This window comes from Protopterus annectens, chromosome 3.part1 (genome assembly GCF_019279795.1).
Source record: "Protopterus annectens isolate FY-2018-M chromosome 3.part1, PAN1.0, whole genome shotgun sequence".
Lineage (NCBI taxonomy): Eukaryota > Metazoa > Chordata > Ceratodontiformes > Protopteridae > Protopterus > Protopterus annectens.
This window is the reverse complement of record NC_056732.1, coordinates 485,148,442-485,220,530: the sequence shown is the minus strand read 5'-3', so window position 1 is coordinate 485,220,530 and position 72,089 is coordinate 485,148,442.

Here is a 72,089-nt window from a genome sequence, read left to right as displayed (position 1 = left end):
TGATTTTGGTGGTATTAATTCTCCTTCTTTCATTGTAGATGATAGAAGGTAAAATGTAGTATTGATGTAGGTTTCAACACAGGAGGACACTCAGACATGCATGAAAGCAGACACAGTAAGTATCCCTACTACTGTATGCACATCCACAAAGGCAAGCTCCATAGGCTTGGGTTTTAGGAGGACAATGCAACAAGTGACTCCAGTAAGGAAAAATCTGACGAAGTTGGCCAGGATTCAGCACAGTCCATTTGTAAAAGGGGGATATTTAGGGCAGTCAGACAGCTGGAGCCAATAATATTTAGCAGGGCAGGACCTGAAGATGGGATGCATATACAAGCCCTGGAGGAAATACTAATGCTGATGCAGGCCAAAGAGTGCCTGGAGAGACAGTCTTGTTTCCAGCAGCAATGTTGCTAATACCATAAATGTAATATTATAGTCAATAGCCATAGTAATTGATAAGCTGAAGAGACAGCAGTACAATGTAATGTTGGCCGTGGTCGGTTGATGCCGAACATGACAGGTGTTAGAGGCAGAATAGCATGCCTTCTTGCTACACAATAACAAGTCTTTCATGTACAACAGAGGCAGCAGCCTAGTCCTACATGTGCTGACAATGACATGATGAGGTTGTTAGCCCAGTCAGATATTGTAGGGTGGATATGGAAAATACTGTCCTGGGGACACCTATCAACATGTGTTTGTGGTACCTACATGTGAAGAATCCACAGTTAGTATTCCAGTTATTCTGTTGCCACTCTATGGCACACCATGTCATAGCTGACCATCTGCTTCTGTAGGATGTCAGTAATTGAAATACCATAGCCCGCACCATATAGACACATAGAAAACACTGATGTTTCTTCCCAACAACAGGGTAACAATGATGCTTCATCTGCTTGTGGTATGGGTTTAATGCCTTGAGATCAAAGTCACCCTCACAAGATGTGCACTATGTGTATCCTGTGATCAAGTACTGATATCTACTACTTTACTTATAGACACCTGTCTCATATGTTTCCCGACGACTGTACTGACAATGGCAGCTGTGATTACTGAAAACATAGTGTTGTAAAGTAACTACTGTTTGATGCCAAGTGCTATCAGGTCATGCATGATTAAGCATGCCCTGGGGGTTTGTACTCAAATTAACTATACCTGTGAAAACATCATGGTTTCATCTATGCATTTTTTTATAAAACTCGCATTTCATGGCATATAAAATTGGAATGAAAGAACACACCAAAGCCCAGGTGTGGGAGACAAATACTGATCTTTTATTTAAATTTAGTTGTGAGTCATCATACACATCCGCGGTGGTGCAGCTGTAGCGTTGTTGCCTCACAGCAAGAGGTTCTCCCGTTTGATTCTCGGCTGGAGTGTGGGGATTGCCTTCTGTGTGGAGCCTGCATGTCCTCCCCATGGTTGGGTGGGTGTTCAAAAGACATGTGTAAATGGGCGTGCCTTTTTTGAATGTTGAGCTGGCACCTTGGCGTTTGTGAAAATCTACTGCTAATCATTAGCAGACCGGAGTTCCGCTGTGGCGACCACTAACCGGGAAAAGCCGAAAGACAACAAGTTGTGAGTCATCATAATTAAAGCCCAATGAATGGACAAAATTTTGAAATGCATTTGCTCATGCCATGGACTTCATTATAATGACACATAACTTTAAATAAATGATCAGTAATCAGCTCCTACAACTACAAGTCTGGTATGTTCTTCCATCGCAGTTTTATGTCAATTCATTTTGCACACACACATAGTGACTTATTTTGGACAATTTTGTTTATGATATCTCATGAAACATAGTTTTAAACCAACTTTGCTGAATCATCTGAATTCAGGAGAAATACATTTGCCTGTGTCATGCTTCACTGCATACCTCATAATCTCTTAGCTCAAGAATTCTGGACAGTGCCAAAAATAATAGAGGGACAAAGCCAAAAATCAGGGCTAGATTTTAAATATTGCTCTTATAAACTGGTTTTGCATTATCATGCATTTTCTGAAGAGCATGAAGTCTAAAACTCAAATGTCTGTCATTGTTTAATTATTTCAGTCTTCAAAAATTTGCTAGAGAAAAAAAAAGAAAACTTTATGATAAACAGACCAATATATGAGTAAAAATCTGGACATTTTGTGAAATTCTGGACAGTTGTGAGGTTTGCTTCCTAGTCTTAACTCTATGTCTCTGATGTCCAGTTGCAGGTATGATGGTGCCTATGATTGGTTTGGATCAGGTGCCTGGTAAGGTAGTCTTATATCCTTGACTCATAGCTCACTGTGTTTTGATGTAGTCATATTGCGTAGGACTGCCCACACGGTTACCATTTGTTGAGGCTTTCTCCTCTATGGCATGTCACCAAACACATGAATAAGATTCTGAGCACAATAAGCAAATGTTCAGTAACATTATGTGTCATGCTATGTGTTTCATTTTAGCATCTTCTGCAGCTCTTGAAGGATAGTTATCATTAATCGTGTCACCTATATGGGGAAAAATAGTGATGAGTCAGTTTCATCAAATATTTTGCCTGTGCTTACATTTGCAGTAGCATACGTTCATATTTGCCAACTAAGTGTTCTTCAGATATATCCAGCACAGTAAACCTGCACCTGAGGACAAAGGTTTTCCAAATATCTGCATCAAGCACACTCTTCATTACATTACATTTGAATTCAGGATAAGACCACGTGCTGAGCAGTTACAGTTGAGTGACAGATGCCCTTTCTGGTTACAATGGACTTCTCCATCAGGATCAGAAGGGGTCTTACTGCTGGTATGGGTGAAATCAATAACACGAATAAAACAGGGAAAATGTGTTATATTATAATTATGTCCCATGGGTGTATGATGCCTAGCTGTGCTGTACCATTAATATTGTCTCATGAATCTGTTCCACTCAGCTGTGCTATACCATAATATTGTCCCTTGGATGTGTACCACCCAGCTGTGCTGTATCATAATATTATCCCCTGGATGTGTGCCATCCAGGTGAGCTATACCATAATATTTCCCATGGATCTGTTCTTACCTCCAAGGCACGAACAGATATAGCCAGAACCCACCTCCTGTCCACACTACTTTACGCATCCCCAGTACTAACAACCCTAAAGAAAACCGACCTGAACAAATTTTCTACCTGATACAACAAAATCATAAGGTTCGCAACTAATGCCAAATCCCACTCCCACCACTGCCAGTCCCTACAAATATTACACTGGCACAAACTCCCCAATCTACTACATTATCACCAACTCACCCTTGCCAACCAAATAATATACTATCCTGAGAAAATCCCTGCACTGACCAGTCTGCTAAACTTCTACACCTCAAACAGATCCTACAATCCAGTAATAAAGCTCTGATAAATACAATGTCTTGCAAAAATAGCTCAGGCAATTCTCTCTTCCCCAATGAAGTCACAGAAATATGGAATACCCTGCCTCCTGACTTCAAAATGCAAAACCATACTTCTGCATTCAAAACCTCCTTAAAGCATACCTCACCAGTAACATTTGTGATTATGGGATGTCCCAGTGCTTTGCAAATCTTTGTTTCTAGAAATGACAGGGTTTACCACACATACTGAGTAGAACCATGTGGGAACACAAAAATCACACATTGCCGGCACCATCCATGTGATATCTATTCATTATTACATGAACCGACAGCTGATGTAGTTGAAGCTGTGGACAATGCTAACTAACATGCCTCCTTATTACAGGGGGTGTCCTACCATGAACACTTTGACTTACAGTGTAATTTGGCTTTGAATGACACAGGTGTAGTCAATAAATCAGCTTTATTTACTGAGAAACAAACACTTTTGCAAGTGAAGAATCTATACCCTAGTGCATTGTTCACAAATTTCTACTTCTGTCTTAAATAGATGTTGACAGCCTCATACGTTTAATGGAATCATACAGAACAAACACACAGTGATGATTTGCTTTCACTCTCCTTCATTTTTGCATTTCAGTAGAATGGGTTTCTTAAAATCCCCAGGGCCCAAAAAACTTCTGAGTAGTGTCCTATGCCAAGTGCAAATTGTTATTAATCTATGCAACATTGTAACCTTTTCTGTTGGTTTGCAGCCACCATTAATATTAAAATAAAGACATTATTTTAGTTCATCTGCTTTTATAGCTTAAATAATGTTTACAACATAAGGTAATTAGAGATTAAGAATGAACGCCTACATAGAAACTTCATTAGATAGTATTGATATTCCTTATAGGTTCCAGCCTTGAAATGAGAAAAAACGTTTTCTTTTTACTTGACACATATCTTTGTAAAGATTGTGACAATGGATTTAATGATTAGAAAGAAATCCAAAGGAGGTATTTAGAAATATCTGTAACGCCACCCATCCATCCATCTGTAACCTCTTCTTCCCATTTTGCACAAGTGGATGGGGAGTCACGTCGAAAGTGGCCATCATCTATAGCCAGTGCTTATACTTCCATGTGTCTAGCCCTGCTGCTGCTGTTCTTCTGTACCACACACATGCACTCACACCTACAGGCAATTTAGAGTGTCTGATCCAGCTACTGCATGTCTTTGGAATGTGGAAGGAAACTGGTGCACCCAGAGAAAACCCACACAAACAAAGGGAGGACATGCAGACTCCACAAAAGGTAGTCCAGCCAGGAACTGAACAAGAGAACCCCTAGCTATTGAGGTGACAATGCTACCTGCTGTGCCACATTTGTAATGACTTGGTACTGCATTAAATAATGCAGCTAGAATAGCACGACACAGCCCAAAGCTAATTAGCTATTTGTGATATCCAATACAATGTTGGCATGCTAGACAGTGGATGCATAGCGCAAAGTTGATTAGCTATTTATGATATCCAACATAGTATTGTAAAGCATTGCAACCACATTAATGTAATCCATTGTGCTTCAAAGTGGCTATACTATGGGTAGTCACATGACTGACGTAAGAGACATTGGGTGGTGGCATGTCAAATGTTGGTCAAGAGCACTGTGAGCAGGCCACAGAGGGCCACCACAGCAAAGTATCAACACAGTTCATCATATAAATCTGGGAAGGGGAAATTAAAAATCCACAAATACAGCAAGAATAAGCACTTGCATATGCACATGGGATAAAGGGCATTTGCATTCCATTTTTGTACAAAGAAGGGCAGGTGGTGGTAGTAGCAGGGAGCACATGTGGGAAGCAGGAAGTGTGTGAGAAAAGTAGAAGGTACAGCCAAACAAAGTGAAAATGTAAACATATACATACAGAGGAGGTTTGGACAGAAAATAGGAGCAACAGTGGAGAGACACAGACAGACAAAGAGTGAACTAGTGGTGATATGGAGGATTTGGGTATGGAGAGTGGCATGCAAGGAAGGGAAACTCTATGATGGGGACAGGGAGGGGTTATGGAGGGTGTGCTTGAGGAGAACTCACCCAGATGCCAGTCACTTCTGTAGTAGACATCATACGCAGGCTCCTTCTCTGATGGTTTGATGGATGGGGACAGGCTGGCCATACAACTTTTATCAGCCACAGAAGGATATGCTGCAGGGTAACAATGCAGGCATCCATCAGCCAAACCACCTCAGTCACAACCAGTCAATACACCTAACACCCTTCAGGCCATTCTTAACAAAGGAGCTTCAATGGAGACCATCAGTGAGCCCTCCAGGTCATCTTTCACAGGGTGACTTTCATCCTCTGCAGAGAGAAGTCTTAAGTCAGTTGTGATCCAACAGCAGTTACATTGGCTGGTGCAGACCCAGGCATCCTCCACACCCATCATGTACCACAGCCAACCCTTTAGATAGAGAGAACAAAAATAGAAACGGAAAAAAATGCACCACATTAACGCACACATTTATGGTATATTTTAAATGAAAGATGTCCCTCTACTACATTTGCTCCCACTACTTGGATAGCCTGTCACTTCTCCTCATTTAATACTGTGCTCTCTTTTGCTCTAAGATATAAAACAGGCAGTAACCAGCACAATGTCCCCTCCCAGCAGAAAGAAAGACATCAAAAGACAATATTCAGACAATTTGATGCAAATCCATATACACGGTGCTTATTATAGAAGGCTAGATTTCTTTCCCTGACCTCTGCCTCCTTATGCTTGAGTAGGACAGAATGCCACCTTTACAGTCACTCAGCCTAGGCCAGTAATGCTTACCAGAGTGGGTGATGCTAGTGGCATCACTCAGTGCCCAGGCAAGCTGGTGCCTGGCATCAGTCTAACACATAGGGCCATCTTATTATCACAGCAGGTACTCTACTCTTTGTAGCAGGAAGAGAATGATCTTGGTCTCTTGGCTGTACTAGATTTGAGCCTCTGCTGATACCACCACCACCTGTAGAGGCTGTATCTACCATGCATGTCAAAACAAGGAGAAGGCAGGCTCATACTCACAGACACAGGTTACTGACACCCTGTAACATGCATCTTTGGACAGCAAGGGTGCACACCAGAAAAAGGATCACTAACACTGAGTTGCAAACCTGTGACCTATCATCCATGCATGTGTATTGTGCACATGACCTCTGAGCCCAGGAATGGGCAGGGACAGCCATGGTAGTGCTGACTGTGGCTGAAACCACCCAGGCTTACAGCAGAATTCAGAGACAATCTCACTTAATCATCTCATTAGCATAATCACCACACTATAATGACAATTTTAGCATGATAAAAAGTGCTGTCACTATATTGCAGGAGGCTACTTTACAATAAGCAACTTAGGAACACCAAGAAAAATACAGTGTATAAAAGTGTAGCCTGTCAAAGAGGTATATTTACAGCATACAAGACGACTGACAATGGATGTCAGGATTGCATATATTGCAGGAGGCTACTTTACAATAAGCAACTTAGGAACACCAAGAAAAATACAGTGTATAAAAGTGTAGCCTGCCAAACAGGTATATTGACAGCATACAAAACAACTGACAATGGATGTCAGGATTGAATAGTACACACAAGGGTGCTTGGCACCCATATGAACAGATTCTGAGCAGTAAAGCATGTGTGTTGGATAACATAATGCAGTGGCATGAGAGGTGACTGTCTTGCTGTGGAGGGGGGCTCAGACTGACAGGGAACAGAGCACAGGGGCTTGGCAGGGTACCATCATGCAGTGGAGGCACTCAACATGACAGGGAACAGAGCACAAGGGCACAACAGATTACTACCCAGCTGTGTAGAGAGTAACTCTGTGCAAAGTACAGACAGATCCTATGATGTGCTACAACAAAAACAAGTTCTTCTGTCCATATGGCATACTTGCTCTCAGTACAGTGGTGTAAGAGGGTAGGTAGTGGGAGCATGCCCACTGGTGGTGTCAGTACAGTACAAGGTATGAATGATGACAGCACATTAGGAGACAGGTAGGTGACCACCAAATGGAAGAAGAGTGACAGTGCTGAGACATTGGTTTCTGCCAAGGATAATCATATATACACACATACTGATCCACACGTGTAAGCCACAGGTGTCCATATCTTCCAACAAGGCTGTGAGAAAAGCAACAGCTGAAAAAAGATCACCACTTCATAGTCATTAGTGCTACTACTAAAACGGTAAAGCTGACAATTTTCCAGGACCAAATATGGTTGGGAATGGTGTAAAGCATCAGTGCTGTGAGCATCCATAATAGGACAGAAGCATGCCTCTCCACTGTTCATATTTTTGGCTTATATTTTTGGTCTGTTCCTCATAAAATTTGTGTTTTTTTCTGGCAAATCACTGGGATTATCTGAGGATTGAAGTCACTAAATAATAGCATACATTTGAGTTTCACTTCACATTTTCTAGAAGATGTATGTTAAAACAAACTCTGTTGCTCTAGCAACTTTCTAAGTTTAAAAGTGCAATAATTAAATATATCCCTATTTTTAGCCTTTGACACCCCCCATTTTGTCATTCTTTGTCCAGATTTCTTGCACTAAGAGATTGAGAGGTATGGACAGTAGTGCAGGTGCAGGTGCAAAACAGAGTGACCAGTATGATACTACATGTCAAGACCAAGGCACAGCATATTGTAGAAAGAGGTCCACCACACAAGGTGAGCTATTAATAAAGAGGTGTCTCACAGTGATGGAGGAGTCACTAAGAACCCTACATGGGGGTAGGTGAATGAACGTCCATATCTGGTTGTGGCTTGGATTTGGTAGCTAGGTTGGTGACTGATGACCACCCACGTGTCTGTATGGGATGTACTGGACTAGTATTAGCATGTTTTATTACTGTTGTGTAGTGATCCACTCATGTGAATAGGTCACTCAGAAGACCACATATGCATTTTCCAGGGCTGCAACCATATCCTGTGACACAAGTTGCTTTGTGCCCAGATGTTATGCAAAGCATCATCACAGAGCAGCTTGTCTGCCTCATGTTGGTGGGGGTTTGGCATATGTTCCAGCATTGCCACAGTTATGTTATATTTCTGCTTTCACAGATTCTACTTGTAGATGGTCCAGCGCAACAGTCGGGACATGCCTGATGTTAGAAGGTCACCTGTGGCTGATGATATTGCTAGCCACAGTTTGATGACTTGGTGTACAGTGACAATTTCAGCAATGCTAACAGTGTGGGGGACACATTTTCCGCATATTGAGATGATGGTGAATGGGCAAGATGAACCTCAAGCATCAACTTTGTTTAGCACTGGATGTCCTTTCAAGGTTAGTCCCAACCAAGCTACTCAGGAGTCACCACTACATATGACATCAGTGAGACACATTTTCTCTAATGTGTATCCCATGCTATAGAGAAGAGGCACATAGGTGACCATCACTGGCATCAATCAGCTGATGTGGTGGTCAGTGAGTCAGGTGCAGACTGCCACTATATACACCATATATCAGAGATGTTAAGAATGCCCCATGACCTGTATAAGGAAGTGCAACTGCTGCAAGGACTTGAGGATATTCTGCAACAAATGAAGAATTGCATGACATATAGGGACCTGAAGCAGACATGCCTGCTAAGGTCTCTGGTTTCCCGGGTGAAATCCACTGATATTTACTTAAGAACACTGTAAAATGCCTAGCAAGCCATTCAAGGGGGTGGAAACATGGGTTTGGTCGCAAGCCAGGTGTACTCAGACAGCATCACTGTCACCTCTGGCCATGGATACACCCACAATTAGGCTACAGCCTTCCCATAGTCATTGCCAACTGTCTTCCAGTTCAATTGCAGTGACACCCCCAGTGAGCTGGTCATTCTGGTGCCCATACTTACACAACACACCTACCCTCTTCCTTGTTGGCTTACTAAGTGCAATGCCATGCTGTGGCTGTTCACAGGATCAAAGACACTGACCATCTATTGCCTCCTAACATGGGGGGTGGGGTTGTCATACATCAAGATTCTGACTCATGCTTCCAAAATGTTAGACCATACATTGGACAGGATAACTCCAGTCCTGATAGTGTAGAGCCACATGGTACACCTGCTCAGTTTTCACAACATTGAAGCTCCACCTCAGCAATGGAGGATGTGATCCCTGACTCCCCCAAACCACCTAGCTGCATAAATCACATCTGCCCTTCTTAATCCTTACACCTGTAGTAGCACTACTGTCCCTTGTACCCCACACCCACCTGTACAAATGATGATGACCATGTCCTGTCAATCACTCTGGCTGTATTTGAAAAGTAATATTTGTTGGACAGCATGATCATTTAATGCACTGCAATCCATGACCTGGATGCATTAATGCATGTTTCAGTTTTGTTCTGTTTTGTCTATGTCATGCACTATGGTTGTGCACTAGAAACCACAATTTTTGCCAGTACCACTACATGCTGCATATAGGTTCATAGGTTCATAGGTTCATACTAGGCTATCTGCCCGAGGGCATTTACAAGCCTAGTAGTTATGGTTGTGCAACTTTACACCCCCTAGTATAAGTATTATTTATATTTACCTCTGTTGATGCTTGAGCAGCACTGATAATCTTGGGGTAGTATATCCCGCGATCTCCCATCATGCTCTTCAGATTTCTCTTGAACAAGCTCTTGAGGTGCTCTGCCCTTTTTATACCGGGGCATTTCTTCAGGGTACATAGGAGTTTTGGTCGAATCCTTCTAATGGCCATCATTGTCCTTAAAAGGTTTGTCGAAATCTTTTGCTCTCACGCCCTTGTGGCTCTGGCGGATCTAAGATTTTTGAGGAGTATATATATTGAATCTCTAGGGTTGACATATGCCTGTGTTAGGCAAGCGCGTGATGGCGAAGCAGGTGTGCTGACCGAAGCTGGTTGAGAGTTCTTAGGTAGTCGGGCAGAGACAGATGTTTGAGACAGACCCTTTTTGTTCTCCTGGTTGTGGCCTTGTGGCCTCCTGCAGCTGCAGGGTCGATTACATTCGAATGGGGCATTGTGTATTAAAGTTGGTCTGGAGAGTGATGAGATATGAGACTATGACCTCAGAGATATAGATGAGAATCCCTTCTGAAAAATGTAATATGTAAAGGTCCAAATTACTAAGGTCTTCTTACATGGGTGTTAGAATGACAGACTACTATCAACCTGACCAACCCCCGGTCTTGATAACTTCTTCTATGCTGGATTGCCAAATTACCTGCTTGGATATAGTATCCTTGTTTTTTCGAAGGGTATGACTATGCATTTTTTTGGCATTTTAAGGGGCTGGCATTTGCTGTCTACCCAGTTAATCCGTTTCTGTTCCTTCCTTCTGAAGGATATGTGTGATGTGTTTTCTACTATCTATGGCGGGTTTGCGTTCATCTGCAAACTTTGTGTCAGTCCCACCCTCTATCTGTCTCTCTCATGGGGTACCAGCGCAGCCAGTTCCTCTAATGATTCCTCATCAGGATCCTCCTCTGCTGCTGCTAGAGGACTGTTGTGTAATATTATGATCTTACCACACTGTATCAGCTTTTTTACCATTATATTGTGTAACATGATGCAGGCCATAAATGTCTTACTGCAAGTCTCTGGCACATGCTGCAATATCACCAGATGCACATAAGGCACAGAATTGAACCTTCACAAATACAAACCCACATCTGATTATGTTCCATGTCAGTGGCAGTTCAGTGTTGTAAGCCACTTCCCCCTCTGGCTTTGGGCTACAGAAGAGGGGCATCAGCCAGAGTTCCAAAACATGCCCTGCATCACCTACAGCACACAGTTGTGGACACTATTATGAGTGACCTTGGAAACAGAATATTTTGGACTCTGTGGATGGCAATATATGTTTCACCATCAAGATGACCTGCAGAAATTCACTGCACATGAAACACTGGTATCATAGGATCATAGGATCAAAGGAAGTTACTAAGCTATTGGCCCTGAGGCCCTTTTAAACCTAGCCAAGAGTTTCACCCATGTTTAGGCAAATTAGCTTCAGATGATGCCCCTGTCCAGCAGGGACATGGGGTGGAATATCAGGGATTTATTTTCTATTTCCCATTCAGTTATCCAGGTTGCGCTTAAAAAGGGGTAAATAGGTAGTATATGTGCCAGATGTGGGAGTCACAGGAACCACCTGCATGGTGTACAGACACATTGTACATAATACATTGTGAATTGCACACCACCTGATAGCTGATGGAGTTTAAGCCCTTACAGCTGATATACTGGACATTATGTGGAGTAAGCAGGGCCTTGATGATAATGTGGGTGCAGTCAATGGTCCACATGATCTCAGGGAAATGGGCTATACTGTGAAATGTCCACATAGTGATAGTGTTGGGTCTTTCCTCATATTTGGAATTCAAATATGCTCTTTCACAAGCTGCAGCATCACATCAAGGAACAAGTATTGAATTCATACTGAAATGTCAGCAAGGATGTCTAATGTTGTGCAAACTTCAGTGTCTACTGGGATAGGCATTCCCCCTCATCTACCTTGATTCTATGTGTGTGCATCATATGTTTACTAACTCCCCTATGTTATTTCTGTCCATACAGCAGCAGTTGATAATATCTTAGTTATGGAGGCAGTGGTATGTTGGCCACTGACAGAGCTGTCTGCCACATGAAGGTCAATAATGTAGTACCACAGCTAGTTCATCTGCAGCCCTGGACAGGTCATCCAACTGGCACCCCAACCTAAAAAAAGTCTTCTGAGAGAGCTGAAGATCAAGAAAAAAAGTCATCTGTAGCTATTGTATTTATTGCACTTCTACAAGTACCTAGCTGCAGGTAGACACTAAGATTCACCACAAATATGAATGCAGTATTAGCATTCTTTGATGAAGCCCTGATATGCTTACAGCTTTATACATGTGTTCATAGGTTCATAGCTAGGTATTAGGCTATCGGCCCAAGGGCCTACGTAAGCCTAGCCAACAAGGTTCCCTGGCTTACGCCACCCAAGAAATGAATATCAGATCTGCATTTCTGCCCCATCACTCTGAACAGCTTGCTCCCAGGGCAGTGGCCCCTTATGCCCCATGCTAGTTAGGGTTCTGCAATAATGCACAGCATCATGAATACTGGCTCTAAAGCAAACATTAACTTATGCAGCCCTGCTAATGCTGGTGGTGCTAGTCCTAGCATCAAATGTAAGTGACGCTCTCTCAAACAGAAAATCCTGCCATACAGAATGGATGATTGTAGCTCATCTCATTAACTTTATACATTTTTGAATCACTCTCCACCATGCTTGACATTTGTCATTTGTGTGTGTGTGATAGCTCGTTAGCACACTAGCACTCATTTACATGCTAGTATTCGATCAGTTGCATACAATGCATATGCTGTTATGTTTCTGATAGTGCAGTTGTGTTACTTCTGTCTCTGAATAATCCTTTCTTCTGCATATCACTGTTCACCATGCTATTTTGTATAATGCCGCACACTGTTTCCTTCTGAATATCCTCTATATATTCTAAATGCTCTTATATATTACTATAGTCATCCAAACAGAAAAAATACAGCATTAATATTCTCTAAAGGTATAACTGCAGTGGCTATGTGAAACTCATGAAAAGTACCTTTCTCTTCATAGTGAGTAGCTGTACTGGTCTGCTTCTTTCTGCCTTTGGTCAAACTCATGGCTAAAGAGTTTATTTAGGTCATTCTGTCTGCCTGGATAGTAAATAAGTAAATAAGCATTAATGATTACAGAGTCTGCTACTGTGAACATTTTCCCTTCCCTACATGCACAACTAATTGGAAATATTTTGGGCGTCTTTGGAATGTGGTTCTTCATGGCCTTCTGAACATTCTTAGATTTTGTTCTGGTTTAAGTGTTGAAGGCTGCTTCCCTAATCTCTTATGGTAAAACTTCATTTATTTATTTTTAAGCTCTTGTGGCTGCTCTTTTTATTATGTATTCATTACTGTTATTTATTATTTATTATCCAAGAGGAGGGTTATCATTTGCCACTAGAGGTTAACAAGCTCTGGCTCCTGTTTTTGCTTAGTGAATCACTTAGGGCTACTATCAGTGAAATTTTAATATGTATAATTTCCTATTTGGATTAAGTAAGTTCAACAGATAATGGAAAGTTTCCAAACTTTCCAGGGTGGTATCAGTATTACCATGCTAGAATGAAAGCTATTTGAAACTGTAGAATTCTGCCAGCCTTCCTTGGAAATTGTGTGTATGTGTGCATGTAGGAAAATAATAGCTTATGTGAAAGGCAGTTACCATAGGGAAAAGGCACTGAAAGACATTGCGGGTCACAGAGAGAGAGAGAGAGAGATTCAGAGAGAGAGAGAGTGGGAGTGTTGAGAAAGGGACATGGGGTGGTAGATCAAAGCTTCAGCACTGAAGGTGGCCCTTGCGGTTTAAACTGGATGTGGATGTTCGATGTCAATACCAAGGAGTGCAGTGAAAATTTACATTATGTACTTGGGGTGAGGTTGCATTTTGTGAACTGATTAATGAGTTAGACTTGTGCACAGTTTCTGTCTTTTATTTTGACCACCTGCTGTGTACCAGTGATGTGACACAAGAGACAGTCACTCTGGTATCAGCTAAGAACTTTTATTCACATTGGTGGCAGAGATGTCATCAATCCATGAATGTTAGCTAGCATTGGTGAGATTCAAACCCCATCCATGACACTAGTTGTCACAATCATTGCCCTCCTTCTTTTGTGAGAAAATAAATATTAATGTAGGTCTGATAATACAATGCAATACAGATGTTATTCTGACAGTTGTTAAGTTTGTCCACCAGAATTCATGTCCTAAGTTTATATTTGTTGTTATCAAAAAAGCAAGGAGTTGGGCAGCCTAATAGTCACACACACACACACACACACACACACACACACACACACACACACACACACACACACACACACACACACACACACACACACACACACACACACACACACACACTTTTGATTGAAGTATGTCAGCACAAAAGGGGTAACAGAAAAATGGCCGACACAAATTCAACACAGTAAGATGTCCTGTTCGATTTTCAGCTAGAGCATCTTCTGTGTGGAGACATGCATGAATGGGTGTACCTTCGTTGAAGGTTGTGCGTCAGGGCTGGCAACTCAGCACATAAAAAATCTACTGCCAATCATTAGCAGACCGGAGTTCCGCTGTGGCGACCCCTAACCGGGAAAAGCCAAAAGACACAACAACAACTTGTAAGCACTTAAACTGTCTGGCCCTTCTACTAATGATACATCAGCTTCTAGTGAATTATCTGTAGTAATTAATCTGCTCACACAGTTAGTTTCCAACAAGGATGGAAAATTTGTTACTAAGTTAAAGTCCAAGACCACAGTAGTATTGAGTCAGCTTGAGATAAACACCGTGAATAATGATGGTTCTTGATGAAAAAAGTCATAAAGGGAAGAGACCTGACCCAAAGACTAGTGGTGGTCAACCTTTTTTTTTCTTTTTCTGTCTGGATGAATAAAAAAATGACTGTTAATGTCAACACAGAGACTACTTGTCACTATGGGTGTTGAAAGACAAAATCAGTAAACTTTAAAAATCTTTTCCCAAGTTTCATAATTAACAAATGGATAACACTTTTTTTCAAGATAGTGTAGCAGGCCATAGGCTGCCTAAGATGCTGCCATTATAGAAATTTCAAAACAACTTTTATGGTTCTTTATTGCACACAGAACTTTTACACTGATATGACAAAACTGGTCCAGAGTTAATGACCTTCTTAATAAATGAAAATGATAGGCAATTGGCCAAACTAGAAACTGAAATTAATAAAATACATGAAGAGATTATTAATGATCTCCTGTTTTCTACATTTGAAAACAATTACACAGTCATATTCAACAATATCGATCATACATTTTCCTACAATAAGATGAAAAATGACAAAAAGATTCTGACAGATCAAGGAATATAAAAACAAAGTGGCCTACCCTGATCCAAAGGGTAAGAACGTGGTATGAATGTATCTACCAACAAGGATAGAAGTACTTGTTCTAATGATGAACACAAAATCAAAACAGGATTCTGAAAACAACAGGTTTTTAGAACCAGTTCCACATCGGAGATTGGAGAGTCTTGCAGCCAGATATCAGAAAATATGCAATTACCAGAAGGTGCAGAGTTGTCGAAGCAACAATGGGGCAGATTATCAGAGAAATCTATATCCTTCATATTCAATCCATTTCAGAAAACAGATCAACAAAGCAAAGGTGCAACTTCTGCTTTAGACTTTGGGTACAATTAATTTAGGATATACAATTATAGTCATTTATTCATTGATCTTGACCTGGCATCCTTGTTTTAAAAGGGCTTTACTTTTGTCCTGGTAAAGAGCATAATTTTGGCTGAAATCATAACAGAATTAAAGTTGTATAACAGGAAACTAAATTTGGCATTGCTCCTTCTGAACAACAACCATGTGAACATGGCAGTCATGAGCTTTCAAGCCAGCATAGCAAGAGATTTTTAACTTATCAGAAAATGACATTCACAGGCTTCAGGCATTAGCCTCTGATAAATCAGTTAGGGCAATGAAGTCTGATAAGGTGGGTGTTGTTGTTGTTATGGATTCCCATGATTACTGTAGGAAGATGTTTGATTTCCTTTATGATAGTACATTCTGCAGGCATGTACGTACTAACAAAATTAATTTGGCATACAGAAAAAAATAGACTTTAGGTTAGAAGAAGTTTGCAGCTGACTGCAAACTAGGAGCCGTAATTGAAACTCCTAACAATGTGGACATCCTACAAAAAGGCCTCACTGAGACAGATGCCTGCTGTCAAAGCCATGGTCTCAAGTAAAATGCCAAAAAGTGCATTGCCATCCCCTTTGGTAAAAACTCTGTACCCATGAACTACTACATAGGCTGTAGTCTACTTAACACCAAAAGTGTGATAAGAGACCTTAGGACACAGGTGGACAGTAGTCTCTCCTTTGATAATCACATGGCCACAGTGGTCAGGAAATCCTTCTACATGGCACAACTCATCACAAAAGGTTTCTCATCCAGAAAAAAAGAGGTCATTGTTCCCCTCTACTCATCACTCATTAGACCCATTATAGAGTACAAAGCCCCTTTGGGTATGTACTTCACAAGAAAATCAACAACAACTGGAAAGGCCACAAAAATACCTCACAAAGAAGATTGCTGGCCTCAAACAGATGCCTTACACAGACCGACTAAAAAAACCTCCACCTTTACTCCATTGCATATCGCTTACTCAGAGGCGATCTCTGCCTAACATACAAAGCTATGTCAAACCCAGAGCTGTTGGACATGCTCCACTTAAACAAATCCCAGTCCCTCTGAGCTACATGCTCTAGGGACCTAAACCTTGTCACCACAATAAACAGAACATGCTGGAGGGATAGATTCCTGTCCCAGAGACTTCCCATACTCTGGAACAGACTACCTATCTATGTCAAACAGAGCTCCTCATTAGCACTATTCAAGAAAATTCTTGATGATTAGATGGATAATAGGAAATTCACCCCGGAGATCACTTCTGTGGTTCTGCTTGACAGGGGCACAGGAAAATAATTTTCTTGGGTGGCGAAAGCCAGGGTACCTTTTTGGCTAGGCTTGTATAGGCCCTAGGGCCAATAGCCTAGTACCTACCTATGCACCTATGAACCTATGAAGAACTAAATTATGAATGTGATATGTTCTAAGTTTTTTAAGGATGAAAAAGCTCATGACACCTTCTATATTCGGAAGATGAAAGGTGCCAAAGAATCAGGAGGATCCTCCATTGAGACAATTTGTTACTTCTTCTGGTTCTAAAACTGAACTCTTGGCAATTTTTGTCAACAATAAATTAATTATTTTTTAAAGACAAGAGGTAATTTTAAAAGACTTACGGAAATTTTCTTCCCAAACTAATTAAAGTTGAATATGGTCACCATTCTTTATTTATAACAGTAGATGTAAAAGATTTGTTTATGGGAATTCCTCATGACATTGGGATGGAATGCTTCCATCAAGCAATAATTTCCGATGGATCCTTAGCACATGAGGATATACTATTGATATAGGATTATATGACCTTTGTTTTGCTTAACAACTGTGTATATTTTGAGGGTGAATCTTTTCAACAGATAAAATAGTAACTATGGGGGCTTCATCTGACCCCATTTTCACTAAAACAGTAATGTGGGTTTGGGAAAAGTAGTACATTTTTGAAAGTTTCTTTTGGTCCAAAATGAAGTATTATTTCAGATTTTTGGATGATATAGTCTTAATATGGCCAGGGATCTTTGATTATTTTCTTCAATTTTTCCAGTACATAAATAGTACAACAGATTTTCTGGCACTCCCTTATGAGGTGAACTCTAATGAAATCAGTTACCTGAATGTGCTGATTTCTAAGAATTACACCAAAGGAATCTGGGAAGATAACATTTTTAGGAAACAAACTTTTTCCAGCAGCTACCTCCATTTTAATAGTAACCATCCAGGCTGGCCAAAAAGAAGTTCAGTGAAAGGCCAGATAGTGCAATTGTTTCTAGTAATTGCTGACAAGAAAATTTCCATCAGGAAACTGAGATGGTTAAAAATATACTTTTGGAAAGTCATTACCCACATAAGGTTTTAGATTCAATTATACATGAGGTTAAATTAGCAAGGAATACAAGCTTTCACTTTATTTTAACAAATCCAGAAACAATGTGTTTGATTAAAGGGGATAGACCTAGCTCTAAAAATTATTTGCAGTTGACAGTTTTGCCTTTCAACAATAGGGTTAAAGATGTAATAAAAATGTTTCAAACAAGCTGGACAAGTGTTTTTGGCCCTACTGGACTGACAGATTAGGCGAAGCACTGCACTTCATTTACAAAAGCAATCCCAACATTAAGAATACTTCATGATAGATATATTTCCATTTTGAAGGGCGTGCACAAGGTTGGTGCTTGTTCCCAATGTAGGCTTATTTTGGATATGGTTAACACTATAGCTGTTTCATATTCAAGGGTCATAGAATGCATATAACTGACTGGGTGACCAGCTGGCTCACTGACAGGACCTAGGAATTCAGGATTAGTGATACCACCTCCAATAGGAGAGCAGTCAGCAGTGGGGTACCTCAGGGTTATATGCCAGTACCAATTTGGCATCTTCATCTTGAAGGTAAAGGCTAATGTCAAGGGCCTTTGACTGACAAAGTTCACAGATGACTGCAAACTGGGAGCTATCATAGATTCCCCATGACATAGACTTCTTACCAGATGTCTAGCACAGACAAATAACTGGTGCCAAAGTAACTGATTAAAACTCAATACCAAGAAATGCATTATGGTGCCTTTTGGGAAAACTGCCACCCAGGGTATTTACTCAATCGATAAGACATCCTTAAGAACTGACCCAGTAGTCAGGGATCTAGTTAGATATGTAGGCAGTAATCTGGCATTTGACTGACATGTGGCCAAGGCAGTAAGAAAATTATTATATGTCTCCCAACTTATAAGTAAGGGCATGGCATCCAAGTCGAACAAAATCATTGTGCCACTTTATTCAGCACTTATCAGACCCACCATACAATGCCTACTTCAGCATGTACCTGACTAGACATCTGCAACAGTTAAAATGCCCACAAAGGTTCCTTATGAGGGAATCCAGGGTATAAACACATTGCCCTTTACAAATCACCTTAAAGTCTGGTATACAAGGCATCCTCAAATCCAGCTCTGATGGACCTTTTGCGCATCTGCAAAATAAACAGCTTCAGATCCACTAGCTCTAAGGTTTAAATTGTGCTTGTGACATAAATGTGACATATTAGTGAGACAGATATGTGTCTCAGAGGATCCCCATGCTCTGGAACATGCTTCCCATGCATGTGAAGCAGAGTATATCCCTAACCCTATTTAAGCGTATCCTTGACCAATGGATGGGAAATCAGAAATTCCCACTGCATCTGTCCACCATACCTCTGACAGAGGAATACAGTAATGCCCAAACAAACACACCCCCTCATAACCACTAGAAACTTCCTAACTTACCCCACATAATAAACACCCATGATACACAGGGACACAAATGGGTTGGATTACATGGCTAGGTTTATAAAGACCCTGGTTGTCATTAGCCTAGTATACACCTATAAACCTATAAGCCTGCATTTGCTCTACGCTTATGCATGGATATCCACACATGCACACATATATGTATCAACCAGTTATAGCCACTCTATTAACTCTGTATATCACATGTATCTGACTGTCTAACTATGAAGAAAGGAATACATAATAATAAGTGGCCACAGTAACAAATTTCAGCTCATTGTTGTCATATACACACAGTACCACTCATTGCACTCCCCCCACGGACACACATATTAATGCATGCACACGCACACACACACACACACACACACACACACACACACACACACACACACACACACACACACACACACACACACACAATATCAATGTATGTATAAAATAAAAAACTCTGACCTATAGGCTAGCTGGCAGTTGCACCACTGAACAGAAGAACACAAATTAGTTAATGGAAGATGGATCTTGCAGCAAACTTAGTATTTAATACTACTACTAATAGTAATAATAATAAAATCATATTTAATTAGAACAAAACATTTTCCCCATGCTTGTATTGGTTTGAGTCTATCCACAGCTTGTCTATCTTTTATTCAGGTTGTCTCAGACACTAGTAACCTTAGGCAGACTGAGACAGTCAGAAACAGCTGCTTGCTACTTTGCCTAGCCATCCAAATAGCCTGCACTGAAACATTATTTCTGACCCCCACCCCCCAAAAGGGAAGGAATAACTATATGAAGGCATGATCACTTTATTCTATATTGGGTATATTTCTATGTAGTGATCTGTTTTAGCTGAGGAAACATTTCTTTTTTAACGCAAAACAGAACTCAGAGTCAGTATATGTGCAATGGCAGATGTGCACAGTTCCAAGCTCTTGAAATGGGAAATCTGCGTAACATTTTTTTAATTAAAAGAAACAGAAATATTTTAAGTTTTTTTTCACTAAGGGGGTTGCAGTACAGCAACCAGTGCCATAAACAGCCTTACCTATAAATACACCATTGTAAATATTTGTAGTAGTCAAACAAATAAATTGTTTATATAGACTATGTAACCAGCAGCACTGTGGTTTAATGGTACACTTGCTACCTTACAGGTCCAAAGTCTGTGGTTACATTCTGATTTCTGGTCCCTGTTTGAGTGAGTTTGCATGTTTTTCCCGTGTCTTCATGGGGTTCCTTTGGATAATCCAGTTTTCTCAGAGAAAACATGTTAGTTGATTGGCTCACTAAATTGTCGACATATTATATGTGACATTATCTGTTCCAAGTCATGGCTGGAAAAGGATCCATTAACAAACTCATTTCCCAGCTAATAAATATTCATTTATGTATAATTTATTTGTTTATCTCTTTAATTCATTAATTTATTCATGTATTTATTTGTATGCACGTACATACATATATACATGCATACATAATGTTGGTCAGGACAGCCAACTGGACAGAGCCCATTTGTAGTGGAGGCCCAGAAAGGAGAGCATCAAATATATATAAGATTTACTCACAAAAAATTTCAGAAAATAAATGCATTTTTTTTTACATAAAGATATAATGACTGCCCACTTCCCTCTTGGACATGGGCAGTCATTACTAGTAATATTAGGCAAGCTAGATTTTTTTTCTCTTGAAATATAATGGCTGTAATAGGCTAGGCTTAAAATGACCCTCGGGTCAATAGCCTAGTAACCTCCTATGAACCTATGAACTGTTGAAATGGGTGCATTCCTAAACATATACAGGGAATAATATAATAATGATAAAATAGGTACTTGTATCAGCAGTAAGAAAGTAATATTAAAAGTACTTTATTTAGCATTTACACAATGATAACTGTAGTTTGGGGTTTGGTACATCATTAATAATGGATTTTTAGTGATATATATTTAAAAGAAGAGCAATACAGTATCATTCATACTGTTAACATAATACAGGTATAAAGTACTGGAATTAGTATATAAAAAGAAGGGAGGCAATGTCATTAGTAAACCTGGTGCTCTACTTATTAAATGCAGCATACAGATATATACAACAAACACCATGGCAGTGAAGTGGGGATGCAGTATACATATTTAAATAACCTAAAAGTTGTAAATTTGGTCAAGGTGATATGATGTACCACAAGCAATGCAACAAAAAACTTTGATCAGTTCATGTATTATCTATGAGATGTCACATGAAGCAATTCTGTTTTTGCTTGATATTATGTGTTTTGTCCCAGACAGTTTATCTTCTCACCTTTCTGGACCTCTGCAAAGGAAAGAGTGTGAAAACAAGTGTTGGGGCCAGCAATTAACAATGTAGTTGCCAGTGAACTGCAAGTCTCTGCTATGATCACTGTCCTAATATAGTACATTATCAGTAATCACAGTGATGCTCAGCAAACAGCACTCTATATGTTTATACACATAAGAATGTTTGAGTTAAGACACAACTTCACTAGTATTTATTTTAATGCTTCACCATTTAAATTATCCTGGCCTTCAGACCAGTTGCTTAGCTTACTTGTAGCATATCATATTGCTTGGAACCATTCCCAAAAATGAAATTCCGTACTACCATGTGATGGCATCAAAGAACTCATACTGGCTTAACAGAACAAATGTTGCTTTGTTTGGGTTTGATGTTTCAAGCACTCCTGAACTTTTTACTATATGCTTACTAAAACAAATATTGGATTACTGCAGAAGGGCATGAGGTATTTGTAGAAGAGGACAGTCATCACTCCTAATATAATGTTTGTCCAAAGATGTTCAGTCTGAAAAATATGTTTGTACAAATTCTGTTTAGCAAATGTCAGTCACCATTAGATCATAATTGTCCAGTAAAATCAAAAAATTAAAGTAATGCATGCTAACCTTCTTTTATTTTGTCACAGTTGTTTTTATAGATAGCTCATGCAGAAACAGAAAAAAAGGAGAAATATCAGCATTACTGTAATTTATACACTCAAGAAAGGGTCCTTTCTGAATAGTAGCAAATAGTTTTATAACCATCTTTGTCCAATTACTAACTCCTAAAACTTATCAAATATTTTTTTTTTCTCTGATGACTTTCAAAATCTTTCTCTATCATTTCCACTTTGAAAGAAACTAAAAGCAGAACTGTCTGCAAGACTAAACGCTTGTGTTAACAATAGCACAATCATGCTCTGTGAGGAGACCATCTGAAGACCAATTCCCACAGTAAATAATTAACTGCTACTTGTAATTTACCAAAAACAGGGCTATGCTGTCTGATAATGAACATTTGTCATACAATGAAAAATATGTCATTCTTCATAAAATAGTTTAGCACAACTATTTCTTTAGTTTTAGCATCTGTAGTTTAATTGTTTAGAACGTTTTTGATGCCTTGCAAAACGTAATACCTCCCTGCCTGTTGCTTTCTATGAAATGGTCATGTAGCCAGGTTTTTAATGTAGCATCACAAGAAAATGGGGTACTCCTTTACATCAATGCAAAAGAGCTTGCTGAGAGAGAGGGAGAGAGAGACAGACCTCTGCAACAGGTGTGCAATTTGTCAGTTATGCAAGGATTTACCCATACTGCTGTGGTTTAGTAACTGTGACAATTCCTTGGCGACAAAAACAAAACAAGGAGAAATAAGTCCCAGCATAATTCAAATCTTGACACTGCATGTGAAAATAGTTTCCACTGTAAAATAAATGACATCAGATGTTTACAGTTGAATATGTCTGTACCAGCTTGCAAAGTTTTAAGAAAATATTTGTTAATATTATATAACATTGAATTTCTAAAACATTTTAAATTAGTATACTGTGTAACTTAATAAATTGTTACGATTCAAAAATAATAACTAACATTAGGATTTGTGTATTATAAATCTATGTTTAATTTTTGTTATGATAGCTTCTCATAAACTCCAGATCCTTAAAGCTGCTTGAGTCCCAACTGTTCAAATTCCAGTGAATCACAGCCCAGGATAATCCAAACAGCTCTTGCCTAGTCAGACCAGCTGCTAGCCTCATGCTCAAACTCGAATGTGAGTTTAGCCATACAGCTGCCACACCATCTGCTCATGTCCCAGGAAAGAGATGGAAGCATGTGCTCGCTGTGGACCAGGTCAGTGAGGAAGGGGAGAGGGGAGGGTGCTGTTAGGTTTAGATAGGGGTTTAAGAGTGTAGTGCAGACTTTAGAGTTAGGGAGGGGGACATGGAATTTAAAGAGAAAAGCCCAGTATTTAAAATGAGGGTCCGAGTTAAGCTGACAGAAGTCACGCCCACTTTGACACCTCATTTTCATTCCCAAACACAGTATCATTTTACTTTTACATATCCTGTAAATCCACAGTTCAGTCCTGTTTCAGCTCTCAGGATAAACTGATCTTTGGATTTGTATTCCTCTCTGATTTATATTGGATTGGGAAACTATGCCCCCAGCTCCTGGCTCATATTTAAAATAAAGCTGTGCCAGGGAAAAGGGAGATCAGTGTATACTAATGTTTACATTTTGCATCACTCATGCTTCTACAGATGTACAGGCAGCCCGATCATAAAAATACTGCATTTGTCTAGTAGTATTTAGAAATCAGCACATATCAAATTAGAAGCTGAAAAAGGGACAGAAGAGTGTGTCTACTAATGCTCCAACCTTCTGTCACACACTTGCTTTCTATGGAATTACTAGCAGGTCAGAAAGTCACACCAGACTAGTATTCAAAATTCAGAATATAGTAAAACATGAAAGAAAGAGAAATATGGTTTCCACTACTGTTGGTCTAACTCAGATGCTTTCCATAGGTAGAAGTCATGTCATACAATTGTTGTAGAAGGCCAGGATTCACAATCGCCACATAATAAAATATGAAATGGAAGGAAGACAAAAAAACTCTGTTTACTAAAGTTTTAAAAGTCTTGCATTACTGATGTAATTTTTAGAGTAGCAGCAGCAGTCAGGTCATAAAATGCCTGGAAGGCTACTTTTCTCAATGCGTAAAATGCACAGATTAAACTAATGAATGGGTTACAGGGAGAGATGTTGTCAGTACAACTGCAATTTGAGATGGCATTTGGCTAACACCTTTGAGACCTCCTTTGGGCACTTTTCCCCCACCCCCTCAGCCAAAGGTGACCATGCTCAGAAAGGCAAACCTGAAATGTAAACAAAGGCTGAATCAAAACAAAAAATCCCTGGGACTGTCCAAGTTTAGAGGGCAGTAGGGACTTTAGGGTTGGTTTGAGGATTTTAGGGAGGGGAAAAGGGGATTTTAGGTTTAGAAAATGAGGGGAACTTTAGGGTTAGGGAGGGAGATGGACTCAAGCCAAGGTTCAGTGACCCTAACCCCATGTGCAAAAATTGGAAAAAGGGGTTGTGGATGGATGGATGGATGAACTCTTAGGTTTAGAGAGTGATTGCAGATGGGTGGGGTAATGGGATTTTAGGTTTAATAAGTGATCTGGTATGAGAGAGAGAAGGGGACTTTAGGTTTAAGGAGATATATGGACTTTAAGTTTAAGAAGGGGAAGGGAATTTTAGAGTTAGATAGGGATGGGGACTTTATGGTTAGATAGAAAAATAAACGTTATTGTCATTTAGGAAACACAAGTGCTACCTAAATGAAATTCCAAGTGTCAGCTCTTTTACAGGAATAAAACAAACACAAAAAACAAGACATGATAGGTATTAAATAATTAAGTAATAACCCACATTTGGGTGTGGGTAATGCTGGATTTACCCACAGTTGGTGTGGTTTGGTCATGAGGACGAAGCCCTCATGACCAAACAAAGCCAACCATGGGTAAGTCCAGCATTGCCCACACTCAAACATAGGTTATTGCTATTATACAATGACATTATTTAAGAAAAAAGTACTTTTCTTAAATAATGTTTTTGTATAATGCCTCCGTGCTGCCCTTCCTCATTTTTCGGTATTCTGGGGCTTTTTCTGATGTACTGCGCATGCGTATGGGACTTGTGTTCTGATGCTTATCCAGTACATCAGTGCTTTGGAAAGGAAGCAACAGAGAAAACAAGGTCTCTGTTGCTCCTCTTTTTTTTCTTTTTTTTTTCTTTAAGGTTTCCAACAGTTTAGGGGTAGGAGAGAGGTAGAATGGAGGAAATACAAAGAAAATCAGGTATGTGTCTTTAGTTTTAAATAACATACCTGCTTTTCGTAGTATTTCCTCCATCCTGTGTTCCTCGTATGTCCAGAATCCAAATTACATTTTTTTTTATTTTTGTCAAAAAAAAAATGAAATAAAACATTCAGAATATAACAATGGAAAAAGTCCGGGCGACTGGACCTTTTTCCGTTGGTATATTCTCGGATTTACAATGAGCATGCTGGTTGGACTGGGCAATCAGTGTACTCGTTTTAAAATATTAATGGACAGTCATTGTATAATAAACAATAACTACAATACAAAAGTACAAAGTAAGAAAATCACTGGGAACTGCTGCTGTACGAACACAATAAATATTTATTAAAACACTGAGAGTAAAAAATAACAAAGTGAGCGCGTTCGGGCTAAACCCTTCATCAGACAAAAGTGCTTACACAAACATTTTTTAAAAAATACTTGCACATCTCAATCAGTACAAAAAAAACCCTTTTTTTGTGGGTTGTCCTAATACAAACTATTCATTTTATAATAAAGGCACATATTTATTACTGCTGATGTGTCAATAAAATGAAATAATAATAAAATAAAAATAAAAATTCAATAAAAAGCACGCCTATTTTTGAGAGTGGGTTTCAGGGGTACCATATCATTCAATCCTGGTTTAACATGGACTGTTAGATCTAAAATCCATTGTGATTCTATAGCCTCTGTTTTCAGCCTGATATCACCACCTCTCTTATTGAGAAAAACATTAGCAATCACCCTAAATTTAAAATTATGTGTTGGGTGATCCTTAACATGATTATATAGTGCATTGTGCTCATCACAATTCCTAATGGAGCCTAAATGTTGCAGGATCCTGGTCTTTAACATATTGTTGGTCTTGCCAACATAATATCCTTGACATAATGTACATCCTGCCATATATATCACATTAGTGGTCCTACAGGTAGCTTTCCCCTTAAATGTAAAACTCTTCCCTGTTAACGGATGTATAAAAACTGTCTCCCTATTAATATATTCACAGGCCTTACAACTACCACATGGCACAGTGCCCTGGGACCTAGGTAAGCATGTGACATCATTATTGCCCCTATCTCGACAGAGTATATCCTTCAGATTCTTGTTCCTCTTATAACTAAATTGCTGGACTTCCCCTACTATGTCACTCAGGTTCCTATCACTTGTAATGATATTCCAATTTCTCTTAATGATGTCACATACCCCTTGAATGTTACTCCCATAGGTCAAAGTCACTCTAGGTTTCATGTCCTTGTTCCTATCATTATTATTATAGCCATTTTGACTGCTGTCATTACTTTCTGACCTTGTATCTATACGAAGCCATGGCTTATATTTCCCTTTCCTATTATCACTGCCTCTTATAGCTGCTGCTTCCACTAAGTCATGTCTATATCCCCTATCCTGAAAACACTTCTTCAAATTCACTACCTCCTTCTCAAATTGGTCATCCATCAAACTAAGCCTAGATATCCTGCCCACCTGCCCTTCCACTATATTGGAAAAGGTGTACCTAGGATGCATACTATCAAAAGAGAGTAAGGAATTCTTCCAACTCTCTTTTCTAAATAGTTTTGAACTAAAACCTTCAGATGTAAGTTCAATAGTAACATCTAAAAGTCCAGGGCCACAAACGAGCTCTTTATATCAAATCTCAGGAAGGAGGTAGTGGAATGCAAAAATTCCACAAAGGAGGTCAGCCTTTGTTCACCTCCCTTCCAAGCAATAAAGATGTCATCCACAAATCGTAGGTAAACCCTTATGTGTTGATTCCAGTCACTGTTATTTAATACATGTTGTTTTTCCCAATAAGAGAGAACTAAATTAGCATAGGAATTAGCACAGGGGGTTCCCATGGCTACCCCCTGTGCTTGCCTATACATTGTGCCATTGCTCAAGAAAACATTGTTCTCCAGAACTAATTTCAATGACTCCTCTATGAGAAAAAGTTCTCTCTCTGCAACACCCATGTCCTTCAGAACCCCTACACAGGCCACTATTCCATACTCATTACCTATCACTGTGAATAAACTATGTATATCTAAACTTACTAACATGATCCCTTCCTGTCTGCCTTCCCTATTCATCTCACCCAAGATCTTTAGGAAGTGTGCAGTATCCTTCAAAACATTATCCATGAGATCAACGTAGGGTCTAAGTGTACATTCCAGCCATACAGATAAATTCTCAGTGACCCAGCCCCTACCCGACACTATAGGTCTAAGTGGTGGGTCAATCAGTGACTTATGTACTTTGGGTAGAGCCTTGAACACTGGAATGACTGCTTTATCTACATGAAAAAAATCTTTAAGGTCCTGTGTTATGTACATGTTAGCAAATAGCCATTCTACACGGTACCTTACTTATGATGTTCTTAACTTCTACTGGATTCAACATATAATAAACCTCTCTTTCTGATAGCAGTTCTGATATCTTCCTATTGTACCAGTCAGTGTCCAAGACAACTACTCCCCCTCCTTTGTCTGCCATCCTTATCGTCAGATCTTGATTTTTACTAAGTTTCTCTAAGGCCTGTCTTTGCTCATTAGTTAAATTATAAAAACAGTTTTTCCTTTTTTCTTGCAAGAGCTTACACAAATCACTCTCACATTTGTTAATAAATAAATTCAGTGCTGGTGAAAATGGAGGAATATAGCTACTCATACTAGAACCTTGTGCCCTCCATATATCTTATTCAACATTACCTTTCGCAATACAACATTAAATCCAGCACTATAACACTATACATACAAGGTTTACTTGGTACAAATGTCATTCCTCTATTCAAAACATATATTTCAGCATTTAGTGTATATTTAGATAAATTAAATACAATACCATGAATAAAACAACATGAAGTCAATTCAAAGTCCTCCTTTTGTTCATCGAGTCCCTGTCGACCGCTTCCACGGACCTTTCCTCTTGACATTCATGGGCAACATGCCCAAAATAATTCTGTCCTAATAGCACTTTAGGACGCTCCATGTCCCCTGAAACAGGCACTGATTCTACCCTCTCATTAAAAGTATCTTGCAAACTAGTCAAGGGAGTCACAGATGTAATCAATGTCACTCCCTTAACTGAATCACTTTGATTACAGTCGGTGTTCAATGGCCCTTCCAAATTCACCGATTCTTTGCCCGTGACTGCTAAGTCACAGGCAGTAATTACATTCGAAGGTTGTGCAGATTGGGAAGCTCATATTTCGCTGTCAATGGCTACCACTCTTTCATTAGCCATTAATGGATTGAACTGTTGTTGCTGTGAGTCTCTGTATTAGCTCTGCATTCATAGGTCTCCCTCTGGGTCCCTGTGGCCTCCAAGTATTATTAGAGGATCGAGGGGTATACTTCGGCCACACGAAGATATTAAAAATCTTCATAGAATTTACCCATTTTCAAAGTTCTTAATTTATCATCATTATCCAGAAGACCCTGATGTATCTGCTCCAATCGGGTCTTATGATGTGGTTCCCGGAAATTGTCCGTCAACTTCTGCTTTGCATTGGATACCTCACATTTCAAATCTGCAACTTCTGAAGAGAAAAAAGTTATCAACAACTCCATGTATTGAAAGCTTGTTTTTATATTGATAGCCTGCCACTTAGCTAATAAATCTGGATACTTGTCCCCTTGTGTTGGCATGCACATAACACATATTGCTTGGAAGGGAGGTGAACAAAGGCTGACCTCCTTTGTGGAATTTTTGCATTCCACTACCTCCTTCCTGAGATTTGATATCAAGAGCTCGTTTGTGGCCCTGGACTTTTTAGATGTTACTATTGAACTTACATCTGAAGGTTTTAGTTCAAAACTATTTAGAAAAGAGAGTTGGAAGAATTCCTTACTCTCTTTTGATAGTATGCATCCTAGGTACACCTTTTCCAATATAGTGGAAGGGCAGGTGGGCAGGATATCTAGGCTTAGTTTGATGGATGACCAATTTGGGATATAGACATGATTTATTGGAAGGAGCAGCTATAAGAGGGAGTGATAATAGGAAAGGGAAATATAAGCCATGGCTTCGTATAGATACAAGGTCAGAAAGTAATGACAGCAGTCAAAATGGCTATAATAATAATGATAGGAACAAGGACATGAAACCTAGAGTGACTTTGACCTATGGGAGTAACATTTAAGGGTCCTGTGACATCATTAAGAGAAATTGGAATATCATTACAAGTGATAGGAACCTGAGTGACATAGTAGGGGAAGTCCATTTAGTTATAAGAGGAACAAGAATCTGAAGGATATACTCTGTCGAGATAGGGGCAATAATGATGTCACATGATTACCTAGGTCCCAGGGCACTGTGCCATGTGGTAGTTGTAAGGCCTGTGAATATATTAATAGGGAGACAGTTTTTATACATCCGTTAACAGGGAAGAGTTTTACATTTAAGGGGAAAGCTACCTGTAGGACCACTAATGTGATATATATGGCAGGATGTACATTATGTCAAGGATATTATGTTGGCAAGACCAACAATATGTTAAAGACCAGGATCCTGCAACATTTAGGCTCCATTAGGAATTGTGATGAGCACAATGCACTATATAATCATGTTAAGGATCACCCAACACATAATTTTAAATTTAGGGTGATTGCTAATGTTTTTCTCAATAAGAGAGGTGGTGATATCAGGCTGAAAACAGAGGCTATAGAATCGCAATGGATTTTAGATCTAACAGCCCATGTTAAACCAGGATTGAATGATGTGGTACCCCTGAAACCCACTCTCAAAAATAGGCTTGCACTTTATTGAATTTTATTATTATTTCATTTTATTGAATACACATCAGCAGTAATATGTGCCTAATTATTAATTGAATAGTTTGTATGAGGACAACCCACAGAAAAAGGCGGGTTTTTTCTGAGTACTGATTGGTGCAAGTATTTTTAAAATGAGATGTTTGTAAGAGCACTTTTGTCTGATGAAGGGTTTAGACTTTGTTATTTTTTACTCTCAGTGTTTTAATAAATATTTATTGTGTTCGTACAGCAGCAGTTCCCAGTGATTTTCTTACTTTGTATTTGTTGATAATTGGAAGCACTGGGATTAGGCTAAGCACTAGCTTTCTTCTTGGATACAATACAAAAGTAAATGCCTATGTAGCTGACCCACATGCTTGTACACTATTTATATATACTGGACTCACTGACTACTAGATAATTAACACATGAAAAGAAATGTACACTATATACAGAGGTGAGACTAGGTGATATTGTACATAAGTAAGTTACTGGAATTGCACTTGAATGTGACTATATTAATTTTAGTATGCAATAAATAAATATAATTACTGTATGAGAAAATAGTAAAAGAATAAGTGCGTAACAATGTATTATACTTTTGATACATCCAGATTTACATCTGCATTAATGAGTCTTATTGCAGTTGGATAAAAACTGTTCATAAATCTGGAGGTCCTCTACCAGATGAAAGTTTAGTGAACCAACCATATGCTGGTGACACTGTGTTGTCCACTCCTAATAGCCTTGCTCTTGGTCAAACTATCATTTGTATTAGAATTAATATTACACAGTAACATTGGACACCCTTTGTTAAGGGCCTTAAAGTAGCTAGTAAAGGGTTTTGGTGGCAGTGGTAACTACCTTATAGTGTGGGCATAAGGGGATCAGCCTTTCCCAGGTGTGTGTGTGTGTGTGTGTGTGTGTGTGTGTGTGTGTGTGTGTGTGTGTGTGTGTGTGTGTGTGTCAGTTACTTGGGCAAGGACATGAAGCACTGATTGGACAGAGAGAGTGTTGGAATACGTGGCTTGGAATCTTGGCTAAGGATACTAATCAGGTATGACAAACTTAGAACAGTTACACAAAAAGACTGAACGGCAAAATAGACTATACGTATATTTAATAAAAACAGTACCAACAGAGTAAACTTGAAGCGCTTTTCATTTGTTGAAGCACTTTTCATTTATTTAAAAACAAACTTCATCAGAAGTACTATACGTTCTATGAGATAATCCTTAAATACAGAAATACAAAAAAGTGCGGGAAACCAAAATCCAAATTGATAATTAAACAATTGTAGTAATTCAGATCTCAAGTACCAGTTTTAAAGAGAACGTTCTATATATAAAAATTATAAACACACTAGAACCTAGCTCGAAACTAGATAAAGTGAGTTAATAAAAAATATTCATACAAATTACCACAAGTGCATAAAAAAAATAAAAAATACAGAATATAAAATAAAAATATAAGATACAAATATACTATCTTTGCAAATTTTTGAGTTTCAGTATACTCATAATAGAGCATGCTTCGTTTAAGCCAGGATAGTTAAATGCATTTAAATTCAGCTGCCAGAGTAGCTCTAACTCTTCCAACCTGAAAGAACTTGGACCACCTCTGCAGTCCTGTGTGAGATTATCGATCACTAAAAATTTGAATTTATGAGTAACATTACTATGAACATGTTTCACCAAGGCATTATCCATCTTACTGTGGGTTATTGCATATTAATGTTCATAAATCCTATCCCAAAATCTTCTTTCGGTTTTACCCATGTAGAATGCAAAACACCCTATGCACTTGGCCAAATAAAAGATAAACTTAGAGTTACAATTGTATTTAGATTTCATTTTATATGTATGACCATTTATTGTAAAAGAGTTCATACTATCAATGAACCTGCAATAATAAAATATATATGTGTAGTCTATTTTGCCGTTCAGTCTTTTTGTGTAACTGTTCTAATCTTGGCTAAGGATAGCTGTGCCAGTGGGGAGTCCTACTAGGAATCTGAAGAAAGAGGGCGAGACTAGCCTTCGGTCTGATTGTGGTCTCTGTGTACTCTTAAGAGAAATTGCACTTGATGCAGAGAGCTGCATCTGGAAATATCTGGAAATACTGTGTGTGTACCTGTTATCCTCCCAGTGATTGTTCCCCACAGGTACCAGTAGTGAGCATTGAGGCTCCTTGATTACTGGTCCAGTGGTGGGTTGTCACAGTGACAATATGGGTTCTGTGGGGAAAAAAAAGATGTGACAATTTGAATATATAACAAGAAAATAGAAGAGGGTGATGTGTTAACTGAAATAAGAAGATGTTTTTTGAAGAAAGGGTGGAGGACAGAGGCTATATATAAAAAAATGAAGGAAATAGAGTTGTTTAGTTAAATTATTTTGTATTGATAATGTTTAAATAATTTTAAGTATAAATTTAAAAATGAGTGCCCAAGTAATTGATTTAAAGTTTTATATTGTATAAAATGAATATAAATGTTAATAATACACCCTACTGTTTTCAATAATGGCTTGGGTTCTTTTACATCCACTAGAGCAATCACCAACACAGGCAGACTGGGTTTCAGATTAGCATTCTTTCACTGAAGATATATACAAGATTGATTGGATACACGTTTATGGATTGTGAAAAAATTAAATGTATATTGGGAAGAGATAAGTATGTTTTTTTAAGGGGTTATGGTCTGCTAATTGTTATTTAACTAGATGAGTAATACTAATGAATGTTCTACTTCCTGTATATGTAAAATCCAAAGAGCAAAAAAAAAGGATGTTTTGGTTTCTCTTGGCAGTCACTAGAAAGTTATTACAACAAATTGGAAATAAAACTCAGTTCCTACATTCAAAGAAGTTTTACATTTAACAGCAATATTATGTAAAACTGAAAAATAAGTGATCAGACTAAGATCTATAACTCATACTAAGACCTTTAGTGGTTAGGATAACCTTGAAATGTTGCCATTGAAATATCAAGATTCTTAATGTGTTAATTGTATAAGATTACCTTGATGATTCAATATATTCCTATCATTGTATAACAATATGTGAAATTGAATTTCTTCCTTTCTGAGTATATACTGTAAATATGTTAAATTAATATTTTTTAAAAATAAGATATATACCAGGAAATAGCACTGAGAAATGCAGCAAAACCAACAACCACAGCAAACATTAAATATTGAAAAGGCTTCAATAACCCTAAAAATATCATATGCTGAACAAAAAGGCACAAAAATATAAAAAAGATGCAGAGGAAAAACAGTAAGCATGCTACTATAATTAATACCCTAAAACAAAAACTAAATCCCAGGCAAATGAAGGTACTTTATGAAAAGAAAAGGCTCTTTCAGATTAAGCAAAACTAGCATATTAAAATAATTGGATTACAGATCCTGCACAAGTTTTTTTTAATACTATAAGCAATAGATAAATCAAAAAACATCAACAGTTATAAAGGGTTTATGGGATATACTACATGTGCTTGATGCACACTTCCTTGCTACCACTAGCTCATTTCGGCAGATGCTCTAATTCCAAGTAACTTGTCTCCCATAATGTTAACTATCCCTACCAAAACCCTGATCCTAACTCTAAAAACTCAGACTCAGTGACACAAATATACAGGTACTCCCAAAACTTAAATATCCCTACAAAGATCAGCCACAATGAAATGTTTAAATATATTTAATTATAAATAATAAAAGAACAAGAAAAGACTAAGTATATATTCACAGTGACAACAGAGTTCAAAACCACAGTAAGTATTTAAAATAACATTGCAGGACACTCTCAGACAAATAAAGAAAAACGATACCTAAACTAAGCTTCACTATATTCTTGACTGTATCTGAGAGAGTTACCATACCCAAATAACTTACTTAATGGAGCCAGGCAGATGATGTGGTAAATGGTCCTTGTTGCTGTCAGGCTCAAGACAGGAATACAGAACGCTCTGTCTCTCACTAAGAGACTTCTCAAAATAATATCTAAAATATTACTGCTGGTATAGCTTGCAGAATGACATAATTTCTGGTCATCTGACTTCTACTTCCCATGCAAAACCTCCATTGCTGGATGCTGACAGGACTTAAAAATAAACACACAAGTGCTTTTGCTCAGATCTTTGGCAGGTGCTGGAATTCATAAAGCAATTGCATATCTCCACACTTCCAGATACTAATTAGTTCACCCCAAAGACAATACAAAAAGCTTCCTAGTGCAGACTTTGTGTCTCTGGCTGCCTTGAAACCTGTGAGATAGCATCTTTATGGCCTAGCCTATAAAGTGATTTAATTTCAAATATTTTTCTAAAGTTTTCTGGACTGAGTTTAACCCTCCAGTTTCCTCTGTTAAAACTTATACATTTAAACAGTTACAATAGTGGATGTACATTTCTGTTCTCTCCATTAAGGCACATTGTGGATACATTTCAAACTCAAGCATTTTACAAGATACCTTTTTAACACAAACATCTGTACAAATCAGTTTGATACACACATGACATGTGGTTATAATACATTTACAAAACCAGCATCTTGTATGACATATAGTTCTAATACATTTGTAACACAAGTATCTTGTATAAATCTGTTTGATATTCACAAACAACATATAATTATTTACAAAATTCCAGCTAGCTGTTCTAGCAGTACCTCCTTTCATCACTGTCACAATAGTACTTTTGTCTCATTTATCAATATCACATTTCTTTACTTTATCATACTTCTGATATAATATCACATTCATATTTATATATTTAAACCCTTTCCATCTATATTCATTTTTTAATTTCTTTGTTGATGGGGTTAATCCCATTAGGCTAGTAGCTTTTTTCAAGGGAGACCTGAGGTGGTATTTATAATACATGGGGAAATTTGGACAGGTCATCAAGAAACTTCCCCTACTCAAAACCCTGGTGGCAATGGGAGAGCACACACGTCCCATTCCTAGTACAGTGGTGGCTAGAAGGAAAGACCATGATGTGGAGAGAATGGTCAAAGGCTCAGAGGAAAATGCCATTGCTGCAGAGAGTTTCAATAAAGTTATGGAGGATTTGGCAGTTATTTTTCAGCAAAATCTGTTTGCTGAAGCTGAAAAAAACAGGAGGCAACAAGTGAGTCTTTTTGTTATCACAACCCTTCAGATTGCAGGTTTGCTGGATGATATATTAAAAGAAATGTTGATGCAGAGTGAGCCAGAAAATGAAGGAAATGTTTCCTGTGGAGATATAATAGATGAAATATGAAGAGAAGAAGCAGAATTGATCCTGAAAGATGATGGTGGAGCAGAAAAAAAATTCTTGTGAAGAAAATGTGAAGAAAGGTGCAAGGGAAATAACAGAAAATAGACAGAAAGCAGAAGAAAATGTAAAGCAAAAGTATGTGGTAAAAATTCAAAATAATGAAGAACAAGAACTAGATAGGTATGACGTTTCTGACAACTTAATGGTTCCTTTGGGTGTAAAAGTGCAAGTGGTAAAAGCTGTTATTATTAGAAAAACAGAGACATTTTGTGACATTATATTTGAGACTGTTTATGCAATAGAGTTTTTTTCTTGGAGAATATGAAAAAAGAATGATTATAATCCCTTGAATTTATATGTAATAAAAGCATTTAACAGGGAAACAAAAAAGAAGATACATGTACAATTTTGAATGGAAGTAGAAAGAGAGACTTTAAAAGGACACTTGAAATATTTATGCAAAGAAGTACTGGACATTGCAAATGTTTATGATAAAAGGGCTCTATGCACTTGTGGATGGGAATGTAATATTGCATTAAAATAGAAAAAGATAAAATTATACATATTCCAGTTATGATAAATGTTGAAGGAAATAAGAGCATCCCAAAACATTTTTTTTTTTGTGGAAAGAAGGACATTTGATAATTAATTGTGATAAAAAGAAATGTTACATTTGTGGGGAATTAGCTGATTATGCAAAAAATGCAAATTGTAATGTTATAAATGTAACTAAATTGGGGATTTATGGATGATAATGAAAGTGAAAGAAAAACAGAAGACATGTTAGAAGTGGTGAAAATAGAAGAACAGTTAGATAAAGAAGATAAAGAAAGAGATAACAAAGAAGGAAATGGAAGAAGGTTCTGAAATAAGTGATGAGGAATATATTAATTTGGAAGTAGCAAAAGGAGAAAAGAAGAATTTGATTGGTAAAAGGGTAAAAAATAGAAAAAAATTAAATTTAAAGGAATAGTCATAAAAGGAAAAATAAATGGATGGGAAATAAAATATAATTATAATCTCTAGAAAGTTAAGGAAAGGGAATGTAATAACTTTAGGATACTTTCTGTGAATGTGAATATTATATAAATATAGTAAGATGGTAGGATTTTGCAATGGTGTAATAAATGTGATGTTCATATAATCGTTCTAGAAGATATAAAATTCTTAGTAAATGAAGAAAGATTGCAAACAGAAATATTATGGAGATGAAAGATAATTTGGAAAGTAATAGATGTAATGGGATAGGAATTATTTGTAGAAATATAGTAAAAATATTAGATATAACTTTAATAAGAATGGGAAGATTAACTATTGCAGATTTAAAATGGGGAGAACAAGTATATATAATGATAGCATCATATGGCTTATGTTACTGCAAAGAAAGAGAAAGTCTATTGCATCAAATGTTAGATTATGTAGTGGTAAATATGAATATTATATTGACAGGAGATTTTAATTGTGACATAAGAGGTAAGTGTAAAAAGAAAGGAAATGATGTAAGGAAATTAATTGAAGTTATGAGATGTGGTAAATTAATACTCTAGGATAGAACTTCATGGACTTATAGAAGGGGTACCTATAGAACTGAAATAGCTTATTTTATAATATCAGAAGGACAAATCATAAGGGAAGGAGAGTCAAGTGAAACATATTTTTCAGATCATTTAGCAATAAATATAGAGAGATAAAGGAAACAAGGAATATATAAAAATAGGCAAAGGAATAAAAATGTTAAATGAGAAAATTTAGAATAAAGAAAGGAAAAGATTAATAATAAAATTATGGAAAGATCATATTACGATGAGAACATTCTATAAAGACTGGTCTGAATGGTGGATGAATTTCAAGATTAAATATAAAAATGTTATTTACAGTGGTTATATGATGTAAGAAAAGTAGATAAAGAAAAGTATAAAAGAGTATATAAAGATGCATTGGAATACTTAGATAACAATGATACAGAGTGTTGCTCATCTCTCTCTGGTATAGATGACGAACAGGTGAGGTCATTCGTTTATATACTTTATTACATAGAAACACATCAGGATGGATTGTAGCATTACAAAATATAAACAAACTGATTGACAGACTACACAGACATTCATGATTACATCTGAACAGCTTACTACAAAATGGCAGTCAGGCTCACACATGCTCATAGGTTCATAGGTTGGTACTAGGCTATCGGCCCTAGGGCCTATACAAGCCTAGCCATAACAATTCCCTGGCTCTTTCTTCCCACAGTATTTACTTACCTGGACCCCTGTCTAGCAGGGTGACTGACATGATGCCTGGGGTGAATTTCCTATCTCCCATCCAGTCATCAAGAATCCTTTTGAAGAGGGCCAAAGAGGTGCTCTGCTTGACATGTATGGCAGTCTATTCCAGAGTTTGGGGAGTCTCTAGGTCAGGAACCTATCCCTCCAGTATGTTTTGTTCATTGAGATGACAAGATTTAGATCCCTGGAGCATGTGGCTCTGAGGGATTGGGATTTCCTTAAGTGTAGCATGTCCAACAGCTCTGGGTTTGACATGGCCTTGTATATTAAGCAGAAATTGCCTCTGAGTAGACGATATGCGACAGAGTATAGGTGGAGCTTTTTTAGACAGTCAGCATAGGGCAACTGCTTTAGGCCTGTGATTCTTTTAGTGAGGTATTTCTGTGACTTTTCCAGTTGTTGTAGATGTCTTGAGAGGTCCATACCAAATGGGGCATTATATTCTATAATGGGTCTAATGAGGGATGAGTACAGTGGGACAATGACCTCCTTTTTTCTGGATGAAAAGCCCTTAGTGATGAGGTGTGCCACATAGAAGGATTTCTTGACTGTTGTGGCGATGTGGTTATTGAAGGTGAGACCACTGTCCACCTGTGTCCCTAAGTCTCTTATCACACTTTCAGTGTTTAGTGTAATGCCACCTATGTGGTAATTCATGGGTACATGTTTTTTTCCCAAAGGGGTTAACTATACATTTCTTGGTATTGAGCTTGAGCCCATGGCTCTGGCACCAAGCATCTGTTTCTGTAAGGCCTTTTTGTAGAATATCCACATAATTTGGGGATTCAATAATGGCTCCCAGTTTGCAGTCATCTGCAAACTTTTAGCCAGAGTCCCTTTGTTAGCTCAGTATTTATACACTTGTGCAAGCCCCTAGAAACTTCTTAAAGCTGTACACACATATTGATCTATATCCTCCCTCTTAAGTAGAATGCTCTCAATGAAATGACATTAGAATAAGAAATGCAATAATATAGACATTAGAAACAGCACACTGTTCATGTCCAAGTTGCTGTGTATCTGTAACATGGTCTGAAAGTATGACCTGATCTAGTAATATAGTAATCAGAACTAGGTTTAGCAACTGGGACAGTCTTCGGTGAACAACTTGTATCAGGAATTGTGGGGATTCAGCTCAGGAACAGAGATATATGCTGGAACATGCTCTGGAACTAGAACACTGGACAACTCACTCCAAGATAAAGAGTCTTTCTCACAGGCTAGGTGTTGTGGTACACACTCAGACACTGGCACCAGATGTTTCCAATCCTCCTTGTAATTCCACAATGTATGATCTTGGCTCTGGACAAATACTTCTCATGACTCCAATCCAATCATAACCTTTGCACATTTGCATTCTTACTGTCTCTCCTTCACGTAATGGATTGAGTGGTTTGCCAGATTTGTCATAATAAGACTTCTGCGACTGATGTTTCTTTAACAGATGGGCTTTCACAGATCTGTTATTCTTAGCACTTGGAACATATAAACTATTGCTGGCTGGTAATGTAGTTCTGTTTTTTCTCGACAGAAGTCTCTGGGCAGGTGAACTAAGATGTTTATCCCAAGGAATATTGCTGAGATTGAAGTGATTCAGGAAAACATCACTATTATCTCATTTTGATTTCTCTAGTAACTGTTTTGCATTTTGAACTACATGCTCTGCCAAACCATTTAACTGCAGGTACTTAGGAATACTCATAACATGAATAAAGTCTGACTCTTCAGTGAATATTTTGAATTGCAGGCTAGTAAACTGCATGCCATTGTCAGAAATAAATTTGTGCAGACTACCATGGACTGCAAAATGATGCTTCATATAAATAATGACAGTACTGGACACTAGATTAGGAAGTAGATCAATCTCAAACCAGTTGGAATAGGAATCTACTAACACCAAGTAATGCTGACCATTCCATTCAAAAATGGCATTGGCTACTTTCGACCAAGGTAGTTCAGGAATCTGGTTTAGCTGAAGTGGTTCCTTTTGTTGATATGACTTTGTACTATTACATACAGAACAAGACAAAAGTACTCCCTCAGTGTCTTGTGACATAGAGGGCCAAAATACTAGTCCTCTCACCCTCCTTTTAGTAGAATCAGTTCCTGGGTGGCCATGATGCAAGATAGTGATATACTTTTGTTGCAAGGACTTTGGACCTTTCATCTCAGTACCATTGTCAGACAAGATGTCATCTCTGTAAGAAAAATAAGGTTGCACTTCTTGAGGTAAATTTGATTGCTTTGACACCCATCCTCAGTTGATAAAGTGGTTGAGCTTCTGTAAAACAGGATCTAAGCTGTATGACTTCTAAGCTCATCAAGACATGTGGAAGAAAAATTTCTCACTTCCATGACTTCAAAATCAACAACTGGATGAGCAACTTGATTTTGACACTATTCAGTGGTATTTCTGGGTGATCTGGATAAAGTATCAACAAGATAAAGAAGTTTGCCTTTTGTGTAGACAGTATTGAAACTGTCCTACAATCTCAACATCATATGTTGCAGTCAGTCAGGAGCAGTATGCATAGGCTTTCTCAAAATGGTGACTAGAGGTTGGTGGTCTGTTTTGATCCAGAAAGGTCAACCATAAATATAATAATGGAACTTTGAGCATGCAAACACAATTGCCAAAGTTCTTTCTCTATCTGAGCATACTGCATTTCAGTTTGGGTTAGAGATCTGGACGCACAGTTAACAGGTTGACCCTCTTGAAGAATGACTCCACAAGACCACATTTTGAAGCATCACAAGAAAGAGTAACTGGTTTGTGAACATCATAGTATCTGAGTTGGTGGACTGGCAATTCTCTGTTTCAGGACATCAAATGCTCTTTGGTGTTGTTCCAACCATGACCAGGATACATCTTTACATGTCAGCTTGACTTAAGTCTGAAATGAACTTGCCTAGATAGTTAACTGTGCCAAGAAAATGCTGAAGGGCTTGAACATTGTCTGGAGCTGGCATCTTGAGAATAGCTGTTTGCTTGGAAGTGTCTGGTTGTAAGCCTGAAGTGGTAAACAAATGACCAACATAAGTAACTTCTCGTAACCTGAACTTGCACTTCAGAGGATTCAGCTTAAGATTCACTTGATGTGCTCTTTCCAGAACTTTCCTGAGGTTTCTGTCATGCTCAACTTCCCCATTACCTCCTACTAGAATATCATATACTATAATAGCACAAGAATACCCAAAACAAATTTGCTCCATTGCTTGTTGAAAGGAAGAATTTATCCCAAATGGCATTCTCAAAAATCTCTACCTACCAAAAGAAGCAGTGAATGTAGTGAGTGACAAGGATTTGTGATCAAGAATTTGCCAAAATGAACTCTTTGCATCTAAGACAGAAAAAACAGTGGCATTAGGCATCAGAGCTGCAACTTCGACTGTGTGCATTGGATGATGAGGTCTTTTCAGTGCTTTGTTCAAATCTCATGGATCAATACATATTCTGATATCATCTGAGTTTTTCTTATGAGCTACCACCATGGAAGATACCCATGCAGTTGGTTCTGCTACTGGACAAATTACACCTTGTTGCATGATTTTATCTAGCTCAGCTTTGACTCTGTTCTGCATAGCTACTGGAACTTTCCACGCTGGCATGACAACTGAGCTGAATTCTGGGTGTAACCTCATGGAGTACACAACTGGAAGCTTGCCTAGATTATCAACTTGTTTCTTTGAATGTTCCCTTTTAATAAAAGAATGCCCCTTATTTGATTTAAAAAAATGTTTTGAAATGATTCCACGTACTGCATTTGTGACATTGCCAACCAAAAGCTAAACATTTTTCCCTTTTAGGCTCATGACTTCCTCCACAATTAGGACAACTGGCAATGAAACTGTGTGGTGGACCATTCTTTGAGTTTGCTGATTCAGTCTTATGCTTCAATGAGACTGTGTGTACTCTGGAATTTGCTAAAAGCTATGGGGTTTCCCAAGGACTGTTACAGGACCTGCAACAGTCACCATGTATTTGACACTGTCTCTTTTAACAACATGCTGCATGCTATCAACATTGGCTTTACTGCAGTATCTTCCAAGGCCACTCTGATTTCTAAGCATGCATTTCTCATTTGAAAGCATATTTGTTATTCTGTAAGCTCATATATCTGATAAATCTCAGTGGCCTTGTTCAAAGTTAAATCACTGCCACAAATCAAAATTTTTCTCACAGCATTATCTTTAATAGCACATGCAAGTCTGTCTTTTATCAATCCATCCCTCAAATCACCAAATGTACACATTTTCGCCTTGTTTCTCAAGTCAGTTATATATGCTGCAAATGTTTCACCAGGCTTTTGGTCCCTTGTGTAAAATAATTGCTTCTTCATTGTAACATTAATTTGGGGTTACACATTTCTCTAAATTTATGTTTTAAGCACTTGGGGTCTTCCCTTGGCTTAGCCGGTACAACTGTATTGTGGTTTTCCTCCTCCCCTGCAAATACAGCAGGTGCATACAGAAATGCATGCTCCCTTTCTATGGTTCTGAACCATCTAAATTAAGCAGAATAAATGCTTTTCTATGATCATCTTTATCAGAAAATGCATCCTGTATGAAAACATTGTACTCTTGCTCAAACAGTCTCCAGTTCTCTGCAATAATATTTTCAAACACAAGTTGAGTAGGTCTGTGAAATCCATCTGCCATACCAATAAATTATAGAAGCTTAAAAACACCAAATCTAATAGTTTTTGTATGGTTGCCCTGTACACCGGAGTCGGGATAGTGTGCTTTTAACTTGCTTTGGATATTACATTTTCATCTGTTTGTGACTTTGTTTTGGGTGTTGACGCACCTTTTTCACTGGACTTCTAGTGACTGCTTTTATTTTATTTGAACATTAAACTTTGTGTTGCTTTTTACATCCGTTTCCTGGGGCTTTAGTGTTTTTAAGCTTCTGCAGTTTGTGGACGTTCATTGGTGTATATCAATAAATTATGCCCAAACACACTGGAAAATATGGCCCTTGTAATGATATATGAACAAGCTAACAGCCAGCAATTGTAATAACATTCAAATGCGCAATAAACTCTTCAAAATACTGTACTTTGTGAAATATGTCCTGTAATGGCTGTATTCTGTAAAATAACTGTACTCTAATACTGCACAAATATGTGAACACTTCATACACTTCAGACAACTTGAATAACTTTGATTAATGCAAACAAAGTAGTTCTTAGTGAAACAATGTGGTTGTTTCTCTTACTGTATTCATTTTATGTGATTCGGACTTCATTTCAAACATTTTCTGTAGTTATTTTAAATATTTCCATTAATGTATCATAGTAGCAGTTATTTCTGTTACTTAGAAATTTGTTTAGAGTGTTCTGCATGCCTTGTTTCATATTTTGCAAACAAAAAATAGTTTCAGCAAGTTTTAATACCTGAAATTCATTTCTGACCTGTTTTGTGAGATATACTTGCAGTAGGGATGATTCACTAGTTTATATTCCTCCAGTCTTAACTGAGTGCCTTCTTGGTCAGGAATCTCAGTTTCTGGATCCCATTCTGGCACCATGTCATTTTAGACATCCCACTTCTGACACCATGACACTTGTCCCTGTCTAATATAGACAATGAACAGGCGGGGTAGTTCATTTATATGCTTTATTACATAGAAACACATCAGAATGGATAGTAGCATTACAAAATATAAATAAACTAATTAACTGACAGATTACACAGACATACATGCTTACATCTCAACAGCTTACTACAAAATGGCAGTCAGACTTACACGTTCTCAGTATTTATATACTTGTGCAAGCCTGTAGAAAGCTTATTATAGCTGTACACACATATTGATCTACAGAGTATTTTGATAAAAAGAAAGAATTTTATAAAAAATCAAGGGAAAATTAAAGTGCTATTATTCAAGCAAAGATATTTTACAAGGAAAAAGAGAAGTTTCCATGTATTTAAGTAGACTAGAAAAGGAAGGTAGTTGTGTAATGAGGGACATGAAAAATACAAAAGGAGAAATAGAAAAATCTCTGGAGCAAATTATGAATACTGTCATATAATATGTACAAGAGATGGTTAAAGAAGAAAAGAAGAAGTTAAAAATAATAGAAGTGAAAACTTTTTCAGAACAAGAAAATAAAGAATTTGAAAAGGAGATTTTTTTATAAGCATTAGATAAAGTATTAGGACAAGTAAATATAGATTCGGCTGCAGGGCCATATAGAATAGTAAATGAAATGTATAAGAATTTAACAGAATGGCAAAAAGAATATTTTTAAAGATTCTGGATGACTGGCTAAATAAAGGTTTTGTGTATAAAGAATTATGTAGAAGAATACTTAAATTTGTCTGAAAGAAAAAAAGAAAGAAGAAAAAATATAATGAAAAACTGGAGACCAATAGTAATGAATAATAATGGTTATATGATTTTTATAAAAATTTTACAGAAAAGAAAGATGGAAAGTGTTATGGAATATAGTATGTATAGTATAAAAGAGAATGGGTGTCAAGAACTATTAATAATAGAGAGATTGCTGATGATATAAATAGAGAAGAAATTAAATTTATAACAGGGGATCTTAAGGCATTTGATACAATAAGGAATGGAATCTTATGGGCAGTAATGAAAGACTACAATATACATGAGAAAATTAGAAAAGTATATATGTCTGCTTATAGAAATAATAAAATAAAAATTATGGTAAATGGTTAAGTAAGGAGGTACAAATGAGGAGGGGTGAGAGACATAGATGCCCAATGAGTTAGATACTCTCTGCTTTAACTGTGAATGTAATTCTATGTGTATAAATAATAAAATGAAGAAAGCAGGGCATGTAACACCTAATGGCATAAGAATCCCAGTCTTGTTAACTTATGCAGCTGATATTATAGAAATAGCAAAAAAAATGAGACGTGGATAAAAGAAGTAATATGTTATTTAAATGAATGTTTAGAAGCAATAGGAATGACTCTAAACAAAGAAGAAAGTAAAAGGCTGGGAGATATGGTTAAGATAGGAGGAATTCAATTTACAATGAATTAAATATCTGTCTTAGGTTTAAAAGTTAGTGATACAATTGTAAGTAGGATACAATGTGAAAAGGGAGAAGAGTTAAAATTTGCTTGTTTTTCTATCATTTAGAAAGGAAGCCGCAGTGGTGTAGTAGTAGCATTGTTGCCTCACAGCAAGAAGTTCTCCCGTTCGATAATCAGCTGGAGTGCCTTCTGTGTGGAGTCTGCATGTCCTCCCAGCGGTCGAGTGGCGTTTGAAACACATGCATGAATGGGCATGCCTTCATTGAAGGTTGGGCATTGGGCTGGCACCTCGGCACCATAAAAAATCACTGCCAATCATTAGTGGACCGGCGTTCCACTGTGGCGACCCCTAACTGGGAAAAGCCGAAAGAAGAAGAACAGCATTTTCTATCATTTAGAAAAAAGGTTTATTTGATAAATTCAGCTTTAATGTGAAAAATAGCATATTTAGAAAATTTATTTATGCTACCAATGATGTTAGAAGAAGAATTGCTACAGAAAATGTTTTCACTCATATGGCGTTCTAGACTGAATCCATTAAAAGGGGGAATTTTGAATGTAAAATAAGGAAGAAAGATGTTTAGGGTTAATTAACCCAGTGGTATATGTTGCTTATCTAAATTTATGTGAATTGGTAAAGTGGAAAATGAGATAAAAGAAAGATTGATTGTAAGAATATTTAAATATACACATGAAAGATTTTGGGATACAATAAAGAAAAGTAAAAGAAAAAATAAAAAAAATGAAGAAATGAAATGTTACCAGCGAAAATATTAATGTGGAAAATAACAACTGAAAAAACAGAAAAAGAGATAAAACTGTGGTCCAAGAGTATAACGATACAATATTATTTTATTAAACCATGAGAAAAGTTAGTAGAATAAAAAATAAAGTTGTAAAAATAAGAAATAAATGGGGCAATAAGCAGTAGAATGCTGAGATTTTTGTGGAGACTGGCAATAGATAAATTAACAGTAAAAGGAAATATGCCATATAAAATGAAAGATAAATGAATATGTTTATATTGTGGTGAAGGGGAAACTACGAAATATGTGTTTTTGCCAAAGAGTGATAACATTATGGGAAAAGTTGCATAAAGAAAATGTTTTGAAGATATTGAAAAAATAGATAAGATAAATATGGGTGTGGTTAAATACCAGCATTAAAAACAGAAGTAAAAAATATGTTAATAGAATTGATAAAAGCATGTTTTATGTTATATGTGTTACAGGGAATGAAAGGAAAAATGCAATTATGTTTAATGGGAAATGGATTTTTGGCAGCAATGTTGAATAAAATTAAATGGTGATTATGGAAAAAGGAGTGGGGTAAGTAAGTATGACAGAAATACACACACACACACACACACACACACACACACACACACACGTGTGTGTGTGTGTGTGTGTGTGTGTGTGTGTGTGTGTGTGTGTGTGTGTGTGTGTGTAATAAGTAAAATAATATGGAAACTGAATTCTGTAAATATTGTTTTCTATTTATAAATAAATGACCCCTTCTGGATTTTTGATGGATGCTGTGGGATCTTTTATATTCAAGTGAGCTACCACCAACCCAGATGGGACCTTCGTTTAACATCTCATCTGAAGAACAAACAACTTTTCCCAAATTTTTTATTCTTTTTACAATCAAAAAAAAAACAATATTTTGTTGTTTCTTCTTCACTGCAGTCAACACATTTTCTTTCCTCCATCACCTTATATTTCATATTCCCTTTCACTTGTAACTTGTCTAATGAAATTATCAATGAAAAAAACTCAAAAATGTCAAACATTTTTTCTTCTATTTTTATTACCTTTTTTGTCTTCTTTTAATTCCTTCCTTACACCATTTTTTAATCATATTATACCATTCTTTTATTTTATCATGAACCTCACTTGCTTTTAACTTTCATGATTTCATTTTATTCGCATATTCTTTTTCTTCCATTCTGTCCTTTTTTCTTTTATATTATTGTACCTGTTTTTTAATACCAATACATTTTATATTTTGTTCATATAGCATCTTACCTATCATTTCCTTTTGTCTTTTTTACCTTTCTCATTATCCCAAATAAATGCATGGATGCTAAATGTACCACTGAATTTTTTTAAATTTAAACCACCTTTTTCTTTTTTATTATGAACTATCACTCTTCTCACCAGGTTCAGCCTTGATCCCCAAATAAAGGTAAAATATATCTAATAATTCTGTTTCCATTTAAGTGAAACATATACATCCCCCTAAATATGCTATTTTCCTAATATGTACATATTCAACATAAATGTATTTTTCTGAAATTATAAATAAAATGTTTTCCACCAAGTTAACATGTTATTTGTTCCATTATCTCCCTCCATTGACTTATTATACTTTCATACTCACCAAATGTCACTCTCCAAAACTTCATTTATTTTCTTATGAAATATATTTTATTTATTTTTATCTCACCATATCCCTTACACATAATTTTCTTTAGCTGTAGACCAGCTTTTTTAAATAGTTTTTTAATCCTTATTATAATCTCACTTATCTGTCCCATTTTTGTATTACAATTAAATCATCTGCATATGTCATGCACGTTAGTAATATAACATTTTCCTGTCATCTCACATCTTGCCTCCCTCATTTCATATATAGTTGTCTGTAGTACTGCATTCATTACTAATACAAATAAGCACATACTCATTAGGCATTCATGTTTTTACTCTTCTTTTACAATTTATCTTTTCTATCTATCCATTTATCATAGCTTGTACCCATGAAATTTCATAACGTTTCTTTATTACAATAATATTTTTCTCCTACACCATATGCTTCAGAAATATGCCACATTGCTTCATGGCTCACATTATCAAAGGTTTTAACTACATCACATACTATCAGTCTTAGCTCTACTTTTTTCAATATCATCTGCACTATTTCTTTCCCTATATAAATGTTTATTTTACCACTCTTTCCTTTATACCATATATCCATTATTTCACTACCTAATCTAATACCTTTTCCATCCTTTTTGTAGTATTTTCATAAATATTTTAAAATCAGTATTCCTAAGTGTTATATGCCTCCATTTTCTATATCTTTTCTTTCATCTTTTTTCCATATAAATATTATCACTCTACCATGATTTCTTCCACTATACCTTCCTTCATCCATTCATTTAATCCATCCATCCACAACTCCTTTTCCCATTTTTCCATATGGGGACAGGGTGTCAATTTAGCTGTGACAATCATCCAAAGCCAAGGTTCACACCTCTGGGTGGCTAGTATTTAAAAAAAATAATTTTCCTTTATTCACTTCCTTACAATACTCATAATTTATATAATTCAACCCTGGCATTGATTCATTCTTACCTTCTTTTATCATCTTTTCTGTTTTTTCTATTTTTATATTATTTTCTTTAAAAATGTTCCTTTTTCAGATTTTTTTCACTTTCCTTTTTCTTTCCCATTCATTTCCTCTTTTCCATACATTTTTTCTAAAGCATTCTCTTCTGTAACATCTTCTTCTTCATGGATTTTATATCCCTTTTGCCATCTAAGATAGAATCCAGTCTTCCTTCTCACATGTGTACCTTTCCTAAATAAGGGGGAACTTAGTCTTTTTTTTTTTCATTTAAAAAAAATCTTTACTTATGAAATATCATTTTTACTTTTGCTCTATTTTTCATAGATCTGTTTTCTCTTTCCTTTATTTTGTCACTTCCTTCTCCTGTTTCTCTTAAATCTATAAATGTCTTTGTATTTCATCTTATTTCTTTTTTATTCTTTTTTCCACTCCTATATATATTTTTATACTTCTGCTTATACATTGCTCACCACTGTATTCAATTTTTATAAAATGGTCTCATTATCATATGACATTTCCATATTATTTCTTTCTCTGTTATCATTTCTTGTCCTTTTTAAACTCTCCAGTTACTCTCTTTATCACTTTTCCATTCTTTATTATCTCACTATTTCCCCTATTCTAATCCATACTGCTATATAATCTGAAAACTCTGTCATATATATTTCCTCTGCTATTTCTTTCATATCTTTAATGTAGCATCCCTTTCACCTTTTTGTTTTACTTCTAGATCTTACCTTTCTTTTCCTTCTGCTAAGTCTCCCATCAATTGATTTGTCATTATCTTGTTCTTGCTCTACTCCTGTCTCCATTGCACCATCGTCTTCCCCTTCACTTTCTATAATTACAAATCTGTTCTCTTCCTCTACATTAATAACCTTACTTTGAACTGTTATTTCTTCTCTAACTACCTCTTCATTATTTAATCTATCCCCTTCCCCATGCTACCTTCTCTTTCAACATCTTGTTTAGTAATATTTTCTACTGTTTGTTTTTCTTCTGAGCTTTCCTCTTCATCTACTCTTTCCTTTACTAATATGGGATTGTCAAACCAGAAGTGTCCAAATTCTTTACATTTTTTAGAAACAGGCTTACAGTTTATTATTATATGTACCCTTTCCCCACATTGGCAACACCATTGTTTGCTAAAGTCTTGTACTCAATGATTTTCAGGTTGGCCCTAGTACCTAACAAATCACTGATGCCACTCATAAGTACTGTATCTGAAATATGTTGAATTTTCCCATCCTTAGCATCTATTGTTATCCACATTTCCCACCCCCAGTCCGTACATTTCATTCCTCACAAATTTGTAACTTCATTTTCTTTACTGCGTAGTGAAAGAAAAAGGTTTTCACTCATGCTTATCCATATACGAAGTCCTAAATTGCACATTTATTTTCATTTTTAGTTGTGGTCCCAAGATCTGAAGTAAATAGTCTTTCCATGGTGTGATTCTGACTTTTTTCAGTCTTAGTCATAAATTGTTCAAGCATGTTAAAGCTTTCAGATATCACTTCTCAAAAAATTTCCAGCTCCCAAATGAATTATCTTATGTCGATAATATCAAACCCTAGTGGCAATATATTTGTTCATATTGCCATTGGTTTTACTATTCATTTCTTATCCATGGTCATTTTCTCTACGGCTATTGAGAGGCTGCAAATTTTTGTTCCCTCTCAGTTCCTTCTTCCATTCTTTCTTGCTTGATGTATCTACATTATGTCTTTCTTGTAACAAAAATCCTGTTGCAAAGGTATTAAAACTAGTTATTCCACCAGTGTTTTCCCTTTGCCAGCTTTTACTTCTGTTTCCAACCTCTCATCTTCTTCCTCCTGTAATACTTTCCCGACCATGTCACTCCATAGGTCCATAGGTGCGTACTAGGCTAGCGGCCCTGGTGCCTATATAAGCCTAGCCCAAGAAGATTCCCTGCCATCAACATCATGCTGCCCAAAATTAGTTCATTGTGCCCCTGTCAAGCAAAGCCACTTAAGTGATACCCAGGGTGAGCTTCCTATTGCCCATCCACTTGTCAAGATTCCTCTTAAAGAGGGCCAGTGAAGTGCTCTGCTTGACATGAATGGGAAGTTTGTTCCAGAGTATGAGAAGTCTCTAGGTTAGGAACCTGTCCCTCAAGCATGTTCTGTTTATTGTGGTAATGAGGTTTAGGCCCCTGTAGTGTATGGCACAGAGGGATTGGGATTTCTTTAGGTGTAGCATATCTAGCAGATCTGGGTCAGACATGACTTTGCAGGTCAAACAGAGATCACCTCTAAGTAGGCAGTAAGAGACAGGTATAGCTGGAGCATTTTGGGTCTGTCTGTATAGGGCATGTGTCTAAGGCCTAAGATCCTCTTAGTGAGGTATTTTTGTGGCCTTTCCAATTGTTGTAGGTGTCTAGTGAGGTACATACCAAATGGGGCGTTGTATTCAATAATAGATCTAATGAGTGATGAGTAGAGGGATTATGACCTCTTTCTTCCTGGATGAGAAGCCTTTTGTAATGAGATGTGCCACATAGAAGGACTTTCTGACTACAATGGCAATGTGGTTATCAAAGGAGAGATTGCTGTCAACCTGTGTCCCCAGGTCTCTTATCAGACCTTTGGTGTTTAATGGACTACTGCCTATGTGATAGTTCATGGGCACTGAATTTTTTCCCAAAGGGAATGACAATGCACTTTTTGGCATTGAGCTTAAGGCCATGGTTTTGACACCAGTCATTGGTGTTAGTGAGGCCTTTTTGTAGAATGTCTACATCAGTTGGAGAATCAATAATGGCTCCCAGTTTGCAATTATCTGTAAACTTGGTCAGCCAGTGTCCCTTTGTGTTGGCTTGAACTTCAGAGAAGTAGATGCCAAACAGGAGAGGACCTAGGACCAATCCCTGTGGGACACCACTTGTAACTGGTCAGTAGTCAGATTTGGAGTCCACTACTTTCACAGTGTGGGTTCTATCAGTGAGTCACCTGGCACCCTATCTTATGACATAGGGGTTTATGCCTAGTTTAGTGAGTATATCTATGATTTGTCAGTGAGAGATGGTGTTGAAGACCTTGGCAAGATTTAGGTAGGCTGTGTGAACTACCTTGCTCTCATCCACAGCTCTGGTGACAGACTCGAAGAAGTCTATCAGGATGAGCAGGCATGATCTACCTTTCACAAACCCAAACTGCATGGGGTCCAGAGTTTGGTGATTCCCTATGTCCTTATTTATAAGGTCCATGATGATGCACTCCATAGCCTTACATATCAGACTCATCAGACTAATGGATCGGTAGTTCCCAGGGTCTGTAGTCGCTCCCTCTTTGTGGAGTGGGATGATCATAACAGTGTGCTATCCGGTAGGAACAAAGACTGAAATGAGGCTGTGATTGAACAGGATACTCAAGTGTGGTGTCAGTTCACTTTGTAATTCATACAGAACACATCCAGGGATATTATCAGGTCCCATGGAAGCTGTATTCGTGGCTTTGGACAGTGCAGTTTTTACCTGTGTAGCTGTGATAATAGGGACTTGGCATTCCACAGGTATTGTGATAGGCCCTTTAGAGGATGAAAGGGGGGTAAAGTTCGCACTGAACCTGTCAGCCAATATATTGGCAATATCAGTTGGTTCTGTATATGTATTGCCATTGTACTGTAACTCAGAGCAGATCTGAGTATTGCTATGTAGATGCTTGACATAACTATATAATGCCTTGTGGTTGTCTTTAGAATCTGCAGCAATTTTGTTTTTGTAGTTAGCTTTAGAGGATTTGATGATGGCTCTCAGTTTTTTGCTGAGACTAACAAGGGAGTTTTTCCAGTCTTGGGAATTTATCCTTTTCTGCAACAGTTTTTTCCTTCTGTTGTAAAGTTTGTTTATGGTGGGGCACCACCAGATTGGCTTCCTTTTTTGGAAGAGAGTGTCTTGGTTCTATTTGGTATGGCCCATTCCATGCACTTGTGTATGTGCTCATACAGTGCATTGTTGCATGATTCAGCAGTCATGCACCTATTTTCCATTTGCATGGGTGTCGTGAAGTTAGCCACCTCTGTTTTTAGAAGTCCAAAATTGGCTTTGGAGAAGTTTTTTACAGTGACTTCCTTAGGGGGGAGTGAGTGTAGGATGTGGATATCCATGGTGATTAGCTTGTGGTCATATCTGACCAGGGAAGGGTTGATTACTGGTGTAGAGCAATGGTTGCCCATGTTAGTAATGACCAGGTCAAGGATGCTTCTACCCCTGGTGGGGGTAAGAATGAGTTGGTCCAGGCACTGGAATTAATGAATTCCAGAAAACGCTGAGCAAGTGTGTTGGTACATGAGTAATTTTCCCAGTTAATGGAGGGGTAGTTAAAGTCTCCCAGTGTATGGGTATTGGGTTGTACCCTAAAATTTTCCAGTGTGTTTAGGACTGTGGAGTGGGAGTCTTGGGACATGGTGGGGATCTATAGCAGGCTACAACCTGGATTGCAGTTTTACCCAGTGTTAGTTGTACCTGAAGTATTTCTGATGCGTTATGTTGGGCTACTAGTCTGGAGGTGTGCATATCCTTTATGAATATGGAGACACCACCACCTATATTGCTTCAGTGCAGGTTTAGGGGCCGAAAGGTGCAGTATGAATTGTAGCCTGGTAGTGCTGGGGTCCTCTCTGGATCCTTGAACCAGGTCTCGGTCACTGCACAAATGTCGATGTTCTCCATTTTAAGGAGTGCTTTGAGCGAGTGCATTTTGAGATTTAGACTTCTAGCATTGGGTAGCATAACCGTCAGATTTTGTTTGCTTGTAGCTGCTATGGTGGTAATTGTGTCTTCAGGACATTGCCTAAAAAAGGCACTACAGTTGTGCCAATAGCCTTGGCCAGTATCCAGAATCCCTGGGGTGACAGGTGCAGGCCATCTCTGGTGAAGCATTGAGGTCTGTCAATCATGTCATCCCAGGCAGACAAATACTGGATCCCCTTAGAATGACACCAGAAACTTAGCCAATTGTTGAAGTCAGTCATTTTCTGCTTGTACTGTGGTATCATTCTAGGTGACGGTAGGATGATGCTCAGGGCTAGGGTCATACCTGCCTGGGATACAAGATCCAAGAGCTCCTCCCTATCTCTTTTCATGTAGTCCAGAGAGGTACTGCTCAGGCCATTCACACCAACATGGACAATGACAGAGTCATATGTGTACCTGTTGTGGAGTGACCTAACTGTGTGCATTATGTGGCAGATCCTGGCACCTGACAGGCAGCTGACCGTAACTTTCTCATTATTCAACCTAGTGAGTGGGACATCAGTGTGCCATACTATTGAGTCACCTATGACTAGTGTATTGAGTAAGTTGTTTTGCCTTATGGGCTTTGGTTGAGTGCGACACTGTTTATGTGAGCTATGTGTCTCATGGTTTGTGCTGGGATGTGGTGGTTGTTTGCATTTCTGCCTCAGAGATCTCTGCTGTTTGAGCAGATTTTTATTGAGAACCTCCGTGACAGTAGCTGTGTGTTTTGTGTTACTATGTGAGGGTTGTGGTGGTGTAAGTTCTGGATGGCTATGTGTTGAATGTGTTGTGGTGCAGGTGTTAACCTTCTGCTCTTGACTGGCAAATCCAGTTTTGGCTGGAGAGTGCTTTGCTTCCAGTTTGGCGATATATGTGCATCTCTCACAAGTCATAGTGTTGGGCAGTAAGAGGAGAGGGTTGTCTGTGTACATGAGGCAGTTGCTACATTGCCTCAGGATGCCCAAGTTCACCAGGTTGACAGGAGAAAACACAGGCAATTGGCCTTTAGACGTGCCTGGATATGAGCTCAATATATTAGGTACTGAAGCCTTTTACAGGAAAAATGTCACTCAAAGTGTCTGAGTCTGTACAGAGCACTGCCAAACACTTGAGGAGAAACTAATACGTAGACCCTGAAAATTTAAGGATGAAGTATTTAGGCAGATATTCTGAAGTTAGGAAGAAATCAAGCAGTACTTACTGAAAATAAAGAATTAGCTTATCAAGAATGATGAAAAGAGGGGAGTCACATGAATGGCTACTGCCTGGTTACTACTAATGCTGGTCTCACCACAGCTTCACTCTGTTGGGATACAATACTCCCTTGCTAAATCTCTCACCAGAAGCAAAATGTTAGCACCAATCCCAAGAAGAGAAGCAGGCCACAGCCTGTTTGGTGATCCACAGTCTTGTTCCAGATGTTGCAAGGGTCTTCAGGGTCGTAGCCTTTTTCTGGTAGATGTCTCGAATAGCAACCAGACCAAACAGGTATGTTAAGCAGAAACATTCACTCTCCAACCAGAAAGAGTCAGGAATCAATGCACTCTGCTCCTACTCTCACCAGGATCAGAATATAAGCACAGATTCCAAGCTGTCACCTATAAAGCAGTTGTTAAGCTTTCTGGTGATCAGCAATCTCCAGGAAATAATGTAACTGCACTCCTTCTCTCACCAGGAGAAAACAGAAGCACTAATCCCAAGATGACTACTGAGAGGCAGAATGTGGGCTCCACAATAACTGGTGGTCTTGAAATAGATGCTTAAAGGTAAGATGAAAAAATGGTTTATCCTGAACACTGCAGTGTTCCTCTCCTTCCTGTCCTTCCTTTGTTTCTACCTGGTTCATCAAATTCGCCACTTATGTCTCCAGCCCTCTAATTTACAACTCTGTAACAGTTATTTCATCTTCTTCTCCTTTCTTCAATAAGTTTTCTTCTGCTCCTCTCTCCATCTCTGCTACACTCTCCTCCATCTTGGAATTTCTGGAACTGTAGTAGCAGCCCTCTGATGTCACATTTAAGCTCAAGAAAGTGCTTCACTTCCTCCCCGCAGATAAATAGGGGACATTCTCTGATGTACTGGCCAAATTTCTCTGATCAGTAGGAATACTGCCTCAGGTCTCCCGTGAAAAAGAGGCCACTGTGGGACTAACTCAGTAAATGAAGTGTAGATAAAGGCAGGATTCTTGCTTCTACATCTGTCATTTTCCTGAAGAACTTACAACCTCAGTGGTTTTGGAAGTGTTTGCTTTGTTCATCTTCCACAGGTCAAATAAACCTGACCTTTTTAAGATCACCTTTGATGGGGTAGGATGAATTGTAATGATTTCTGATTTTTATTAATTACATTGTTTCCTTGTATTTAATTGGCGTTAACTGTTTATGCTTTATTTTTTAATTTAGTGTACCTGATGTTTTGTTGATAAAACACCCAAATACAAATGAAGTTCATGAATATTCTAGGGTCCTTTTTCAAAAGTTGTATTTAAAGTACATATTGTTACTTTTAGCACTATAGTTAACTATGCATTGTTCTTATGTGGGATGTTGGTGTTTAGGCTACTTTGACAATTGTTACTTGGATGTTGTGGCCCTAGTACAGCTGTCCATTTTTTCTCAGGAAGTATTGAAACTCTGTCCTTTGATCTCATTATTTATTTGTCCCCCAACCCTTCATTATGATGGTACTTAGTGCTGTGACTCATAAAGAATGACTGGTGTATATTTTTGTGATTAAGAAGTTCAGGTGGAAACAGACTACAGACACTTAACAAACCACCTCTTAGATCTCAGGCAATGTTACTTAATCTACAGATGTACGATCTGAGATTGAAATACAGACCTGGCAGAGAAATGCACATAAGACATTTATTGAGTAAAGCATATTTAGCAGAGAAGCATGATAAAGAACAACTTAGTGAATCTTTGGACAATACTATGGTTACCAATGAATTTGTCCATAAACCCTGATATCTCAGTATACTATCTCTGAGGTCGCACCAACTAGAAAAAAAGGTTATATGTGCCTATTTCTTTTTCTCTGACGTACTGCAACCTTGGAAATAGTATAATTAGATAGTATTGGTGTGGACACATGGGATTGTTCCAATAAGCATTTATTGTAAAACTGTAATTCCTCTGAAAAGGAACTTTGGCCCAGTCAAACTTTCTGGTAAACAATTTTAAATAAGTAATTATGTTGATGATTCTCATAAAATCACTGGTCTCTCATCAAGTCAATGCCACTCTTACCTTCTTTGACAGTCATGACTGACTGTCACAGGTCTTGTCTTATGCAATCCACCAGTCTCTATGGTAGACTCCCTTATTTCCTTTTCCCTTCTTTTTGTCTGTCTCAAATCTTATTCACCAGATTAAATTCTACTTTCCTACACATGCCCAAGGTATAGTAATCTGTTTTCTTTGACATTCTCTGCAATTGAAGTTACTTGGACTTCTGCCTTAATGTCCTCATTTCTTCATCTATCCCACATTGTGCATCCTACCACCCATCTCAGGCACTGCATTTACATCACCTTTAGCTTTCTCCACTGCTCTGTCTTCACTGCCCATGTTTCTGTACCATACAGTAGTACTGGTTACACCACTGTTTTGTACACCTTACTTTTCAGCTTCTTTGACATTCTTCTGTCACACACTACCCCTGCCACTCTGTGCCAGTTGGCTGTAGCCAGTCTGATTCTATCTTTGACCTCCTCATTCAGGCTTCCCTTTTTCTCAGCCACCTCTCCCTGATACGTGAAGCTTTTAACCTATTACACATACTATCTCAATTTTTAAACTTATGAATTCCCCAATATATTGCCATTGCAATTGTCTTATCTATACTCAGTTTCATCCCATGTGCCATCAGTTTTTTTATTCCATTCCTGAACATTTTATGAAGTTCTTCTTCAGAGTCTCTCTCTAATGCCACATCATCTGCGTACTGCAGGTTTGCTGATCCATCCCCTCCAGCCCACATGCTAATGTAGTCCATCACCTAAATGAACAGCAGTGGGGCTCAGAGCTGAAACCTAATGCACACCTACTCCCACCTGCACTAATTCTACCGATGTTTCTGTGACTTTAAACCCATCGCAGGCCTGCCCATATTAGCTTTCTTGGGACCTTGTCATTTGCTTTCTTCAAGTTAAGAACTGTCCATTTAGACTCTTTCCTCCTACCACAATTCTTCTCAATTATCTGTCTCAGTATTGGTTGGTTGTGCTGCATCCTAATCTGAATCCAAACTGCTAATCTCCCATCTTATTTTCTACTACTCTGTGTATTTGTTTATCAGTCACCCTCTTCACCACTTTCATGCAGTGTGACAAGTTTGATACCTCTAGCCTTTCCACAGTTGTGAATGCCTCTTTATCCTTACACACTGGCACTAGAATACTTATTATTCAGTCCTCTGAGATAAGCCTTTCTCTCCATACCACTATGAGTACCCTCTGGTCCCATTTTCCCTAACCCACCCAACATCTTGAACATATTTGACACAACCTCATCTAAGCCTGCTGCTTTCCCTGATTTAATTCTTTCCTTAGTGCTGGTTTTGCTTCTTTATCAAAGGCTGTGTCTGGAGCAGAACAACTTCTGTGAGGTTTTCTTCATGCAGAAGCTGCTGGATGTACTCCTTCCATCTGCCCTTGATGTCTCGTGGACTGGTGAGCAGGTTGTTCCTGTCATCCCTTATGAAGGGCGTCTGATTACTATCTTCTTTATCTATCTTTTTCTTGCAACTTCACAGAGTTTATTTTTGCCATTTCCTGAGTCACCTTCCAGAAGTTGTCAGACTGCCTCTGATGGCTTGTTCTTTGCTATTGAACTGCTGTCTTAGCCTCTTTGTTTGCCAACCAACATTCCTTCTTAGCCTGGTCTGTCTTTTCTTAGGTTCATAGGTGTTTACTAGGCTAATGATCACAAAGGCCTTTTTCAGCCTAGCCATGCATCCCAAATCTCTGACAAGTTCTAGTACTCTTAATAAGTGTATGCAGGGACTTAGGAGATGAAACATTTACAAGCAGGGGCCTGGGAGATGAACCATTTACAGGTTGCTTGTATCCATTAGAGATATAGGTGCTAGGCCAGTGATGAATTTTCTGTTCCCCATCCAATTGTCCAAGTTACACTTGAATTGGGTTAGGGAGGAACTCTGCTTCAGGGATGATAAGCCTCTTCCAGAGACAGGGTAGTCTCTGGGATACATGCCTGTCTCTCCAGCAGGTTCTATTTATAACACAGGCAAAGATCACTAAGTCTTCAGAATGGGTAATTTTGGTGCTGTTTGTTTTCTGGATATGCAGGAGGTCCGTCAGAGTGGGTCTGAGAATGTTCTATATGCCAGGCATAGATCTCCTTTCAACAGCCTGGACATTTTACTTGCAGCTTGTATTCTTTTGGTGAAGAACCCTTGTGGACATTCCATTTGTTGGATATACTTGATGAGTTACCTAGCAAAAGGGGCACTGTACTCAATGATAGGTCTGATGAATGCCAAAAATAGTGGAACAGTGACTTCCTTCGACAGATGCCATACCTTTGTTTATAAGTTGTGCAGCATGGAATGATTTCCTGACTACTGTAGACACGTGATGGTCAAAGGCTAGATTACTGTTTATGTGTGGTCCTAAGTCCCTGACTACTGGGTCAACTCTAAGGGGTGTGCTGTCAATATGATAATTACCAGGGGTGGATGACTTCCTGAAGGATACTATTATGCATTTCTTGTCATTTAGTTTTAGTCCAAGGCTCTGACATCAGTTGTTTGTCTGTGTCAGCCTTTCCTGGAGAACATTCGTGTCTGTGTAGGATTCAGTGAGAGCTCCTAATTTACAGTCATTTGCAAATTTAGTCAGCCAGAGACCATTGACATTGGCCTTGACTTCAGAAATGTAAATGCCAAAAAGGAGCAGTCCAAGGACCAATCCCTGAGGGATTCCACTTGTGACTGGCCCCTTTGTAGAGGTGGACTCCCCAGTTCTAACCTTCTGATTCCTGTCTATGAGCCAGTTGGCTATCCATCCGTCTGTCCCTAACCTCTTGAGTTTGTCAACAATGCCCAAGTGGGGTATTGTGTCAAATGCCTTGGCCAGGTCAAGGTAGGCAGTGTAAACCATTTTGCCCTCATCTATTGCTTTGGTGACTTTCTCAAAGAAGTCCACCAGGAGGAGTAGGCATGACCTGCACTTGATTAAACCAAACTGGTTTGGGTCCAGTTTCTGGAGGTTTACTATGTAATGTTTGATCATTTCCAGGATAATTCTTTCCATGACTTTGCATATAAGACTATTGAGACTATAAGACTATTGAGACTGATCAGTCTGTAGTTTCCAGGGTCTGTACATGGCCCATCTTTGTGCAGAGGGATGACTGTTGCTGTTCTACATTCATGAGACACAAAGCCTGTTGGAGGCTACAGTTGAATAGCATTTCAAGAGGGCCAAAGAGGTCATAGTTCATGCTATTTATAAGGCATCTTGGGATATTGTCTGTGCCCATTGATGCAGTCTTCTTGGCCCTAGAGAGAGTATTAAAGACATGTTCCCTAGTGATAGCAGGTGGAGTTATATTTGATGGTATTTCCTGAGGGAAGGTTGAGGGGGAGAGAGGGGTAAAGCTGGAGCTGAATTTGTTGGCCAGTAGGTTTGCTGAATCTTCTGGCTCAGTATAGGTGGCTCCATTTACAATAAGCTCTGTACACAATTGTGTATTGCCTTTGAGGTTGCAGACATAACTGAAGAATACCTTGTGGTTGTCCTTGTCCTGGGAGGCCAAACTTACCTCAAATATGGCTTTGGTAGACTTTATTTGTCCTCTGAGTTGTTTGTTTAGTTTGATGAGAGTGCTTTAGTCCTGCTGGGTGCAGAACCTCCTTATTTTTGCCAAGATTTTCTTCCTTCTTTTATGCAGCTGATTGATTTTGTGATTCTATCAGGGTGGCATGTTTTTTGAGTTAGTTCTGTACTTCTTCCTGGTGGGTACATGTGCCTCTATGCAGCTATTAACATGCTTGTATAGGGTTTCTGTGAACAGTTCTGCATAGGCACTTTTTTCTGCACTCGTTTTCTTTTAATGACTTCCTGGACTTCTACATTTCACTACCACCTTTCTTTATGTACCCTATTTCCAGACTTGGATCAGCCACATATCTGTTCAACAGTCCCCACACATGCAGCTTTGTGACACTGCCATTCTTCTTCAACTCTATCTGTTTCCACTTCTTTCTGAGGGGCTAGGGCCCTGAGTATTTCCTTGAAATCATGTGCTTTCTCTTCTAGATGTTCAGTCTAGTCTTTGTTAACCTTAGAGATTTCTATGACCACGGCTTGCAGCTGACTGCAGCAACCAGTTGTTTATGCGTTGAGCTGGCTGTTTTACTGGGAATGACTTTGCAGTTGTTAATTCTACCCAATGCCCTTTCCTTACTGGGAGGCACACCTCTCAACTGTTGAGATTTTCGCAGAATGTCCAGATCTTTTACTTATATTTTTGGTCTGTTTTTCCAAAAATTATGGTTTTCTAGCAAATCACTGGTAAATCACTGAGGACTGAAGTCAGACAATAATGACAGAAATTTGAGTTTTATACTTCATATCCTTTATAAAATTAATGCTAATGTGAAACCTGTTATTCTATAAACATTCTAAGTTTATAACAGCAATATTTAAAAATTATCTCTATTTTTGGGCCTTTGCCCCTCCACCCCCCCCCATATTTTTATGGCTTTGTCCAGATTTCTTGCTTTATGAGGTTGACAGGTATGCTGGGAGGAGGTTTGCCCGAGTTGCATGTTGGTCATTCTTGTATGTGATCTTGTAACTGTCTGATTAGGTGAACCATGTGTTGTCCACCATAAAAGTCATTTTGACAGTCAGAAGTCTAGAATGGCCTCTCTTTTTTTATACCTGTTGCCCCACTCATGTGGACCCAGGCTGTCCTCATATCCTGTTCTGTCTGTCCTGATATGTGTATTCAGGCCTTCTATTATCCACATCAACTCAACCGATTTCTCTATTTGGTTCTGCAACTGCTTCCTGAATGCACTCTTTTCATCACTATCACAACCCTACTGTGGAAAACAGGCTCAGATTGTGAATACAGCAGCATACTTACATTGGATTCTGACTGCCATGAGTCCATCACTAACTCTGTTGACTTCCCTCACTGTCTCCTGAAAGCTCTCCCTCACCACAATTCCCACACCATTTCTAATCTGTCATCCCCTTGAGTAGTAGTCTCTGGATCCTAAGCCAGGAGGTTTTGCTACACTGTCCTTCCATGTTGTCTGCTGAACACAGAGATGTCCAGCCTCCTTATTACCATTATGTCATTCACTTCCAAGCTGCATCCTATCAGTGAACTCATACTGAGTCTAGCAATATTTAGCTCATATTTGTCAGACTGAGATTTTATGACCAGCTTTCACTCAATAGAGTTATCCCACATAACCCAAGTTGTGCAAATGGACACTGACCTGCCAGTAGCTTATTGATCCAGGACTGCTAGACTTTATGGAAGGCACACATTAGCCAGTAGAAGTACATAGACCACTCCCACCATTATCTTGGGTCCCTGGTATAGATTGGAGTACACAAGATCCTCAACCCACTTATCACCAGAAAATACTCATACCCATTTTTGGTGACTTTAGTCGACGTGACTAAATCACCTAGAGTCAAACTTTTTTCAACATCAGGTGGCTATCCCTGACACAGTACACAATCTGGGATCCAGGTTCTTTCTAGAGGATACTGTGGGACATGGCTGATTTGTAGAGGTACTGGTCTATGCAACAGTTCCCTCAATGGGCACCTTTTGGAGCTGGAGTCTGTGCTTCTGCCCATGACTCCATTTTTGGGTGAGTTTAGGGTGGAAACACCCAGCGTGTTTTGTTTACTGCTAAGTCTATTCCTTTCATCACCAAAACACAAAAAGATTTATTTTTCAGTCCTGCTCCTTTCTTGCTTCATCCACAGATGGCTGGTTCTGCTGTGGTCTTCAGTTCTCAGACTACTTGCCTTTTTCCCCAATCCTTCTGGTGTTGCTTCTTGAGATGTGACTATGGACCAGGGGTTAGTTACATCCTCTATGGCACTTCTGTTGCCTTTGCTAGAGAAGGAGGACCACCCTGGCAGGCTTCAATGAAGGTATAGAAGGATACTCCACATAATCACACAAAAGAGCCTCTTTCCTGGGGCAGAGACCTTCCATTCAGGCATTTTCCTCATCTGGAGCAGTTAACTGATAGAGATTGACAAAACAATTTTTAAGAACATTAAACACTGAATGATGATTATCCTCCTCTTCAGAAGAAAGTTACTTCTTCCCTATCAGATTTTGATTCCCAGTCTGAGATACAGGATTTGGACAGGGACTGTGTTTCCCATCGAGGAATGGCTCTCTGACTTACATATTCCCTCTTTACAGGAGGGAGATTCTGGATCTTAACAGAGTTCTTCCTCAGATTCTCCTCCTGAAGAAAGGCTGTTTTCTAATAATATTGCCAATATGAATGACTTTTCTTTAGCGAAAATAAAAAGATGTCTGAATCCTAAAAAGAAAAATTATCGGACACTGCTATTTAAACCAGTAAAAGTCACCAAAAGCAGTAAACACGTAGAAAATATGCCACCAGACTCCACTCGAATGAAGGCTAAAATAATTTATTCCAACATGAATACATGTACAGAACACATAACCACATGAACGCATTTTTTGTTAATATATATATATTACCAAGCTGTGCGTTTTCCTTCTTTCTCAATGACTGACAGATGAACTAATACTCATTCATTATATTCATTTTTTTATGATATCTCATTTGGACATCCATATAATCATCAAAATAAAAATTAAATAAAAAGTATCTGTGAATTAATTTTATCTTTTAAGGAAATTTAAAAAAAAAACCATAAGCTAAAACAATAATAAATAAATAAAAGCTTCAAAAGTCACTATTAATCCAAAAGAAAGCTGTAGGTATGGAAAAGAACTAGAGCGAACTGGTAATACCAAAGCGAACTTTCCACACCAAGTATAAAATCATCCACACACTGTCACAAAATCACAAACAGCTTTTAAAAATATCATGCGTTTTTCCAAAAATCCATGACACCGATGATCCAAACCCTCATAACTCCCCCTTCTAATTTAAAATTAATAATGAATAAATAATCCAATAATATAGTTTTCAAACAAATTTTTCAATTAAATAGTGGCCTCTTAAATATTTATTAGTTTATAAGTAGAAAATCAGAATATTAGATTACCACCTAAAGCATCTATACCATCTACGGTTTATACTTGGTCAAGGGTTTGTTTTTGTTACTAAAGAGACCCTTGACTGGCTTAAAGTCAAATACAGTTTTTAAGAGTAAGGTGGACTAAATTCAGGCTTAGTTTCTTAAATACAGTTCATATTCCAACACCAAATGGGACAAATTAAGTCTTATTTACAATACTAGTTCTATGTAATGAAACAGCTTTACCTGTATTAGTGTATTTATAAGAAAAATGTTCCCATGGCAACTAAATACACAAAAATATCCTAAATGTACACAACTCAAACTTCCATAAGGACACAAATATCTGGCTTCCCACAAGTGGATTAAGGATTTTAATAAAGTCTTTAACAATTAATGTTAGAGTTGTTTAGATAATACAGAAGGAAATAGAAGAACTTAATGAGAAGGAACAGGATGATAAAATTAAAGGAAATAAAAGAAAGAAAGATAAAAAAAGATTAGTAAGGATAAGTAAGGATGGGAAATGAAATTAAGTGTAAGGAAGAGTAAGGATTAAATTGAAGAGGGAATTACAGGACAGAATTAACACTAAATTGAAGAGGGACATGATAAATATTAATACAATACTTTATGGATAATACAAAAGGAGAAAGGTAATAAAGTTATTGGACTAAATAAAAAAATAAAGAAAAGAAATGAAATACCAAAAGAATTCAAGATTTTAGTTATTGTGAGAATTATAGTTAAAGATGAAATTTTCAGAAAGAGGGAAGAGGGGGGAGAGGGGGAGGGAGGAGGGAGATGGAAGAGGATATTTTTATTGGAGAGAGGTTAAAGGGCCCCTTTATATTGATATAGTACCCACAGGTTTTCTTAACATAGCCTACAGCTTTTAGTTTTATAAGGTCTCAATTTAAAGTATGATTTAAAGGATTTATTCTATCTTCTTAAAAAAAGTCTTAAATACATTCCCTATTTAGAAGGGGATTTTTCAAAAAATCTATTTAACTCTAACTAAATTCTTAGGAAAACAAATAGAACAATACTATATTCTAAGAATATTAAAAAGAATAATTCAATAAAACAAGGTCTAATAACAGAATTCTTTTACAACATTCACTACAACCATACAATTAACAAATTTTCCATTGACAAAATCAGAGGAAATCAGAGATGAAAAAAGTAAAAATTAATATGAGAAAAACCTCAAAGACCAAAAAGACAAAATCAAAAATCAGACAATCCTGAATAATGGAAATGGATGAAAACCGATAAGGAAAGGGATAATCATAATGGATTCAGAGAATTATGAAAAATCATTAATGGAAGGGATACAATATTAAATACACCTACAATACATCTGAAAAAAAATTACTCAAATTTTTCATAGATGATATAGTACAACATGGAATCTTACAAAGAAAATTTGATTGATGGAAATCAAAAATTGACTAGAGAAGAGTTGAGTAAATAATTTTAAATTTTTTCCTTCCGCCAAGATTCATAATATGCTGAAGCTGAAGATAAAAAATATCTGCATCCGCTATTAATCAATGGATCTAAAAAACTAGCTAAACATGATGATGACAAAACAAAAACATCCTTCACATTAGAACAAAGCCTAAAAGAGAGATTCTTGATTTTTGGAAAAAACAAAAAATTAAACTGAGTTATATTCTTTGACAACTTGTTGTTTTTGTCACAATTGATAATTAATTTTGAAAAATTTGTATACGTCTGAATGTAGGTATTCAAAACAGATGAGGTTGTTGATTTTCAAGATAAAACTGGACAACACAAAGAGAAGGAAAAAGGAGTGAAGCACTTATTTTTCAATAATTGACTAACAACTTCAAACACAATGGTGGGTGCTTTTTACACTCAAATACAATATTATTTTGAACAACTTCTTAGTAATTTTCAATTTAATATCTAACAAATAAATGGGTATCCATGTTTTTGGCTGCTTGTGCCCTTCTTTCTTTGAATATTATATTCACAAGTATGGGAAAATGACATTTTTTTACACAAAAGTAAGTAGTCTTCTTGAAAGGAGGTTTATGTTTACAAAGATTTCACACTTACTTTTTTACGCAGAGTGTAACGTAAAAAAAAAAATCATACAATATGATTACAATATTAAGATTTAGAAAATTACAAATTGCATAGTAAAAAAGAAATATACATGAGAAGGAATTTTACTTATTAAAAAATTTATAAAAGTAAATACAGTGATAGAAGGTAACACTGACAAAAGAAATAGCAACTGCAAACAAGTTGTGTGAGGGTGCTTAACTCTACCTTGGAAAATGATTAAATGATGAACATTGAAAAAATAGGGTGTAGGAAGTAGTACCCCAATGAGAATATTTAGAAAATTGAGAAATGTGAATTAAGTGGAAAAAAAAATAGATTTAAAAGTACCCCAGAGGATTATGAATAGTAATGAGAAGGAAGATTATGAAAAGGTGAACAAAAAATAGATTTAAACCTATTATATCAACAGGCTTTGGTTTTAGGTATAAATTAAATGAAATTAAAACAAAGAGAAAAAAAGCCAGGTACATATCAGCAGGCTTTGGTTTGATATGAAATGCAACTAACTTTTAAATAGAAAAAAAGTTCAAACAAACTTTCCAGAAGTATTGACAACCTAGAAGAAAAAATAAGACATGCCCAAAGGTAACCAAAAATTTTTCTTTAAGAAAGGGAAAAAAAATAAGAACACTTTTTCAAAAATAAAAGGTGCAGTCAATTGTGTCTAATGAAAATAAATTTATTTGGTTTTTGAAAAAAAGAAATAGATTCATTTGTAAGTAAAGGATATTGTGATTGTGAAACTAGAATATGAATAAAATTTTGAAATTTGAAAAAGTAGAATTCGAATTATATAACAAAACACCCAAAACAGGGAAAAATATAAATAGGGATATGACATTATGACATTAAATGAAAAAAGGAAACAAATGCAAAACATTAAAGGAGAAAAAAATACCTTAAAAGGACAATAATTTGACCAGTTTAAAACATTTCAAATTATTGGTACTTAATATTGGTAAATGGGATATAAAAATAAATTTCAATATTAAGAATGGAAGTTTTTAAAACTGGAAATAATTAGTAAATACATTTTAAATAAATGATGGGAAAATATTACCACCGCTTAAAATAAGGGAAGCAATTATAAGGTAAGGATAAAATTTTAAAATAATCATTGACCTTAACAATAAGACACTCTGCTTAAATATAAAAATTGTAAAATATAAAAAGGATTTTATTTTAAGGTAATAGATTTTTTATTTTTTATATGTTATTTTGATTATATGATTTTTGTATTTAACACGGCGAAAATATTTAGTATTTTACTTATTTTTATAAAAAGTATTTTAAAATTGATATTTTTTTTTTGATTATTTATTTATTAAATATGAATTTTTATAAATTTATTTTTATGATTTTGACTTTGCATTTGATGGTTTGAATTTTTATGGGGATTAAATAGCATTTGGATATTTGTAAAAAGCGTGATGAAGATGTTTTAGCTGCAGGGATGATTTTTGAAAGCTAGGTATTTTTTAAATACTTGGTATTTTTTTTAAACCTGGTCTTCATTTTTACCTACAGCTTTTTTAGATTAATTAATTTCACAGCATGTCATGTTATATACAATTGTCTTTTAAATTAATAGTTTTCCAAAACCTTAATACCTTGGGGCACCCCTTATACTCATTATTTTAGAGTTTTTTTAATAGTGAGTTTTATATTTAATGTTTTATTAAATTTATGTTTTTTTTATTATGGTTTTTTAGTATTTATTTAACCTCATATTTTAGTTTTAATTATTCAGTATTATTTTTATTGATAATCATTGATATATAATTTAAGCTGATGGTTTAAATATATATTTATTTTTTAGGTGATCTAATTAGAAATTGAAATTGATTAATTTAGCCTTTTATGAATTTAATTATTTGCATAATATATTTTTGGATAATTTTTTTATTAGAGTGTATAAAATGAATGGATTTTGTAAAGTATTTGTCACCTGAAGAAGTCATTGAAATGAATTTTTTGATGATATGTCTGAATCCTAGCATAGATATTATGATTTATTATAGGTGGATTTTATTCAACCTGCAGTTAGCCTTAGATTATGCCTTTTGGCAACCTGCAGTTTTCCTGATAGTCAGTCATCTGTTCGTACAAAGTATGATATGCTGTATAACGTGCTCCAGTCTTATAACTTAATTTATTCTAATCCTAGAGTAGATCCTGCAGTTATTTCCATATCAAAATCAGCTTCTACCAAGTTTCTTTCAGCTGCCAAATGTACCTCTTAACTGTACAGATTTTCGCAGAATGTCCAGATTTTTGTGTCATATGTTTGGTCTGTTTTTCATAAAATTGTGGTTTTCTGGCAAATTAGTAGCAAATCATTAAAGACCGAAGTTAGAAAATATCGACAGACATTGAGTTTCAGACTTCATACTCTTCAAATAATCCATGCTAATGCAAAACCTGTTATTGTATCAACTTTCTAAGTTTGTAAGAGCAATATTTAAAAAAATATCCCTATTTTGGGCCTTTTTCCCACTTTTATATATGGCTTTGTCCAGATTTCTTGCTCTAACAGGTTGAGAGAAATGCTGGCAAACTTACCCCTTCTGATAAACTGGGAAAGGTTTTGATAAGTTTGATAAAAATGTTTTTTTCTTCTGCTTTAACCTTCAGAATTGTGAGTTTGTGAGTTATCAGGTGCATGTCTATGTTTTTCTTGGCTTCCTATGATAATTTAAGGAATTTAATTGCTGTTTTTCTTTAGGTACTGAAACTTCTATGTTTGCCACAATATCTACTATGTCTCAGTTAACTAAATTAATTATAAGACATATGCTTATGACACTGCTACTGTTCTATCTAGGGTTGCTGTCATTGGCTCTGTTTTAAGAATATTGGCTTGGTTGCTGTCTAAGAATTTTTCTGATGATGTGAAACCAGAAATGTTAAATATTTCTCTGGATAAAGAGGTGTCATTTGATCATCTGCAAAAGTTGTTAAAGGTTATTATGATGAAAGGGGAAAGTTAATTCAAGGGGTTACCCAGATTTTTCAACCTTCATTTCAAAAAAAAAAAAATAACATGAAACTTTTCGTTCAGCTCAGGCTTTTCTATTCAGAAAGGACAACATTATACTCTGCTAGGTTCGGGCAAATGTAATTTCATAGGATAGAAGAAGCAACCTCCCAGAGCCAAGGACAACCTAAAATATCAGACTGACTATACGTCCTTTCTGAATTTTCCCTCCCTGCCTTGACATCCGCATGAATCTATCCCAGAATTTGTTTTCATTATCCCTTGAGGGGGCGAGATAACCTCAGTTACTTGGGTTTTGAGAATCATTCTCAAAGGTTACAGCTGGCACTGGGACTCTTCCCAGCCAGGGATTACAGATGAATAGAGATAATCTTATTTTTTATTCTTTCCCAAAAGATAGCATTTCCAGAGTATTTTATATAAAGAAAAATTATAGTGATGTTTCTTCCTCAAGACAAAGTGGATAACAGCAGAAAACAATTTCTGACATTTTCAAGCCAGACTCAGTTGTTGTCCAGAGAATATCTCAGAATTCTACGTCTGATGGCCTCAACTACTCTCAGGATTCCTTTAGCTAGCCATCATATGAAAAAAGATTTAGTGGTGTGCCAGGTCACTTTAGACTCAACACCAGCACTCACTATCATTTCAAATTCCATTGTTGGGGGTTGTAAAAATGAAGCTGAATTGATGGGCAAGTCCGTGGTCTTTCAAACCTAGGTCTTCCATTCTCCTTGCTGGCACCTTCTCAGTCAGTAACCACAGATCCATCAGACTTGTTTGTAGAGCTGAGACCAAGCAGAGTGAAAGTGTAGGGTCTATGGAGCAAACAAAACAAGCCAAAGCACATAAATGTGAAGGAAATGAGAGCACTTACACATGCTCTTGCCCTCCTTAGATTAAAGACCCTCTGTTACTAATTATAGAAAATGCTACAGTGATGTGGTACATAAATAAACAAACAAGGGGAACCAGATCTTACCCTCTTTTTAGACTAGCTGTGGTAGCCTGGGATCTAGCAATTAAGTTCAGGTTGTCCTCCCAGACTACTTGCCTTCTTTCAGGGCAAATCCTTGTAGGAAACAAGCTGATCAGGACTAGGAGAGACCCTCAAAAATGGAAGATGAACCTGGGGGAGGGTCTTCCACAAATTGTTCCATCTGTGGGGAACTCCTCGCGTAAATCTGTTTGCTTCCACACTGTGCCTCACACATTACTACCCATACAAAGGTTAGTGGATGGGCAGGGCACAGTCATAATCATATTTTTACTTTGTTATGTGTGAAATTTCAGCTTTTCTGTAACTAGTTCTAAACTACTGTGAAATGCAACATCCTGTACATTTGCTATAAGATTGCTGCTATTTCATTTAATTTGACTCTTCAGTATTGTTACTTTGTGCTTTTGCATTTCTGCAACTGCTTCCCAGTAAAGAAAGAGTACATAAATAAAAAAATAAATGAAATTACTTGCACGGGTGGGTAGAGCACAATGGTAAGTGACTGCAGCACTATAATATGGGCCAGAATAATGAGATGCTATGTACTCTGGGAAGTTGTGGGGAGTCAGGAATTACTTGGCTGGGAAGGGGTACAACTATGGAACCATTCATGTGCACCCTGATGAGCATCCAATCTGTTGATACTGGTGACACCCATGATGTGGAGTGACATGACATGTGTCCACATATGATGCGAAAGGAGTAGAACTATGGGACCATGAATGTGCAGCCTGATAAGGCATCCCTAGTGTTGAGCTGGAGAAATGTTGTTGCCTAAAACTTGGAAGGCAGCCAAGGCCAGGGGTGGCAGGCTATGTGCGAATGATGTTCTCTCAGAAATGGTCTGTGTAGTCTGAGTTAGGATGGTTTGTGGCTGACCCCCTTGCACCTGCTCTGTCACATACACTGCAGGTCCTGTACAGCCAGACCAAAATGGTTGCTGCAATGTGTTTCACGGAAACACTTACAGAGCCATCATTTGCAGCCAGTGCCCTCAGCAACAGTGTGTGCTCACTGTCTCTATATTGCATGTCACTGTGTAGTCAGTGCATATTGTCCCATAAACTGTGGAGCATGTTCACCATTTCCATAGTGCTGTGGGTAGCAGCTGCCTGTGCTTAGGTCACTGACCTACATATCTGGTTAGGTCCAAGTGTCATTGCCATATCAGCCACAATCCTGGGGTCATGGTGAAACCACAGCCCTTCTTGCACCTAGTCCCTATGATGGCTACATCCACCTCAGCAATGGTGAACATGTCAGATGCTGTATGGCCTGGGGACAAAGATGAAGCCCATGAGGTACTAACAGTTACAATATAACTGTCATGCACTGAATCTGCATGATCAGTTTGATAAGGGCTTCTATGATGGTGGAACTGGGTGCCCCCCCCATAGTGTTACGGATGTTGCATCTGTGTCATTGGATCATACCCCTTGGAAATTTCATTCATCTTCAGTCACAGGTGCCCTGCTGGCATCATCATTATGTTGTCTTGTGCTGGATGCTCCTCTAGTGAAGCCTGTGAAAGCAGGAGCACACATGACACCTCTGTCAGCCCGCACTCATCAGCTGCTATAATCTCTTGTGGCATTAATGCCAATGCATATGAATTTACTGCTATAGCATGTTGACAGATATACCTTGCAATGGAGGCTGTTGCAGGTGCAGACCAGTGCTGCAAGGAAAGACAGATATGCAGGTGGGCTTTGGTCAATCTTTCACTTCAAACATGAAGTGGAGAGTGCTATAGTGTACTGTAACAGACATTACTAACCTGGTTCTTTCTCTACTGGTACATGGGTGGTAGCTGCCAGCCGGGCTCCCACATCCAAGCTACCCTACTGGTGTGAAGAACTCACTCACCTTGGTTAAGGAGTAACAATAAACATTTCTTGACTTCTGGGCCATTTCTATGTTGATGGTCCACCCCTTTGGTAGACCTATCTGTCACACTGTGTAATACCCTTTTCTTTTGTAATGGAGTATCATATCAGTACCCGTTTGTTTTAGCTGTTATAAAGCCTCATCAAGCCCTCCCATACCATTCAGATTTTGTACAATTCTCTTCAAAATCCGCATCAATCCTCTTTTGGCCATTGTCTACATGGGGCAAGGTTGTCATGTGAATTGTTGCCATCTCTCTCTATTCTACTTTGTCTTCTGCTCTTATGCCCTCATATCTTCATCTTTCCTACAGTATGCGTCCTAACACCTGTCTCAGGCACTTCATCTTCATCATCTCTACATACCTCTTAACCTTTTAGTGCAAGAAAGCTGGACAAAGCCCAATAAAATGGGGGGACAAATGACCAAAAATAGGGACATACTTTAAATATTTCTCATGAACTTAGAACATTGATAGGGTAACAGGATTTGATTTAACATGCATTTTCTGAAGGATTTGAAGTCTAAAATGCAAATGTATTTCATTATTTAGTGACTTCACTCCTCAGATCATCCCAGTGATTTGCAAGAAAAATGCAAATTTTATGAGGAACAAACCAAAAATAGGAGTCAAAAAACTGAACATTCTGTGAAAATCTGGACAGTTGAGAGGTATGCATCTCTAACATCTTCAGCTGCTCTGTCTTTACTGCCAAGGTTTCTGTGCCATACAGTAGTGCAGGTCTCACCACTGATTTGTATAGCTTACTTTTCAATTTCTTTGCATTATCCTGTCATACACTACCACGATATGCTCTGCCAATTGGCTGCAGCCCCTCTGATTCTAATTTGACCTCCTCTTTCAGACTTCCC